At 37.9% G+C, this 72,089-nt stretch overlaps 4 protein-coding genes across 4 annotated transcripts; all 4 read right to left on the bottom strand.

The window, feature by feature from the left end:
- Positions 1-22,277: 22,277 nt before the first annotated feature.
- On the bottom strand, positions 22,278-29,828 carry LOC130743239 (G-type lectin S-receptor-like serine/threonine-protein kinase At1g11330). The gene is made up of 8 exons (XM_057595392.1): positions 28,307-29,828; positions 27,480-27,602; positions 25,000-25,142; positions 24,718-24,928; positions 24,184-24,424; positions 23,950-24,097; positions 23,269-23,570; positions 22,278-22,464 (listed from the first exon to the last, which is right to left on the bottom strand). The coding sequence occupies exons 1-8, from the start codon at positions 29,580-29,582 to the stop codon at positions 22,416-22,418; spliced, it is 2,493 nt and encodes an 830-aa protein (XP_057451375.1). The 5' UTR covers positions 29,583-29,828; the 3' UTR covers positions 22,278-22,415.
- An 841-nt stretch (positions 29,829-30,669) lies between these two features.
- On the bottom strand, positions 30,670-40,124 carry LOC130743241 (G-type lectin S-receptor-like serine/threonine-protein kinase At1g11330). Its single transcript, XM_057595394.1, has 5 exons — positions 39,320-40,124; positions 33,628-34,063; positions 33,272-33,394; positions 31,102-31,244; positions 30,670-31,011 (listed from the first exon to the last, which is right to left on the bottom strand). Exons 1-5 carry the CDS (start codon positions 39,995-39,997, stop codon positions 30,796-30,798), a joined length of 1,596 nt encoding a protein of 531 aa, XP_057451377.1. The 5' UTR covers positions 39,998-40,124; the 3' UTR covers positions 30,670-30,795.
- Positions 40,125-48,677: 8,553 nt separating this feature from the next.
- On the bottom strand, positions 48,678-49,166 carry LOC130743559 (glycine-rich RNA-binding protein 4, mitochondrial-like). Its single transcript, XM_057595808.1, has one exon. It carries the CDS (start codon positions 49,164-49,166, stop codon positions 48,678-48,680), a length of 489 nt encoding a protein of 162 aa, XP_057451791.1.
- A 5,993-nt stretch (positions 49,167-55,159) lies between these two features.
- On the bottom strand, positions 55,160-61,517 carry LOC130743240 (G-type lectin S-receptor-like serine/threonine-protein kinase At1g11330). The gene is made up of 7 exons (XM_057595393.1): positions 60,135-61,517; positions 59,778-59,900; positions 57,063-57,205; positions 56,769-56,979; positions 56,232-56,472; positions 55,998-56,145; positions 55,160-55,606 (listed from the first exon to the last, which is right to left on the bottom strand). The coding sequence occupies exons 1-7, from the start codon at positions 61,408-61,410 to the stop codon at positions 55,301-55,303; spliced, it is 2,448 nt and encodes an 815-aa protein (XP_057451376.1). The 5' UTR covers positions 61,411-61,517; the 3' UTR covers positions 55,160-55,300.
- Between the last annotated feature and the right edge of the window lie 10,572 nt (positions 61,518-72,089).

Raw genomic sequence — 72,089 nt, 5'->3', positions numbered from 1 at the left:
TATCCAGAGTTCCGCTTTGTCCGGGTCAATACCTCCCGAAAACTTAGGCGGATCCTGTCTCCTGAAGTCATTCAACCCTCTGTTCTGATCCAGAGTCGCCTCCCTCTGACGCTGGTGTTGATCACGCGCTTCCTCCGCAGCACGTCTCAAAGCATTGTCATTCGCTTGGTTAGTCATTGCCTGGGCCATAGTGGCCATCATCTCTGCTAGCTGATTCGTGTTCACCATCGTCTGTTACCCCCAAGAAAACTATTAGTCCTACTCGTAGAATAGCACCAAACTATAACATATGGTTAAACAACCATGCAATCAATTAGAACGAAAAATCGTCCTGCAGACAATCAATTTTCACTCTTTGCAGAGTCACACAACCTAGCACAGAAGACCTATTCCCCAAAGACTCCCAAAAGACTCGACTAAGCTCTGATACCACAATGTAACACCCCGATTCCCAGGTGTCACTTTAGTAACCAAAAATAAACTTTACGCGGAAAACAGGTAAATTTTTTTTCGTTTCTTTCCTTTAAATCAAAGCGATAAAGAAGTAGAGACAACACCCAACAACTAAACTAACCGATATACAAATATATATACATCTGTACAGCCTCGGCTGCACTCCATGTCACGCGAAGCCGCAGTGACTCCAAAGTAGTACGCCCGCAGGCAAATATACAAACCAGAACTGTGAGTAAAAGTATCAAAATACAGTTATCCAAGAGAAAGTCGGCACTCAAAAATGGCCTGAAAGGAAGACCCCTATACTCCGACAGACTCTCTGTGATCCTCCTCAAAAGAACCACACAAAAAGCCACACATCGGAACCTACCCTGTCCCAACAAGAAACTGACGATCAGAGCTCTACACAAAAAATGTCGCTAATCCTAACCTACCCTCCCAGCTCAGCTCACCAATCATCCTCCTCCTCATCGCTGCTCGGCGAGTAGCTCTCCCCACTGCTCTCGGAGTCAGAGTCGGAATCCACCGTAATCATCTCGGTGTCCAAGTCCATAACCTCCCTCCTCACTGTCCTGCGCACCGCCCTAGTCGAGCCGGTCTCCACATCCACCTCTCCTGTGAGAACATCCTCCTCCTCCACCCTCATCAAGGGGTCCACACGGTAGCCGTGCGGTGAAGAGAAAGATAAGAGACGTGAGGCAGATGGGACAACAGACTCCCTCCTCGACTGTACGAGCCTAGAGGACGACGCCACGTCGGTAGAAGCGATGGCAGTAGCCGGAGGTGGCACAACAGATATAGCAGCAGCAGCAGGCTCGATCTCCTCTGGGTCCTCCTCAACAGAAGGTGAAGTCGGAGGTGGTGCAGGTGGTGCATGTCCAGTGCCTGGTCCACAATGAACTGAGGGCGGCAAGTCAAAACTCAGCTCCATACGCCGTAGCACTCCGCTCGTCAGGCGTCCTCGCTCATCCGTCCGGTCCTCCATGACCCTTCCCCTATACGTCGCCCGGTGACCAGCCACATCGATCACCCAAGCGGTGGGGGCATCCCTATCCAGCAACTCATATCTGATCCCCCCCGAGAGAGAGACCGTCGAGAACCAGTCGGCCATCGACATCTGGCAGCAGGCCGACCGCCCAAAGACAAACATACAAACAAAGCCAAGGCGCTAGGGTCAACTCACAGCAATAAGTACATATACACACAACATGTGACAGGGTATATATATAAGTTGTTATATAAGCATATAAGTAATCCTAGCATGTTATGGCTCTAACATTGCTTCAATAAACAAACAGCACACAGTCTCAGTCAGCATGAATGTATGCGTGAAATGCACAATATGAATCCGGATTTGTGACGCGTTCCCGTTCGCCACAAGTGAAGCATTTTCACTATGGATGGACCATTCCCGTTATCCATCCTGGATGAAATCCATCCTGGATGAACCATTCCCGTTATTCATCCTTGGTGAACCATTCCCGTTATTCACCGAATGATGAACCATTCCCGTTATTCATCATTAATGCAAGGTGAACCATTCCCGTTATTCACCATGATATGCACAGGTGAACCATTCCCGTTATTCACCCGATTGAATGCAACGTGGTTAGCCAAACAACGAATCGCCCTTACCACGAAAGTGTTTAGCTCACAACCCAATCTCAACCAACCCAATGAGTTAGTGTCGGTCAATACAACACAACTCGGAGTAAGTGTCGGTCAATACAACACAACTCCAACAAGAAAACACAAGGGTCTAGTGTCGGTCAATACAACACAGCCCAAACAACAAGAGCACTAGGTGTCGGTCAATACAACACGGCTCCACAACAATCCCCAAGAGTACTAAGTACTCGGTGACTTCAATCATCACCATAGCTCACCTTAGTGGCTTTCCCCAATTCCAATAACTCTCAGCAAAGGTCGACTTTTCCCCGTCTTTCGTAAATATTTTCCCCTTCAGTTTTCCTATACTTAAACATTAATAAAAATGATTTCAATTCAGATTAGTCAGGTTATGAGTTTATTTCTCAAAATCTAGGTTTCCCAAGTCTTTAGTTTTTCAAAGCTCTATCATTCTAAGTTTTCAAAGATCAATCACCCAAAATACATTTCCCGGGGAAAGTCTAAGAATTCCAACATATGGCTAAGTCTCAAACCCCACATTTGGACTTGCCTAGGGTTGTTCATCCAACCCGAAATATCAAAGATCACCAGATCAATGAATCTCCACTCCGAAATTGCGTCAAAACGCTCAATCCAACAAAGCACAACATCACAACATCAGTTCATCAACATAATCAACATCAAAGTAAAGCATAAGTCGAATTGATCGACGCCTATCATGCATTCATAGCTAATATATATGTAAGTTGCCCTAACCTCGAGCTGATCCAGCTTCGCAAATCAAAGTTGTCCTCAAACAGTTGCTCTGAATATTCCAAAGTTCCTTCAACTGAACCTCGGAGAAAAACAAAGCAGAATTCAAACAAAATCGATTAGTTCGATCGCAAAACAATACATAAACGATAGACAAAGCATCAAAGCTTCAGAATACGACAAACGGGTACGAAAGGACAAGTTTTCGAAAACGAAAAACTCCCCCCCCTTAGGAAATAGCCCACGGCCATAAGGAGAAAAGGGCTTCGGCTCTTTTTCTTCGATCAAATCAGTTTACAAGGTAGTTTTAGGGTAAAACTAAGGCAAAGAAACTGTCAGAACAATTTTCGGACAATCGGGTCGAAATACGACTACGCAGGGGCATTTTGGTCCAAAATAAAGGCTCAAAACTTCAAAGTTCTCAGTTCTGAAAACAAATTTGACAGCAACGATCCTCATGACATCCGTGACAACAAATCCTAAAGGCACGAAGTCAGATTAAGTCTTTACGACAATAAAGTTTCGAAATGTGAGACAAAAAGAGTTTTGAGTCAATTTTTCAGATCCTGGACAAATGAATCGCAATCAGAGTTTACTGACAGAGGTTTTAGACTCAGGGAAACATAAGGAACATAACCCAAGCGAGAAATCAGAGAAATCGGACAATTTTAGAAAAAGCTCAAAACTTAGAGCACAGAAACGACTTCAGAAACGCAACAGAAACAACAATCAGAGGCAGGAATCGTGTTAGTTACCTTGATACCTAGAAGTAGGGACGAACTGCACGAAGATTGGTCAAGGTTTCGCGAAATCTCCTTCTCCCCCCAAGCTCTCCACAATCTCGGCCAAAATGGTGAAAATGAAGAGGATATTAGCTTTTTCGCCTATTTATAGGCGGGTGAAATCGCGGGAAAATGAAAATTTCGCGATTCCGATTTTTGCAGCACGATCACCATGGAATTCTAAGAGAGATTCTAGCGTCAGAATTCCAGAACTCAAAACAAACATCTAAGATTTGGGAAAAACGATATCGAAAAACTCAAAAGCGGTGTCGGTTAATCTGCCCCGAAAAACTACTTTTTGCTGTGATGCTCAAACGACAAAACTTCCAACTGAAGAAAGATTGGAAACGTCGAAACAAGTCTGGAAACGCGGACGGAATCTTCGTTAGAAGTCCCGAATAGAAAAAGTCTTCATCCATTGCTCGAAAATAGGGTTTCGAAGCAAAGAAATTAGCGTCGGCGGACATCCGAAAAGTGAAACCTATCGTGCGTACAGTCCAGAGTTCCGAAATGAAACGCTGGTCGATGGAAAAATAAAGAGAATCTTTAAATTTTCCGAGAGTTCGAAATCTCACTCAAAACGTTGCTTTAAGAGCGAAATAGCCTATTCTGGACACGCTCGCCCTAAGGCAAGTGTGCAGACGACTCGCACTAACTCCGAAAACAACTACGCAACATCCCTCAAGCAATTCCTGAACTTTCTTCTTCATTAATCTTCCTCAAATATCAACCTCCTGTCACGCTTACACTGATTCTACGCGTGAGTCGGAAACTAGCTTGTTCTGAAAATCCAGGTCTTACAGTCTCCAACTCTCACTTTCACTATATATTGTGGATAAGAAGCAATAGCTCGAAGTCAGTAAGCTAATTTGATAGTTTGACAATTATCTTAACAATCATAGGGAGTTCATTGTATTCCAATATTCTCAAAACAGACTTAAGAATATCCTCAATATAGGTCACGCTAAAAGTGATATCTAGTAGTGTAACACACATAAGTGTACTGATTTTAAAATTTAACTAATTGAGTAACTAATTGAGTGAGAGACATTGCATAACCTCAGTTGAGAAAGATAAGAGCAAATTAAACAAGTCTCTCCCACTTGATAGAGAAAAGTAGTTGAGTTAGGCATACCAAAATTAAACAAAAGAATACTTAAAGTATTTTAAATTAAAAGAATACTCAAAACTATTTTCTCTATCACACAATGATCATGTCAAGCAATGACATACCAATAAGGTATCTACATTACTTACACAATACAATAATAAGAAGAAAAAAAATATCAATAGATATTTTATTGAATATAAATTTGCTTTGCGATAGGCAAATGCAAAATTTTAAGATAATGTATTGTAAACATAAATAACCCAATTTATTAATATAATGTATCTAATCTTATGCCCCAAAATAAAATTCTACTACCAATAGGGTATTAGAATGAATTGACATAAGTTAAAAACGCATAATACATTACAAACAAAACCACAAATGACACTAATAATAATATACCGATAGGATACATTGTCATTAATGTAAATATACACAAGCTCCAAGTAAATTCTTTAAAGAATTTAGATAATATAAATTTCTCAAATTCTGAATAACTACGCCCACGATAGGTGAGATCGCAATTACACAAAATATAATAAAGCGCATGTAATCACACCAAAGTATTATGAATAACTGCGCTCACGATAAGTGAGATCACAGTCACACAAAGTATAATAAAGCGCATGTAATCACACCAAAGTTTGTATAAACCATAAGATGTAATTTATATAAAAAGATTATAGGCTTTAATTATATAAAGACCTAAAAATATTAGTTCCATATGACCATATACAAAGAAACTAGCAAATAGATTATACTAAAAATATTGCTAGCAAACTAAAGAACTTTCTCCATAATTTTAAGGTCTATGAGCCTATAACATAGTAATAAAAATTACTATTCAATATTTGGTTTATATATAGGAGCGCACAAAAGAATTTTAAATTTTTAACATGAAATATATGTGTCAAAATTTAACCATGAGAAAAATGATAGCTAATCACAATTTATATTTAACCCCACTTTAATAAGCAAAGTAATAACCAAATATTACAATGGTTAAATAGTTAATTAATTGTCCAATAAATATTATTTTAATAATATCTTAACAAAATGGACAATTAAAGTATTTTGACTTAATAGTGAGACAAAATAAAATTTATTTCAAATTTCGAATGAATTCTTCCCCCATCACATATAAAATTAAATTAAAACGCATGATTACCTATATCAAATCAATTTAGCCTAAATATGGACACTTTATTTATAATGTATATCCAAAGGCATATTGATATAAAGTAAATAAATAGATTTGACTTACAAATTTCACATAATTGTACCTATGATAGGCGATTTCACAATTATCAAAATATCACCAAAGCAATGTGAAGGTATGAAAAACGGTAGAAAGGGGGGTTTGAATAACGTTTTCAAATAAAAACTTCCACCTTAAAGATTTTAGCAAATCTTTTCGAGAACTAAGTGCTAAAGGTAAGAGATAGAAAAGCACACAAGGATTTTTATCCTGGTTCACTTGATAAATCCCTCAAGCTAATCCAGTCCACCCGTCAAGGTGATTTCTTCCTTCTTAGAATGAAGGCAATCCACTAATCAGGTAAAGTGTTACAACTGCACTTGAAACCTACAAGTGACTAACAATTACACTGACTTAGCTCACACTAAGATTCACTCTCTTAGTCTTCTCTAGGATCCGATCAACCTTGATCTCCTAAAGGAAATAAACAAACTGTTTAATCAAGGAATGTTTACAAGAGATTTGCTTCTGAAAAGCTAATAGTAAACACAATGAATTCAGACGAAAGAATGCTTGAAGGTTTTTGAATATAGCTTGTGCTTGTGTAAATTCTTCCAAAACGCATCTTTCAAACTTCAGCCTCTATTTATACTCCAGGGATTAGGGTTTGAACGCTGCATGGAAATGCTACCGTTGGAGGGCAGTTCTGGAAATTCCAGCTTCTGCTGTGGCTGAGAACGTTAGGTAGGTCGTCAGGATAGTACATATGCTTTTGTACTTGGATAGCGACTTGACCTTTAAACCTAGGAGACTTCTGATCAGGGGAATGCTTCATGTTGGAACTTGTGAAGCCGGTTGATCAGAGTCAGAGGGAAAGCACAGATCCTCTGACCGTTGTATCTTCTGATTCTGAACTCAGAGGGAAGTACATGGTCATCAGAGTTTCTTGCTTCTGGACATTAGAGTTTCCACTATTCAGCTTCTGGATCTTCAGAGTCTTCTACACCTTCAGAACATCTGAACCTTCAGAGTTTCTTGGTTGTCAGATCTTCTGGATCATCAGAGCTTCAAGTGAGTTGAGTCCTTATCAGAGCTTGATTTACTTCAGATCTTCTGAAGCTTTTCTACTGTTCATAGTGAAAATATATGTTGCGAAAGCGTTGCTTGGGTCACTCTTTATGCATAGTGTTTCTGATTTGTGTGAGATTGAATAGAGGTCAGAGCCTGTAAATAGCACACTCAGAAAAACACGTTAGAGTACCATAATTGTTCATATCAAAAGGTTAACTTGTAATCATCAAAACATAGAGTTGTACTACTAGATCAAAACTTGATCTTACAATCTCCCCCTTTTTGATGATGACAAAACTAAGATTTTTGATGAACAATTCTTAAACAATAAACTGAATTCACTCAGAGTTTAGGGATATAAAATAAAACTTATCCTGATGTGAGTAGTTTATCCTGCTCATTCTGAAATCAAGTCATTGCTTGATTCTGAGCTTAGCTCCCCCTGAATCTAATACTTGATGAAAACGTTAGTAAAGTCTAGATTCTGAGCTAAATAATATAAGAGTTCAGAGTGAAAAACTTATGACATAGATGAATTAGAATAATCAGAGCGCATAAGTATTCAGAGTCAACGGACAAGGTATCAGAGTCTTGGGTAACAGAGTCAAACTAAAATCACTTCAGAAGAAGTGAAATGTATTCCTTGTATTTGCCCAGTGACACATCTATGGTCATAAAGGTGGAACTCTTAAATTCTCCAAAATAGAAAAAAAAATCACACTAACACAGCTTACACATCAAAAACTGGGTGTACTCCCCCTTTTTGTCATAAGCAAAAAGTCTGGGGTGTGAAAAACTTAGTTTGAAGTACAAGGTACTCCCCCTTAGAGAAGGTCTAAGTTTAAGAAAATGGAGAAATAAACGATGCATGAATGAGAGTTACGTGAAGTAAAGAATGGAGTTAATGCAGGAGAAGAACGTTTACCACCGACCACGGGAGTAAAGAGAACTGCAGTTACCAAGGACTTAACCTCGAGAAACTGTAGGAGCATTAACTTTCAGAAAGAAAGTGAGGCCTATATAAAGCAATGGAGAATGGGGTAAGCTTCACAACTCGAGCAATTTCAACAAAGGAAATATGGCATCATACATGGTAGCATTAGAAGAGCTGAGAAAGAAGGCCTTTGAGGAGGACTTGTTCCTCAACATTAGGCATCCAGATGGTACAACAACCATTTCAGAGCTTACACAGACACTGCTGGAGGAGGACCTGCGTCCAGAGTTGAAGAATGACCTGAGGGAATTCCTGGCCTTCGTGGAGGAAGTGCAGGAACTCAGCCAGCTTGAACTAAAGCTGCTGGAAGAGAAAGAGATCATAGAAGGAAAGCTCAAGACTTCAGAAGAGGTTCTGGATAGGAATGAGCTGAGCGGCAATCTCAACAACATCCAGTATTCACTGGATCGTCTGGAGAGGGAGAGGTCAGAGCAGCGCCAAGAGTGCAGGAGAATGAGGAGGGATCCTCCATTCTAGACTTTAGGATAAAAGAAAATGTATGATGTAAAAGCATAGTGATTATGAATAAAAAAGATTTTGCAAACACAGTATGACAAATAAATATAGATATATATGCAAAGATAATCACAAACGAACAAAGTAGAATAACTAAAGAAAAAGAAACAGAAGTTAACAAAATAAAACAAAGTTAAAGAAAAAGAAAAGCGAAGAGATCCTAAAACTAGGGTTTATCAGATCGACGCAGAAGTTCCATCATCATTTGCTTCATTTCGATCAGCATAGACTCATGAGTATCAAGACGTTGTTCCATGGTGTCGAGTCTGGACGAGCTGGACTGAGTAGAATTGGAAGGAACATTCTGAGCAGCTTGAGGAGCTGGAATGGAAGCAGAAGCAGCAGGAGTAAAAATCACTGGTGCCAGCCTCCGGGCTTCAGCTTCAGCCTCAAGTTTCTCTGCCTCTAATCTGGCTTGTTCAGCTTGAGCTGCGGCTTGACGTGCAGCTTCTTCAGCTTCCTCTTGCTTTCTTCTGGCTTCTTCAGCAGCTGCAAGGAGCTTGTGTCTTTGTTCTTGTTCATGAAGAGTCACTCTTCTGGCAAATCTCTGCTTAGCAGCAGCTATCCTCTGATCCCTTTTAGCAATGAGAAGACTCATCATAGCAGGAACTTGAGCAACTAGCCAAGTACTCAGACCATTGTACTCTTCAGCTACAGACTCAGCATTCTCGCTAAGGTCAGTCTGACCGTGCACATTACGTAGCAAAAGTGAAGCTTCATGATTGAAAATATTGAAGCACTCAGAGAGAGAGGTGGGTCTGAGGTAGGTGTAGGGAACTATGGAGAGGTATTGGTCTGGAGAGGTTGGGTGATTGCTGCTGTGAGCTTTAGAGACACCTTGGGGAGAGCCAATGTCAAAGGATTGAGTATGAGGTTCTGAGGCTCCAAGGTGTGGTTCAGAAGTATCAACCAGAGGATGTGGTGATCTAACCGAAGAGTGGTTAGACACAGATTGTTCTGGTTGGACAGGGTCAGGTTGAGCCTGTTGGGCCAAAGGGTCTGCCTCATGTAAGGGATTGGCCAAGATAGGTTCATCTGGGTCAACCAGACGTTCAGGTCTAGGGCCAGGATATCTCCTAGGGCTTGGACAGGTGAGGTAATATTCTTCTAAGGAAGACACCTTTTCCTTTCTGACCTCCATGAATTTACGAGTGGATTCAGAGTTGTTGGAAGGGGAGGAGTCAGCAACATTGATTGGGAATGACACAGGTGTATAGACACTTGATGAATCTGTGTCAGTGGTTCTGGCAACCAGACGTTCTGATGCTCTAGGGACAGAGTGATCAGAAGTTCTGGGTTCAGGTTCTGGTTGGTTGGGTTCTGGTTGTTCAGGGATAATGGGTTCAGAAGTTAATGGGTTATACTGGATGGTAATAGGTGAGGTTGGATCAGAGGGTCCGGTGGGTTGGTTCTGAAGCAGATTCCAGAGAGGTGCTTCATTGGGAGAAGGTTGGAAAAATGAAGACCTTGGGGAATGTGGTGGAGAGGTGGTTTGTGCAGCTGGTTGGGACTCAGGAATGGGAGTGAGTGGATTTGAAGATTGTTTGAGCAAGGCAGAGATGGGGAGTGTATCAAATAAATTCAAATCATCATCAGAAGCAACTGCAGACTTACTTGATTGTGCTGATGATCTAGTCACTCTGGCAGGAGTTTCAATCCTTCTGATCACTTCAGCAGCTGGTTCCACCCGGGTAGGCTTCATCACTATTCTGACCTACTTCTTCTTCTTCTTGGGAGAAGGAGGACCATCCTCATTATCACCATCGTCACCATCATCAGGCTTGCTGGTTTCATCATGTTTTCTCTTGGATTGACCAGCCTTCTTTCCTTTGTTCAGAGGGACATCTGATTCCTCAGAGGATTCTTCTAAGATCATCTTCCTCTGAACCTTCTTCGTGAGAGGAGGATCAAACTCTGGTGCAGGAGGCAGCATTCTGAAGAATTCATCAACATCAATCTCAAAGCCTTGACTCCTCAGATCATCAACGAAACACCTGATTGCTTCAGGGTTGTCTGCCTGGGTCCACAAGGGAAAGTCGTTCAGAGGGACTCTTCTTTTTCTGATTTCAGAAGATGTGTCTTCATGGGCAGGAGCAATCTTCTTTTTGACTAGACCCATCTTCTTCAGAGAATTTGCAGTGAAGACATCACTGACAATAGTGGTCAGATCCTCTATGCATCCAGCATTGATCAGATCTTGAATGAGGCCGCTCTCAAAGAAGAGATCAGACAGCAATCTCCCAAAAGGGATATACTTGATTGCGGACTTGATGGAGGCAGTAGTTCTCGACTTCCTGATACATTCCTTCAGGTAAGAGAACAAGAAGAAAGGGAGGCAGAGTTTCCTCTTGTCTTGGATGAAGACTAGCATTGCCTTCTGGCAGAAATTGATGTAATCTGGGGAACTACCCTTTGGCCTCTGGTTGATGCAGTTCAACAGAATTTTGTGCCAGATTCTGAGCTTGGGATGAAGATCCATCACTTTGTAATTAGTCTTGCCCGGTTTGTAATTGGTGTACAGGTCCTTGTTGGTCTCATCCTTCGTTTTGGGTTTCAGCTTTGATTCAGTGAATTGGAATCGATACCCAAGAGCAGTTTCTGCACCCAGCAGATTCACGAAGGACTTCTCAGTAATGATGATTCTCCTACCAGCAATGTGGGAGACCACCTGAGTGTCGTCACAGTCAGCGTGCTTCCAGAACTCTTTAATCAATTTGTCATACACCGGTCCTCGAAGCCTGTTGAAGTAATTTTCCCAGCCTTGAGCTTGGACTTCAGGACGAAGATCATACCCATTTGTAGCAAGATTGTCGAGGTCAAATCTCCATTCTGCCAGTACTTGAAGTTCCTCAGGAGCGTATACGCAGTGGACGGCACAGCCCCGTTCTGCAATCGGAATAATCTGCTCTTGAGCTTGATCTTGAACAGGAGCTTCAGGACCCAATTGGCCTGTAGCTTGACCCACTACATATGAGGGAACTGGGTTGCATCTGCAGTATCTCTTATGGTTTGTCTCACCATTTTGGAGCGGTTGAAGGTTTTGGGTAGAAGATGAAGGTTGAAGATGAATAGAGAGCGAGAGAGAAAACGAGGATAAGCGGTTTTGAAAATGCACGAGAGAGAGAGAGAGTAAAAACCGAAAGTGTAGGAGATCGTGTGTGTATAGTGGGTTTTATCAAATAACCGTTGTTGATTCAAATAGCATTTTAAGATCAACGGTTAAAAATTAAAGACATGATAGTAACAGTAAATACACGTATCACACACAGGAGAGAAGCACATCTACACACATTATGACAGACTATCACACGGGCACAAGGAACTATGTATCAGAGATACTGACACACGTGTTACTGTCTCAGCTTCAGAGTCAGCACCAGTGGGTACTTACACTCTGATGGAGTTACCTTCTGGACTAGACATCTTCTGATCAAGAAGTATCATAGTCAGAGGTTCTGATCCATCTTCACTCTGGACAAAAGTCCATGTTCAGATTTTTCAGAATAAAATTAAATATATCCTCTGCTAAGGGCTTTGTAAAGATATCTGCCCATTGATGGTCAGTATCAACAAACTTCAGAAGAAGTACGCCCTTCTGTACATAATCTCTAATAAAGTGATACTTTACCTCAATGTGCTTTGCCCTTGAATGCAAGATAGGATTCTTACTCAATGAGATTGCAGCAGTGTTATCACAATAGATTGGGATATTTCTCTCAAGGATCTGATAATCCTCCAGCTGATGTTTCATCCAGAGCATCTGGGTGCTGCAAATCGCTGCTGAGATATATTCTGCCTTTGCAGTGGATAGTGCAATGGTTGATTGCCTCTTGCTTGCCCATGAGACTAAATTGCTTCCCAGAAATTGACAATTTCCAGAAGTACTTTTTCTCTCTGTTCTATCTCCAGCATAATCAGCATCACAATAACCTGAAAGCTTATACTCTGATGTTTTCTTATACATCAAGCCAAGGTTAGTGGTGCCTTTCAGATACCTTAGGATCCTCTTAACTGCAGTTAAGTGGGTTTCCCTTGGATCTGATTGGAAACGAGCACATAAATGAACACTAAATAATATATCTGGCCTAGATGCAGTTAAGTATAGAAGAGAACCTATCATGCCGCGATAGAGCTTCTGACATACTTTACCACTTTCATCTTCTTTCTCCAGAATGCATGTTGGATGCATTGGAGTCTTGGCCACTGTAGATTCCAGCATATTGAACTTCTTCAGAAGTTCTTTAGTGTACTTGCTCTGATGGATATATGTTCCTTCTGGTGTTTGATCAACTTGTATACCCAGAAAGTACTTTAGTTCTCCCATCATACTCATCTCAAATTCAGCCTGCATCATCTCAGAAAATTCTTTGCATAGAGATTGATTAGCAGAACCAAATATAATATCATCAACATAGATTTGCACAATTAAGATATCATCTTTGTAAGTTTTGCAAAAGAGAGTTGTATCTACTTTACCCCTTACAAACTCATTTTCCAGAAGGAATGAGCTGAGTCTCTCATACCATGCTCTGGGAGCTTGCTTCAGACCATAGAGAGACTTCTTCAATTTGAACACATGGTCTGGCTTCTTCTCATCTTCAAAACCTGGGGGTTGATGAACATAAACTTCCTCTGAAATATAACCATTTAGGAAGGCACTTTTCACATCCATCTGATGAAGAACTATGTTGTGATTTACTGAGAAAGAGATCAACAGTCTGATTGCTTCTAGTCTTGCTACTGGAGCAAATGTTTCAGTGTAGTCAATTCCTTCCTGCTGGCTGTAGCCTTGAGCAACTAGCCTCGCCTTGTTTCTGACTACTTCTCCTTTCTCATTCAACTTGTTTCTGAACACCCATTTTGTTCCAATTACATGGACACTCTCAGGCTTCTTCACTAAGCTCCAAACATCGTTCTTGGAGAATTGATTCAATTCTTCTTCCATGACCAGAATCCAATCCTTGTCCTGAAGAGCTTCATCTATGGACTTGGGTTCAATTAAGGACACCAATCCTTTCAGACTAAGCAAGGTCTCTTCAGAGGGCCTGAAGGCTGATCTGGTTCTGACTGGTTCGTCTTTGTTGCCAAGAATTAATTCCTTAGGATGAGCTGCAGTGATTCTGCTCTTCTTTAGAGTTTGTGAATCAGAGGGACCAGCTTCTTCTTCTGGTTCATCTTCCTCTGGCTCAGCTTCCTCTGGAGCTTTGCCTTTGTCAGAAACATTTATGCTCATATCTGCAAACTTCTCAACTAGCTTTGACTGGTCAGAGTCAAGCTTATCGTCAAATCTAACATGAATAGACTCTTCAATAGTCTTAGCATCAGTATTATAAAATCTAAAACCTTTAGATCTTTCAAAATAACCAAGTAATAGACATTTAGAAGACTTAGCATCAAATTTATGCAATCTATCCTTAGTATTAAGAACATAACAAACACAACCAAAAGGATGAAAATAAGAAATGTTGGGTTTTATGTTCTTCCACAATTCATAGGGAGTCTTATTCAGAATTGGTCTCACAGAGATTCTGTTCTGAATGTAACATGCTGTATTTACTGCCTCTGCCCAAAAGTGCTTAGCCATGCCAGTTTCTTGGAGCATGGTTCTAGCCATCTCCTGAAGAGTTCTGTTCTTCCTCTCAACAACACCATTTTGTTGAGGAGTTCTGGGACAAGAGAAATCATGTGCAATTCCATAAGAATCAAACAGACTCTCAAACTTGTCATTCTCAAACTCTCCACCATGGTCGCTTCTGACACGCACAATCCTACAAGCCTTCTCGTTTTGCACTTGGGCTATGAAGGTAGAGAACACAGCATGAGACTCATCCTTGCGAGTTAGAAACTTTACCCATGTCCAGCGGCTATAGTCATCAACGATAACCATCCCATATCTCTTGCCACCTATAGACTCAGTTTTTACTGGTCCAAAAAGGTCGATATGCAGAAGTTCCAACGGCCTTGAGGTTGAGACAACATTCTTTGCCTTAAAAGGGACTTTAGTGAATTTGCCTTTCTGACATGCTTCACAAAGAGCGTCTGAAGCGAACTTCAAATTGGGTTAGCCCCTGACAAGATTTAGCTTGCTCAGCTGAGAGATCTTTCTCATACTGGCATGCCCTAACCGTCTATGCCATACCCACTGCTCTTCATTAACAGAAAGAAGACACTTCACATTCTGAGCCTCCAACTCAGATAATCTGATCTTATAAATGTTGTTCTTCCTCTTGCTGTTAAACAGAACAGAGCCATCGATCTGACTTACAGCCCGGCAGGACTTTTGATTAAAGATAACATCATAACCCTTGTCAGCTAATTGACTTATAGACAATAAGTTATGAGTTAAGCCGTCTACCAATAACACATTATCAATGCATGGACTACTATCTACACAAATAGTACCAGTACCAACAATTTTACCCTTTTCATTTCCTCCAAAGCCAACTTCGCCTCCAGGCTTAAGTTTTAGCTCTTGGAACATACGCCTTTCTCCCGTCATGTGACGCGAGCATCCACTGTCCAGATACCATGATTGGTGTTTCAGTGGAGCTATCAAGGATATCTGCAACATGGATAATCTTGTCCTTAGGTACCCACTTTCTGGGTCCTTTCTTGTTAGTTACCCCAGAGGTTCTGATCACCTTGGGTGTCTCAACATGATATTTTAAAGAAATTTTTGCATGATATTTAGACATAGAGAAAGATCCCTTTTTGAAGGGGGGTTTTGCAACTTCAGCAGGTAAAGGATCAGGCAATATGGTACCAGAGGGAACAAAGCATTCATATAAAGATTTAGCTTTAGACACAGAGGGCTCATTTCTAATTGGTTTAGAATAGCCAATGCCATGCATTCCATTTCTGCTTACGCCATAGATCATTGAAGCCATCAAGCTTCTATCTACGCTCTTAGCTAGGAATCTTTGAAAAGACTTTTCATACTTAGATTCATTTCTACAATCAGAGGCATCACAAGCAACTATTTCTTCTAACTTAGCGATCTGATTCTTAAGCACAGAGTTAGAATTGATCAAAGCGTGATTATCATTTTTCAAATCAGAAATAATTTTCTCATGTTCATAAGGAGTCTTAGAAGCAACAGATAAGTCCTTTTTCAACTTTTTATGCTTAGACAATAAGGAGTTATACTTATCCATGATATCAGACAAAGCATGTTTCAGTTCAGAGGTAGAGAAAGAAGCGAATACTTCATTTTCATCGTCTGAGTTAGGATCTCCTTCTGATTCTAAGTCAGAGTCAACAACTTCCTTTGACTCTGCTCCTTTGTCTTTGACAATAGCCATGAGTCCTTGGACTTCACCATCAGAGTCAACATCCTCTGACTCTGATTCATCAAATGTTACCATCAGACTCTTCTTCGTCTTGAAGTGCTTCTTTGGCTTCTTGTCCTTCTTCAACTTTGGACAATCACTTTTGTAGTGCCCTGATTCTTTGCACTCAAAGCATGTGACTTCCTTAAGTGAGGACTTCTTCTGGCCTGAGGATTCAGACTTTCCTTTTGCCTTTCCAGAGCCTTTGTACTTGCTCTGCCTGTGCTTCCAGATGTGGTTGAGTCTCTTGGAGATCAGGGTCAGCTCATCTTCATCAAAATCTTCTGATGCTTCTTCAGATTCTTCTGCTTCAGCTTGGAGAGCCTTTGACTTCTCAGCCTTAGCCTTTTCAGATTTGGATTTCAAGGCTATAGACTTTTTCCTCAGATCTTGCATCTCAGAACGCTTCAGCTCATGGCATTTCAAAATGCTGATGAGTTCTTCTAAACTCATATTCTCAACATCTCTTGTGAGCTCAATTGATGTCACTAAAGGCATCCAGCTTTCAGGAAGACACCTAATGACCCTTATGACATGATCTTTAGTTGTGTAGCTCTTGTTGAGAGGTCGTATGCCAGCTACAAGCAACTGAAATCTGGAGAACATTTCTTCAATGGACTCATTTGGCTCCATGATGAAGGATTCATACTTTTGGATCAAAGACAATGCCTTTGATTCTTTAACTTTCTTGTTTCCTTCATGAGACATCTTCAGAGATTCAAAAATGCCTTTTGCAAACTCACGATCTGTGATCTTCTGGTACTCTTCATAAGAAATAGCACTTAGAAGAATTGCTCTTGCTTTGTGATGTTGTGAGTACAACTTCTTTTGATCTGCAGTCATCTCAGACCTTGGGATCTTCTTGCCATCTGCATCAACTGGACGCTCGTAGCCATCCACAATAATATCCCAGAGATCTGCATCGAAACCCAGAAAGAAACTTTCAAGTCTATCTTTCCAATATTCGAACCTTTGACCGTCGAACATAGGAAGCTTTGCGTTGTATCCATCTTTCTGTGTTTCACTGGTGGTAGCCATTGTTTTTCACACCGGCCCGGATCACTGAACACTGTTAGGTGTGGTAATCAGAACTTGCGCTCTGATACCAATTGAAGGTATGAAAAACGGTAGAAAGGGGGGGGGGTTTGAATAACATTTTCAAGATAAAACTTCCACCTTAAAGATTTTAACAAATCTTTTCGAGAACTAAGTGCTAAAGATGAGAGATAGAAAAGCACACAAGGATTTTATCCTGGTTCACTTGATGAATCACTCAAGCTACTCCAGTCCACCCGTTAAGGTGATTTCTTTCTTCTTAGAATGAAGGCAATCCACTAATCAGGTAAAGTGTTACAACTGCACTTGAAACCTACAAGTGACTAACAATTACACTGACTTAGCTCACACTAAGATTCACTCTCTTAGTCTTCTCTAGGATCCGATCAACCTTGATCTCCTAAAGGAACTAAACAAACTGTTTATCAAAGAAATGTTTACAAGAGATTTGCTTCTGAAAAGCTAATAGTAAACACAATGAATTTCAGATGAAAGAAAGCTTAGAAGGATTTGAATATTTCTTGCGCGTGTGTGAATGCTTCTAGCCGCTTCTTTCAGTTTTCAGCCTCTTATATACTCCAAGGATTAGGGTTGAACGTTGCATGGGAAATGCTACCGTTGGAGAGCAGTTCTGGAAATTCCATCTTCTGCTGTGGCTGAGGATGTTAGGTAGGTCGTCAGGATGGTACAGTTGCTTTTGTACTTGGATAGCGACTTGACCTTTAAACCTAGGAGACTTCTGATCAGGGGAATGCTTCATGTTGGAACTTGTGAAGCCGGTTGATCAGAGTCAGAGGGAAAGCACAGATCCTCTGACCGTTGTATCTTCTGATTCTGAACTCAGAGGGAAGTACATGGTCATCAGAGTTTCTTGCTTCTGGACATCAGAGTTTCTACTATTCAGCTTCTGGATCTTCAGAGTCTTCTACACCTTCAGAACATCTGAACCTTCAGAGTTTCTTGGTTGTCAGATCTTCTGGATCATCAGAGCTTCAAGTGAGCTGAGTCCTAATCAGAGCTTGATTTACTTCAGATCTTCTGAAGCTTTTCTACTATTCATAGTGAACATAGATGTTGCGAAAGCGTTGCTTGGGTCACTCTTTATGCACAGTGTTTCTGATTTGTGTGAGATTGAATAGAGGTCAGAGTCTGTAAATAGCACACTCAGAAAAACACGTTAGAGTACCATAATTGTTCATATCAAAAGGTTAACTTGTAATCATCAAAACATAGAGTTGTACTACTAGATCAAAACTTGATCTTACACAATGTGGTCTAACCACTGAAGCAATTTTATACAATCATGAAGTCTTTGAAATTTAACATACTTTAGTCATGTTCTCTTTGTGATTAACACATCACACACATCCCATACATACATGACTAATAACATGTATGCCAACACGTTCTGAACGTGAGTAGTACCACGTGAGGAAAGGGAAAAAAATAACTATCAAGTTAATTAATAGGCTTAATTCCAGTTTGGGCCCCTGATGTTTCACAAATGTGCGGTCTGCACCCCCTGTGTTTTAAACGTGTGATCAAGGTCCCTCATCTATCTGAAATGGTCGATTGAAAACCTTCTGTCCATCTCTGCTAGTTGACCAAATGAGAATGCTGACGTGTCACTTATTTAATTCATAAAATATATGCTACTAATTGGTGACGGAAATAATGTGTCACAAAACCCTTCACTCACATCTCTCCCTCTCACTCTCGTGTTTTTCTCCTCTCCCTCACAACACCATCTTCTTCATTACAAGCACAAAACTCAGAGTATGAAATTTGGAGGTGGACAAGAGGAGAAATTTAGGGTTTTGAAAGGGGAATTCAAAATTGAAAAAGATAATCACCTCTAAACAATGAGCTGACTTTGGATTTGGGAAGAGGAGTTCGAAAGCTTCCAGAACCTACCCTTGATTTTCATAGCGATGCTCGCCGGAGAAGACGTCGGTGGTGGCGCCGGCGGCGGTCGCTGGAGTGACGGCGACCGATCATCAAATTGGTTGAGGGGTTTTGAAGCTGACTTCAAGGGGAGTCTAACCGTGGTGTTGATTTTTCCATTAGAGGCCGGACGATGCCGGAATCGAGACGGGAAGGTGGCGGCGGCTAGGGTTTCATCTCCTCTGGTTTGTGTCGATTTTCTTCGAATCGGGAGGTGGTGTTGGAGCGTTGGTGTTCGCTGGGGCAGGGGGAGGAGCACGCGATTGACAAGTGGTGGTCGCGGCTCCGGTGGTGGTCGTTGGACCATTTGTAGGGGCAGAGCTTCATGGTTGTGGCCAACAGTGGTTATTGCGTGCGTGGAGGTGGTGGTTCAGCCAAGGAAGGAAGGAGAAGTAGTATGATAAGGGTGATGAATTGAGGGGAAGAGTGCTGCCATGGTGTGTTGGGTTGCAGAGGAAAGGGTAAAGGAAAATGAAGAAGATGATGTTGTGAGGGAGAGGAGAAAAATACGAGAGGGAGAAGGAAATATGTGAGTGAACCGGTGAGAGAGTGAGAGCGTGAGGTGTTGGCTGAAGGGTTTTGTGACAGATTATTTCCGTCTCCAATTAAATAAGTGACACGTCAACATTTCTGTTTGGTTAACAGACGGAAGCTAGCGGAAGTTAATGGAAAGGTATCGTTATCACGTTTTAGATAGATGAGAGACCTTGACCGGACGTTTTAAACATAGGGGGTGCAAACTGCACATTTGTGAAACATCAAGGACCCAAACTGGAATTAAGCCTAATTAATACGATAAACATAACAATGAAATTGAAATAAGCACATTGAAATGCATTACATTGAAATTGAAATACGATAAACATAACAATGACAACAACATGAACGCTTATTAGAAGTTGTAGTCCATGATTAATGATAAAAACTTCATAACCGATCTTGTTGTCAATCAAGCATATTTGAGCTATAGAACCTACAAAGGAAAAAATTTATATAAGAGTAATAATCAGTAACCAATACAATATAAACTGTGTATAATTTGAATGGTTATGTTGAGTTTTTTTTTTTATTTTGAAAATTCTAGTGAAATATTGAGTGTTTATTTCTATGAGAATAAATTTTTTAAACTTAACATATTGATTTTCCTTAATGAAGCTCTGATATATATATATATATATATATATATATATATATTATTTAATTTTTTTAACTAGAAACAAATAATAGTGAGATTTGATTTTGAAAAAAAAAAGTTTTAATTTAGTTTTTTTTATAAAATATAAATAAAAACGAAAATTTGTATCTCATTAAGGAAATAGTGATTATTTATCAAAATTCTCACATTGATTAACCAAATTCTTTTATTATGGGTTTGAATCAGTCAAACATTAATGCCCAAACTTTTTCCCAATATTTAAAGCTGATTTAGGCAAGGAATAATGAATCATTGCCCAATGCCCATTCAATAAACATAATCACCTTAATGATCATTTAACATTAATTGGTTAATTTTTTTAAAAAAACAAATATTGAGTATTGGGTTAAAATCTACACTATTAACTTAAATAAGGAAATTAAATTAAATGAGAAATATTGAGTTTTTTTTTTTTAATTTTGAGAAAGGAAATGCATTTACTCAACTTTAACTTTTTCTTCAAATCAGACTCACCAAATTGGATAATCAAATTTGGAATATTTTAAAAAATTGAAATTAAATTAAATGAGAATCTGCACTATTAACTTAAATAAAAATCTAACCTATTCAATTAAATAAGGAAATTAAATTAAATAATGAAATATAATTAAATACAGAAATTAAATTAAATGAGAAATATTGAGTTTTTTTTTTTTTAATTTTGAGAAAGGAAATGCATTTACACAACTTTACTTTTTTCCTTCAAATCAGACTCACCAAATTGAATGATGAAATTTGGAACATTTTTAAAAAATGATAGTATTTTTAACGTGATACTGAGGTATAAAACATTTTTTTTTCTTCTTTAACATAACGTGTTTTCAAAAATTCCTGAAAAATTTGCCCCAAATAATATTATATAGAAAAAAAAACAATTATTTCAAACCCAAAACGCGTTTATAATTTTTTTTTTCCATATTATCACTTGACTTTTTTTTATTTATTTTGAGAAGGAAATGCATTTACTCAACTTTAATTTTCTCGTTCAAATCAGACTACAATTTTTCTCCACTTAAAAAAATCATATCTGATTCAATACATATCTTTTTTTTTTTGAAAACAATATATATATATAATGTCGATAGTACAAATAGTCATCTAGTGCTACAGCGCAGAAATTAAAACTGCAACCCAATGATCATGAGAACAAACTCAGATCAAAAACCTACGAGACGGACATCCGTCGGGGACCCAAATGATTAAAACGTTTTCATAAATGATTTTAATATAATTTGGTTTTAATTAATTTCCATATAAATTGAACATTAATGGTTGATTCATTATAACTCATAAAAAAAAAAAACAACAATATGGTTAATCAAATTTGGAATATTTTTAAAAATTGTCAGTATATACCATCCGTGAAGCTCATTTAAAAAACCTTTTTTTCTTCTCCTCTAACATAACCCGTTTTCAAAAGTTGCTCAAACCTTGGTCCAAATAATATTATCCAGATATCAACATTTATTTCAAACCCATGCAAAACATTTTTTTTATTTTGAGAAAGGAAATTCATTTACTCAACTTTAATTTTCTCCTTATGAGACTATTATTTTTGTCAACTTAAAAAAAAATTATCTGATTCAATATATTATACCTGTAAAATGTTTTCATAAATGATTTTAATATATTGTACCCTAATTTAAACTGATTTCATATAAATAAAGATGGAAAAAATGTAAATAAGCATTGAACATTGAGTGTACCCATCTTGATCAAGTTCAATAGTAATTCTTTTCTCCTTTGAAACATCTTTCTCAAACTCTTGTTCACCACTTGCACCAGTGAGAATTTCAATCACATCTGCTCAATCATTAAAACATTAATCCAAATTTAATAACAGTAAGTTAAAACTCAAAAGGCTACCAAAGAGTACATACTTATAAGAAAAGACTATCAATGTCCTTAAACATTATATCAGAGAGTGGCACAAAAGAGTAAGGACTTAAGTTGATAGCCTTGTTGGGAACCAATCACACAAAAGTATGAATATCAAAGTTGATCTTGAATGGATGCGAGGTTGGACGGAAATCACGACCGCTTTCACCAACACCAAAGAACGAAATCCGATATACACATCCTTCACTTAGCAAAGATTGGAATTGGTAAATAAGAGTCATCATAACCGAAGCGTGAATCTTACAACCCTGAAATTCAATAAAAAGAGAACATAAGAAATTTACCAACCATTAAAAAAAAAGAACTTAAAACATGGTGATTATGTGAAAAAGTGATATACCTTGTCATCCATAAGAACCATGTCCATGGAAAATGGAAGCTTCGAACCATATAAGCTCCGACTAAGCCATAAACGGTTCACCTTTGCAACAACAGTCAAGTTCTCCTTCGAGGCATCGAGGGTGGCGAGATTGTCGATTTCCATCAGAACAACGTATATTTCAAAGCTAATAGTTGGTGGAAAATGAAAGGACTGATGAAGTTGAAGAATAGCATTAGGTGATTTATATAGGAATTTCAGAATTAGAGTTACTGATGAATGGAAGTTAAAAAAGGAAGGTAAATGCATGATGAAAATAAAAACATTGATTAATTGCACGGTATTTGAAATTGGTAGCCAATTCCGCGTAAAAAAACCTAGCAATCAGACTTGATTCTTTGTAATTTTCCAAATAAAGTTCTCTGCCAACTTTATCATAGCAAGCATCACTTATTTGTCATTAAATAGTCGAAATAGTCAAAATGTTAATCAATCATTAATGTGCAAATTTTATGTTAGCAATTAATGAGGGGACAAAAAAAAATAGAATCAGCATTCAAACGGCTTTCAATAATGAGCCTCCATAGAAAACTCAAATGAAAATGGGCTAAACACAATTTGGTCCAATCAATATGAGGGTGACACTTGTCAGCCAAAGAGAGGGGTTGGGTGATGTTTATGGGGATTCTTCTCCCAATAGTGTAGGCTTTGCTTAGGCTTTGTTGTTGGGGCTCAGGCCGATCCTTATTACAAAAAAATTATCAATTCTCAAACCTTTCCATTTTTTGGATGGTCTCATATTTTCACACTCCATGAAAATCTATGCTAACACACATTTATGAGATGAATACATTTCATTGGTAGATTGGTAAATTATGTAAACCAATAAGTAAATTGATAATTGGTATTACAATTAACCTGCTATAATAAGGATGTTACAAGAAATTCTATAATAAGGATGGAACCACTGATCAAATAAGCACACATATTTTGTCTATGCATTGATCTCATATTTACCTGCCATGAACTTCACTAAGAGTTACATTATTGTTGGAGCTACACTGACTCTTTTGAGAAGACTCTGAACTTTTAGCATTGTGCTTCTGGACAAATGCAACTTGCCCTGGAGGAGGCAGTTGTGTGATCTCACTTATGAGCATCAAAACTACAGTGGATATAGCTGGCCTTTCTCTTGGGATTTCTTGCACACATAGAAGTCCTATGTGTATGCACCTTAACATGGTACTTTCAACGCTTGGATCCCATATATCTGGATCTATTAGAGAAATAATGTTTTCTTCTGTCCATAGTTTCCATGCCTAGAAAGAACAACAAAACTTTATAAGTAAAAATTACATAAGTACTAGTAAGACACTTTGTAACATACTAACTGTGATTGATTTATTTTTTAAAAAGTCAACACATTTCTCTAACTTCTTAAAAAATGTGCTAGCAACACTCTCATTGATTGATTGAAAATCATATAGGTCGTCATGAAAAACATTATCTTTCAACATTCTCTCATTGATTGATTGAAAATTATGTAAGTCTCACTAAATCGAAAGTTCAGCCATATGTTTACTGTTGCTAGTATTATGTGTTGAAGTATGTCTCTAAAAATAGTGTTTTTCATACATTATTCTAAATTATAATGTTAATTCTTTGTAATTAAGAATGCCATGGAGTATGAAAACTTACAAATCCTATAAGGCTAAGCGAATCGTCATTGCGAAAGCTAGTGTTTCTTCTTCCACTAACAATCTCTAGCAATAAAACTCCAAAGCTATACACGTCTGATTTCTCTGAGAAAAGCCCCTCCATTGCATATTCAGGAGGCATATAACCACTGCATTGTAGAGCATATAATACAAATTAAATAACAATTAACGACATTCTGTGATAATTATGTTCAATGATAAAAGATTTACTTACTAAGTTCCAACAACCCTTATTGTGTTAGCTTCATCATCTTCACCACCTTTGAAAATTCTGGCTAAACCAAAATCTGATATCTTTGGAATCATCTCACCATCTAGCAAGATGTTGCTTGCTTTTAGATCTCTATGGATAATCCTTAGCCTTGAGTCTCTGTGGAGATAAAGTATACCCCGAGCTATTCCTTCAATTATGTTAAAACGCTTTCTCCAATCTAAAATTTTCTTTTGAAGTGGATCTGAAAAAAATTAAAATGAATATAAAGTTGGTTATTTTAATAAAAAAAATTGAACTAAAACAAACATGTTAATTCAATCACAATTACCATCCTCTTGTTTCACATGACACTATCAATGAAATTTTGTGTCTATCTCTCTACTCATAAATATTTTGAGAACGCTACCTATATAATAGGCATTAAGATCGAGATATACACAAGATTTTATATAGCACGACAATGCCATGTGGAATATGCACATGAGAGGATCCCATCTGTTTTAGAAATAAAATACATAATAAGGAAGAACTAACCAAAGAGAAATGCGTCCAAACTCTTATTTGGCATGAACTCATAAACCAGGATCTGTTCTTCTCGCTCAACACAACAACCAAGAAGTCTTACAAGATTGCGATGTTGAAGTTTAGAGATCACCACAACTTCATTCATGAATTCTTCTAATCCTTGTCCAGAAGATTTTGAGAGTCTTTTTACTGCAATTTCTTGGCCATCTTCCAATTCTCCCTAGATTGAAAAAAATTAACACTGATATATAATTTGTAAAATGGTAGTCATCTCTCAGAAAAAAAAAATACCTTATATACTGGACCAAAACCTCCTTTCCCAAGCACATTACCCAAATGAAAGCCTTTTGTGGCGGTTGCAAGCGTTTCAAAACTAAATAGTGGTAGCTCATCTAGTTTCATTTGTTTCTGATCTTTGAATTGAGGCTGGCTCCCTGAATATAGTTGTCATTTGTTAAGGAAAACTTGCATTGCTTTAATGAAATAAATTTAGAATTTACAAAACATTTAAACAAAAGTAACTAACTCTCCTTCAGAAATCACATATAAATTAAGGGTTCTAAAATTAATTTAACTATTACTTACAAGTGACACATAGTTTGACTATTCACAGAGAAATGTCAAGAGACATTTTCAAAATTCAAATAAAACGCAAATACTAATGCACGTGTTGATGAAAAATTAAGTGTAAATAAGAAGTCACACATATAAAAAGAAAAATGTTGATCCATATGTAAATGACACTTTTGTATACTTTGCTCTTAACTTAATGTAGAAATCTTTTGTTTGAGTTTTATCTGATTACTAGATCCAAGCTTAAAAGCTTATTCCAATTCCCAAAATTGTGTGGTAAGTCTAGGATATTGATAAGCTAGGGATGAGTGTAAAGTTGTACAAAATTGCCTTAACAAATTTTGGACTTTCAACAATCATACTTATAAACTATATAGCCTTCATCCGAATTGGGAGGGATTTATTTTAACTTCCATCACTTAATTAGATATATTAAGCGTTGCCATGGATTTTCCACTTCTATTTACTTATCGTCGAATCATAAAAACATATTGCACCACTGGCTATGAAGTGTGGGTACTCCAAAAATGACCACTTATTGGGTATGTGTACGCGCGATGGGTATGCCTACGTACCTGATACGAGTCTATAAAAAAACGTACCCGATATCGTACCTTAATGCATTTTAAAAAAATATAGAATCTGCGTTGGGACTTTGTGGCACACATTGAAAACTTCTTGGGTACTTCTGGGCCAAGACTACATCATTGTAGTTTTTCTTAATCAATTCAGAACTTTGAAAATTTTAATTTCTGAAACCTAAATTCTAAGTCATAATCTAGCCTCTCACTCCAACCTCTTCTACCACCGCCATTGAACCCACATACCTCTCAACCTCTTACTTAAACCTTTCGCCTTGCCGTAAGACCTTCGTCAGTCCGCAACACACTATCGTTTCGCATCACCTTGTCATTGTGTAATTATCTTGTTCTTTTTTTTATTTTAATGTTGTTATGTCGTTCTGCCTCGACAGCACAACACCATATAAATTATTTTTGAATCCTATTTTAATTTGTATCATTTGATTATCTTGGGTGTAATTTATTTAAGTTTATATATTACTTTTTAACTCATTATAACTATATATATATATATATATATTTATTTATTTATAAATATTCTATATACCAAAGTACTCATATCTAGGATTTTCTAAAAATACCGTATGTCATACATAAAACTGTGACGAATCCAGAAATTTGATGCTATGAGGGCAGTATATACATATAAATTCGTAAAAAAAATTAATATATACTATTAGAATTGAAGGCATTTTTTATCAAATGGGACAAAGGTGAGAGCATGTTTCTACCAAAGAGACTATAGAAAACTACGTACTTTTATTACTCAAGTGAGAGCATTTAGCAATGTAGAACACAAGTGAGAGCATTTTTTACCAAATGATCCATAAAAAACCATATACTTTTACTACTCAAATTTTTTTCTAATGAATTTTTTCAAAATTAAGTGAGGCCACATACCCTCATAGCTATATACATAAATCCGTCTCTGCATACAAGTATCCGGCACGTACTCGTATGTGAGCACTACTAAATTCAAAGCAGTCCAACCTATTATGTGTTTGCAAATTTCAGTGTTCACGTACAATTCTAGCCACACGCACCAAAATTTCAGTGTTCTTGGACTACTCACGCACCAATTCTAGTCCCGTCTTTATCATCACCAAGTCCACCACTTATACTATGAGTCTTGTAGGATAATACTACATACAGTATCACTTAACAGCACACCAACTTTGACTATTGAGCGTAGTTGACCATTAACTATAGAGTGGACTTTGATTGATAAGAGCAAGCACCATTTTGTGTTTTGTTTTTCAGTTTAGTCATTAGTGTCTCTAGTAAGGACTTTAGAGCCATTTGATTATGAACTAAAGCACTTATCAATCAAAAGCTATCCACTTATAAGCCATTAGATTATTTTATTTTTTCTTGCTTTTTCTCTTCATTATGGCTGCGATCATCAAGCTCATATATATGAACGCTAAAAAGTTGTAGGTTTGATTGAAAGTCTAAGATGTACGTAATACAAAATCGAAGAAATCAAATCCATTACATGATATACAAACTAGCATGATACTCAATTGACACATAACATAATACTCTCTTTTCTAATTGCACACGAAAAACATGAATGCTCTTCAAATTACTTAAGAAATGGTAACAAGGAAACTTTACCTGTAGGTTTGGCAGTTAATTTCCGCCACAAAATATATGAACAAACAGCTAAGGTAACTGCTCCAATTGCCACAGAAATGGCAATAATCAATGTCATGTTTCCTTTCCCCCCTTTGCTTTTAACTGTATAAAAAATAAAACAAGTTGAAAACTTAGAACTTATTTAATTTAGCATTAGAAAATATGAAAATGGATAAGTAGGACATCTTGATACATCTTTTAACTTCAACAAAGAGTGGATTGGACTCGCTTCCTTTAGGGCGACTCGACCTCAACTCAAAGACTTTTAGGACACTGGAACTCAATGCTAAAAACGCACTTCATCCTTTTGCACGAGGATTTGATGTTTTGCGGGCAGGTGGACCGGACTCGCCCCTTTATGGCGATTCAACCTCTATTCAAAGGACCTTGCGGTCTTGGCACGTCGACTCTAGCAGCTTAAAGCTGATCGAATACTAGCGGATTGGGCCCATAGATAGCAAAGGCCAAGACGCCTAGTTAAGGCCCAAATGTAATAGATTTATGTTTAATGTTTGACTCCACTATAAAAAGCAAGACCCCTCATTGAATAAGACAAATTCTCATTTACTCTTATATTTATTGTCTTGACGGCTAGAAATCCTAGGACTCGAGAAACCTAGATCTGGGCTCAAATCCTTAGATCTGAGACTCTAATTCCTAAATCAGAGGGCTGACGGCCGTGTGTAAGAACAAAGAGTATATCTCGATCTGTTTTTTTATATATATTTTTTCTAATGGTAAACTTTGAAAGAACACATGGAACGGAACCAGAGGATTCTAAAAATGAAAGAGAGAAGAAGACACACCTAGTTCTGCAGGCACACGAATGAAGAGATCAACACCTCTCTTTTCAAATTTCTGCAAGTCAATCAAATCCCTACTCCAATACATGCAACCAATAGTAAGGTCATACGCATACGCCAAGCAAGAACAATTTGCTAAGCAATCCGGCCGACACTTATCTTGCTCCCCACCAGATAACTCTGCAAAATCGGGCACCTTCATATTATTAAACAACAAAAACTCATCTTGCTGCACTTCACTCCCATTCTTCACCTCCTCACACCGCAGCTCCGCCGTCCTCACACACCCGCCGGTCCAATTCTTTGCGCTCCACGCCTCCGCATCCCTCGGCCTAAACCCCTCAAAACAGCTGCAAATCGGGTCACTGAAAGCGTCACAGTTCCCAAAAGCCCCACAAGTGCCATAGAAATCACACACATTTTGACCCACCTCGAGTCTATACGCTTCCGTCTTGTTGTAAAAGTTTATATATTGAAGTGTACCATTAGAAGTCATGCGCAGAATTCCAAAGGTGTTCTGCTTACCGTAATTGTAAGTAAGATAAGAATTTCCATGACCATCATCCTTTTGAAATTCCCATCCAGCCAGATACTCAGTTAGCATCCTCGGTGCGCCGAGGAAAACTCGTCCATTCCATGGACCAGTTCTCCAATATGGATGAGTTTTGTTGCGCCAGAAAAACACTTCTGGAGTGTCCAATCGTTCTAGACTAGCTGTGAAGTAGCCTGAAGAAGGATCAGTACTATTTTTCCATGAGGTGTACTCGATTTTCTTCAGGGTGATTCGGTTTGTCGCGATTTTCATCCCTGGGACAGCTGATCCGCTAGGATGGGAGTAACTGTCCCAGACCGTTTCTCCAGTTTCATCATCTCTCAGGATCAGGTTTCCTGAATCGAGAATCTGAGCTGTTCTTGTTGAATTGCTTGAAATTGAAATATCTGTTGACCATATCACACGGTTCTGAGCGTTCAAGATTACAAGATTTCCATCCTCGTTGATTTTGAAGACGCTGGAAGAATCGTTTAGTGGTTGATCTCTGTTTGCCACCCATATATTGTAGGATTGGGAGATGTACCAGATTGCTACGTAGCGGTTTGCAGAGTTTTCTGGGGTGAAGAATCCTAGCTTGATGTCACCGTTTTTGGAAGTGATTGTGTTGGGGTCTCTGATGGGTTTGGATGGTGTGATTGTATCGTCAACAGAGCTCAAAACAGAAGAAAATATGGAGAATATGAGTAGAAAAATCAACAACAGATTAGCATGATTGTGAAAACCCATAAATGTTAGAGAACAATGGGAACCTTAGTGTGCTTTCTGGATGATATTGTTTGTGTCTATTTGAACAAGAATATTAGTGTTTGGGTTTGATGGGGTCAATTGCATTTTGAAGCTGGTGGTGAAGTAAAACTAACTGCATCGGTGTTGTAAGATAATATGCTCAAGAAGAAGAATTATGTTGGTGATTTTCTTGGTAAAGAGGATTGTAATAGAAAGGTTGATTTCCTTGGCTCTCTTTGACTAACCTAAAGTTTAGTATTTGATAGGGAATTTTCGAAGAGGTTTATTATTCAATAAAAGGGAAAACTAACGTTCACACTTTAACATCGCGTCCACCTATTGATAAATGAAAAAAATTAAGAGTCATGTATAATGTAAAATAGACAATAAATGAAAATAAGATTGAACAGAAAGAATAGTGTGAATAATTAAATTAAAACCTTTCAATAAAATGGAGCAACAGCTTTATTGGAGAAAAAAAGTCGGTATTGAATTGCAGAGCTAGGCAGTATGTGTCAAGATACTCCCATGGGTTTAGTTGAATTTAGCTACGCGTTAATTAACATGCTAATTAGATGGAAAAAAATCGTATTTGAGATTATTTCATTCAGAAGCCAGCTTTGGTGACATCTTGTAATTAGTCGTTACTTTCTTAATAAATAACAGGATTATGAGATCAAGTTGCACTATGACTAGGAGGGGTTATTTTATAAAGAACATGGATAGTTTATTAAAACAATTGAAAAATTTGTACACTCAATATGTGTAGACCCTTAAGAGAGACAAAAATAAGATGAGAAACAACTTCTAGATGTAATATGTTATGTGTTTAGCAGAGCTTTTAGTTGTAGAACTGGACTGGGCTTAAGACATGGCTAGGAACTTGGGTTCAAGGTCATTATTTGTGTGCATCTGACTTTGCTAATGTATTGAGGTTCTCTAGACTCATGTTAATGTACGTGGTTAAGTGCATAAGGGACAATTAGAATGATTAGACTTAGAGTGATGATGGCTTGGGACCGGTATTTGAGAGTCTAGTGATGAAATTTTATGTCTATCTATCTACTCATAAATATTTTGAGGGCGCTACCTATATAATAGGCATGAAGACCGAGATAGACACAAGATTTTATATAGCACGACAGTGCCATGAGAAATATGCACATGAGACGATCCCATATGTTTTAGAAGTAGAATATATAATAGGGAAGAACTAACCAAAGAGAAATGCGTCCAAACTCTTATTTGGCATGAACTCATAAACCAGGATCTGCTCATCTCGCTCAACACAACAACCAAGAAGTCTTACAAGATTGCGATGTTGAAGTTTGGAGATCACCACAACTTCATTCATGAATTCTTCTAATCCTTGTCCAGAAGCTTTTGAGAGTCTTTTTACTGCAATTTCTTGGCCATCTTCCAAATCTCCCTAGATAGGAAAAAAGAAGTTAATACTGATTAATGCAACATATATAAAATGTAAAATGGTAGGCAGCTCTCAGAAGAAGAAAAAAAGTACCTTATATACTGAACCACAACCTCCTTTCCCAAGCACATTACCCAAATGAAAGCCTTTTGTGGCGGTTGCAAGCGTTTCAAAATCAAATAGTGGTAGATAATGTAGTTTCATTTCTTTATGATCTTCGAATTGAGGCTGGCTCCCTGAATGTATTTATCATTTGTTAAGGAAAACTTGCATTGCTTTAACGAAATAAATTCAGAATTTACAAAACATTCAAACAAAAGTAACTCACTTTCCTTCACAAATCACATATAAATTAAGGGTCCTAAAATTAATTTAACAATTACGTACTTACAAGTAACACATAATTTGACTATTTACAGAAAAAAGTCAAAACACATTTTCAAATAAAACACAAATACTAATGCACGTGTTAATAGAAAATTAAGGGTAAATAAGAATCTCACATATGAAAAGAAAAATGTTAATCCATATGTAAGTGAGAGGACAAATTTTACACTCTTGTATACTTTGCTCTTATCTCAACGTAGAATTTTTTTGTTTGAGTTTTATCTGATTAATAGATCCAAGCTTAAAAGTTTATTCCAATTCCTTAATATTTGGACTGGATACGGGGTGACCCAAAATTGTGTTGTAAGTAAGTATAGGATATTGATAAGCTAGGGATAAGTGTAAAGTTGTACAAAATTGCCTTGAACTTTTTTACTTTTAACAATCATACTTATAAACTATAGCCTTGCCCTTCATCCGAACTGGGAGTCTGGGAGGGATTTATTTTTACTTCCATCACTTGATAAGATGTTTTAAGCGTTGCCATGGATTTTCCACTTCTATTTTCTTATCATCTAATCACAAAAACGGATTGCACCACTGGCTATGAAGATCTACCGGCATAAATTTGAGCCGCAACAAACCAAAAACCCTCGCCTGCAAAAATAAAACCAGCCCTAAGAAGATCTACGCGCATAAATTTGAGCCGCAATCCGGTTCAAAGCCATAAGGTCAGAGCAGTCGTACACCAAGCCCAAGCGTTTACGTACCCATCAAAAGGGCACTTCTCGCCCTAGTCATAACGCCTTGAGGTTCCGAGAATTTTGCTGGCAAAATCATCAGCTGGCGCTCTTCTAATCCATAAGTTGTTGGCAAGACCTCCGCTTGCAAACTAGACTCCCCATCTAGAACCCGCTTCTGCCTTCCTCTACGCTTCACTTTTTTAGGTCTACCCCGAGGATGATGAACTACTGTATCCAGCTACTAATATATGTTTATAAATATTATATATACTAATTAATGTACTCATATCCAGGATTTTCTAAAAATACCGTATCTCATACATACAAGTATCCGGTACCGTACTCGTATGTGAGCACTACTGGATTCAAAACAGTCCAACTTATGTGCTTGCAAATTCCAGCGTTCACGCACCAATTCTAGCCAAAGTAATGATATATACACACCTCATTTTTTAAACACTCCATTTCCACCTCTTTTTATTTCTATCTCTCTCATCTTATCATCTATCACATCTCATTTTTTCTCTCTCTTACTTTTTCTTTTCTTCCTATCTCTTTCATCATTCCACCTCTCCACCTCAAAAGAAAGGTGTGGATGAAACATTACACATTCTAGCCACGCACCGAAATTTCAGTGTTCTTGGATTATTCACGCACCAATTCTAGTCACGTCTTTATCATCACCAAGTCCACCACTTATACTATGAGTCAGTGAGTCTTATAGGATAATATTACATACAGTATCACTTAACAGCACACCAACTTTGACTATTGAGTATAGTTGGCCCTTAATTAACAGAGTGGATCGGACTTTGATCGGTAGGACCAAGCACGATTTTGTTATTTATTTTGCAGTTTGGTGTCTCTAGTAAGGACTTTAGAGCCATTTGATTATGAACAAATTAAAAAGAACATTTATTAAAATTTATCTACTAATAAGCCATTTGATTTTTATATTTTTTCTTGCCAATCATCAAGCTAATATATATATGAACACTAAAAAGTTATAGGTTTGATTGGAAGTCTAAGATGTAATGGAGAATTTGAAGAAATACAATCCATTATATCTATGCAATTTGCAAACTAGCATGATGCCCAGCTGCCACATGAAATAATACTCTCTTTTCTAATAGCACAAGAAAAACGTGAATGCTCTTGAAATTATGTAAGAAATGGTAACAAGGCAACGTTACCTGTAGGCTTGGCAGTGAATTTCCGCCACAAAATATATGAACAAACAGCTAAGGTAACTGCACCAATTGCCACAGAAATGGCAATAATCAATTTCATGTTTCCATTTCCCCCTTTGCCTTTAACTGCATGTATAAAAAATAAAACAAGTTGAAAACTTAGAGCTTGCGTTTAATTTAGCATTAGAAATATGAAACTGAAAAAATAACACCTATGGATACATCTTTAAACTTCAACAAAGAGTATATCAGTATTTTTCTGTTTTCATACTTTCTAGCGCGGTAAACTCTAGAAGAACTCGGTAACACATGGAACCAGAGGATAATTCTGAAAATGAAAGGGAGAAGAAGACACACACCTAGTTCAGCAGGCACACGAATGAAGAGATCAACACCTCCACTTGGAAATTTCTGCAAATCAATCAAATCCCTACTCCAATACATGCAACCAATATAAGGATCATGCCCATAAGCCAAACAAGAACAATTTCCTAAGCAATCCCTCCCACACTTATCTTGATCCCCATCAGATCTCTCTGCAAAGTCAGGCACCTTCATATTATTAAACAACAAAAACCCATCTTGCTGCACTTCACTCCCATTTTTCACCTCCACACACCGCAGCTCCGCCGTCCTCACGCACCCGCCGGTCCAATTCTTCGCGCTCCACGCCCCCGCATCCCGCGGCCTAAACCCTTCAAAACAGCTGTAAATCGGGTCACTCGAAGCGTCAGAGTTCCCAAAAGCCCCACAAGTGACATAGAAATCACACACATTCTGGGTGCAAATATGGTTCTCTTGACCGGTCCCGAAGGCTTTGACTTGCGGAATGAACTAACAGAATTAGTCGATGGGCCCGATCCAATCTTTGATGCGATTCATGCTTGGTCACCTGGACTTGTCTCAGAGTTCAGAATCACTTGGCTCAGGTGCTTTGGTTTCCCAATTCATATGTGGGACCGGAAGTGCTTTGAGGAATTACTTCGTCCGGTGGGGGATTTGGTGGCTATCGATGACAGAACCGCAGCCTTTTCCACCCTGGAATACTACAGATTGCAAGTGCGTACAGGTTTCCATACGGAGGTGTCTCAATTTAGAAGCATTGTTATCAATGGGGTGACATATAGTATTCGCCTGATAGAGGAGACCTCAGACTTCAGTTCACTGGCTTGTAGTTGTCGTTGCATGGGCCAGGAGGAAGAAAGTGATGACGGGGTTTCAGAGGAATGGTCATTGAATGAAAGTTTGCAGAGCCCGGCGCGGCAGTGGTATGCTAGCGATGTGGCGGCGGAAACGGTTCCTGATACCGTAGCTATGAAAGATGATGAATTGGCATTGAATACGGAAGATGCGCTGAATCAGTCCACAGGTGAGAGCAATAACGGGCGCGAATTCCATGCAGGCCGTAAAGGGGAGGATTTTGAAATTCCGTGTACTGCGTTACCAAATAATCAGGAGGAATCTTTGGTGAAGGTTGGACTGTCATTAACGGCAACATTGAAAGCAAACAATTTAAATTTAAATGATGTGGTGATTAGTGAGTCAGCAGGAGGTGAGGAAGGTTCTAATTCTAACTCTGTGGGGCCCGTTCATTTAAATGAAGAAAGTGGCCAGGTTGTGTTAGGTCACGGCCCACTTGCTGATGGACCAATTAATGAGGAGTGGGGCGGGTCGGGTGAGGTAGCACCGACCCAGGAAGCTTCACAACGTTCGCCCCTTTCCAGTGAGCCACGTGCGGATGAGATAAATAGGAAAGAAAACACAACGTCAGAATCAGGGGACCTTCAATTTGATCCCATCGATTCAACGTTGAATCGAGCTATCTCAGGGAGGGCAAGGAGAATCGTACCAGCGGTGGAGGTAAAGAATGCGTTTGGTGTTTTTTGTGAAAGACCCGCGGCTAGGGTCGTGGGTGGGAGCACTGTTTCAGAGCCAATTTTGTCCCATGAATTCCCATCTCTGTCAGCAGCTGAGAAACGAAAGAGGTTGAGAAGTCTTTTGTGCGACTCGTTGTCGGATTCTGCCCCGGCGACTCACTGTCCTGTGACTTGGCTGCGAGGTGAAGCTAAAGAAGCTCGTAACATGTGGGAGTTGTGTAAAAAATTTGGGGTTTCTTTTGAAGGACAGGAATAGGAGGTCATTGATAAGTTGATTGAACTTGAGCGGCGTGATGCGCATGGGAACAGAGGCAATAATGGAAGGATAAATAGAGATTGCTCATGAAGATCCTATCTTTCAATGTTAGAGGTTTGGGGGTGGGGGAGAAAAGAAGGGTAATCAGAGAGGTAGTCAACCAAAATTATGTTGAAATGCTTTGCATTCAGGAAACCAATGTTCAGTTTGTTGATAGAAGATTGTGCTCTCTGCTGTGGGGTGACTCTGATTTTGATTGGAGGGCAATCCCAGCTGTGAATAGTGCAGGCGGATTACTTTGTATTTGGAATGCAAAGGCTTTTGCTGTGGAAGAGGTTGTTCAGGGAGGAGGTTTCCTTGGCTTAGTTGGTGTTTGGACAGCGAATCATCACAGGTGTGTAATTGTTAACATTTACTCTGCTTGTGGTTTAGCTGACAAGAGAGCCTTGTGGTCTAGTTTGCTTGAATGGCGTCAGCAATGCCAGGATCTTTCTTGGTGTCTATTGGGGGATTTTAATGCTGTCAGATATGAGGATGAACGTCGAGGTGTGGCAGGGGTGTTGCCTTGTCAAAGGAGGGAGATGGCTGAGTTTAATTTATTTATTGACAGTATGGAGCTGCTGGATTTACCGGTAGCAGGTAGGAAGTTTACTTGGCGTCGGCCGAATAACCAAGCGCAGAGTAGAATTGACAGATTTTTGGTTTCCAAGGAGTGGTGTGATGCTTGGCCGAATTGTTCTCAGTTGGTCCTCAACCGTGATATTTCTGATCATAGTCCTCTGTTGCTCCGTCAGTCGTTTCAGGATTGGGGCCCGAAGCCCTTCAGGGTGCTGAATTGCTGGCTTGATGATCATAGACTTCGACCTTTTGTTGAGCAAACTTGGGCAGGTTTGCGTGTTCGAGGTTGGGGAGCATTTGTGCTAAAGGAGAAGCTCAAAGGTTTGAAAGGGAGTCTAAAAGATTGGAACTCTCAGGTGTTTGGTGATATGAAAACTAGAAGGGAAACAATTGTTCAAAGTATTAATTCCCTTGATGTCAAAGAGGAGGAATAAGGTCTTTCTATGGAGGAGGAGGACAAACGCAGGGAGTTACTTTCAGAGTTTTGGTCTGTGTTGCGTCATCATGAGTCTATCCTTTGTCAAAAGGCTCGATCAAGGTGGATTTCAGAAGGTGATCAGAATTCACCTTTTTTCCATTCGGTAATTAACTGGAAGCGTCGTGTAAATTCCTTAGTTGGTTTGTTGGTGGAGGATTGTTGGGAGGAAGACCCAAATAGGGTGAAAGTAGCAGTTCAAGAATTCTTTGTAATAAGTTCAGGTCAGAGGTCTGGCAGCGACCAAAGCTTGATGGGGTTCAGTTCAAAACAGTGTCTGAGAGAGACAATGCAGATCTGATTGGGTCTTTTGATGAGATAGAAATAAAAAATGCAGTTTGGGCTTGTGGTGGGAATAAAAGTCCGGGACCAGATGGATTTAATTTTAATTTTATACAGAAGTTTTGGGACGTTTTGAAGGGTGATGTGATCAAGGTAGTGAAGGAATTCTGGCGTAGGGGAGCGTGGCCAAGGGGGTGCAATGCGTCATTCATTGTTCTAATTCCAAAGGTAACAAATCCTCAGGCTCTCAATGATTTCCGGCCTATTTCTTTAATTTGGTGCATTTATAAGGTGATTTCTAAGCTGTTAGCAACTAGACTGCAAGCTGTTATTGGAAAGGTGATTGATGACAAGCAATTTGCTTTTATAGGGAACCGGAATATGCTGGATAGTGTGGTGGTGGTTAATGAGGTTGTGCATGAGGCCAAAACGAAAAAGCGACCGAGCATCATTTTCAAAGTGGATTATGAGAAGGCATATGACTCTGTTGAATGGGATTTTTTGCAGTACATGATGGAAAGATTGAATTTTAGCGCGAAATGGATTGGGTGGATTATGAGTTGCCTCAAGTCAGCATCTGTTTCAGTTCTGGTGAATAGTAGTCCAACAGGGGAATTTGTCATGGAAAAGGGGCTTAGACAAGGTGATCCCCTTGCTCCTTTTTTATTTCTAATTGTTGCTGAGGGCCTTAATGGCTTATTCCAGAGTGCAGTGAATTTGGGGGAGTTCAAAGGGATTCCAGTTGGGTCAGGGGGCGACCTGGTTGTCTCTCTCTTGCAGTTTGCTGATGACACTGTATTTCTGGGGGAGGCATCCATTCAGAATTTGGTGGTTCTCAAATGTGTGCTCCGCTGCTTTGAGCTTGTTTCTGGTCTTAAGGTGAATTTTCATAAGAGTAGGCTAGCTTCTATTGCTACTGCTTCTGGTGCTCTCCAGCAGTTTGCTTCTTTTCTGAACTGCAAGATCATGAGTATACCGTTTACTTACTAGGGTATTCCAGTGGGGGGGAGGGCAAGCAGTGCCAAAACTTGGGAGCCAGTTTTGAAGAAGATAAGAAGTAGACTCTCTTTGTGGAAACAGAAGCTGATTTCGTTTGGGGGTCGAATCTGTTTGATTCAGAGTGTACTTTCTGCTTTGCCACTCTTTTTCCTGTCATTCTTTAAAATGCCAGCTTGTGTGCTTCAGACATGTAATCGCATTATGCGCAGTTTCCTCTGGGGTGGCAGTGAAGGGGATAGGAAAATTGCTTGGGTAAGCTGGGATCAGGTTTGTCTTCCAAAGGAGGTTGGTGGGTTGGGTTTGAAAGATTTAGCATTATTTAATAAATCACTCCTCAGAAAGTGGATGTGGAGATGGAAGACTGAGAAAGAGGCACTTTGGTGCAGAATTATTAAAGCTAAGTACGAGGATGGGTCTTTTATGCAGGCATCGGGGTGGTGGAGAGATGTGCAAAACGCTTGCTGTTTGGGTTCCAATAATTGGTTTGAGGAGGGTGCTGCCAAAACAGTAAAAGGAGGAGACAGTACACTTATGTGGCTGGAGGATTGGGCTGGTTGTGATCCTCTTAGGAAAGTTTATTATAAGCTCTATAACCTGTCCAGGGTCAAGCGTGCGGTAATTAGAGATTGTGAGGTGTGGTCTAATGGTTCGTGGCAGTGGAATCTTCCTTGGCGGCTACCGTTGGGGGTGCGTGAGCAGGTTATGGTGCAAGCTATGTTAAGGACTATTAATACTGTTGCTATGTGTGAGGGTGTGTTGGATAGGTGGACTTGGAGCCCGACGTCGGATGGTCTTTACTCTGTGAATTCTGCTTATGTCTTTTTGCAGGAACCAGTATTGCGTCCTGTTGACTGTGTGTTCAAGCTTATTTGGAATTCATTTGCTCCATCTAATGTCAAGGCGTTTACTTGGCGGTGCATTCTTAATCGTCTTTCGTCCATGGATAATTTGTTGAAGTGGGGTGTTATCTTGCAGAATGGAGCGGAGCTGTGTAAGTTTTGTGTCAGTGAGGTAGAATCAGCGTCCCACCTTTTATTGTCATGTCCTGTTTCATTGGCATTATGGTTGGATTGTTACTGTTGGATTGGCTTTCAAACTGTCCTTCCAGGAAATTTGAGAGATCATTTTCTGCAATTTTATTTCGGTTGGAGTGAGCAGCAACAGTTGGGTATGTTGTCAGTTTGGTGGGCCATGGTATGGACGGTTTGGTTGATTAGGAATGGAATTGTTTTCAGGAATGAGCAAGTATGCTGGACCAATGCTTTAGACCTGGTAAAGTGGCGGTCATGGCAATGGAACAGGGCAAATATGAAAGGATTTTGTTATTCTTTGTTTGAATGGCACTCAAATCCTCTCTTGTGTGTTTGTTCTTCTTAAGTGCTTGTTAGCATAACTGGTTTTCTACTTGTTTTTGTACTGTTTCTAGTTTTATTTCTGTTTTGAGCTTTGTTTTCTTTTTTCCTTGTATTGGGTTGGAGTACCCCTTGTAATTCTTAATCAATACAATTTTGGCTTATCTAAAAAAAAAAAAAAAAAAGTCTTACTATTTCTATCTTGTTGTAAAAGCTTATATATTGAAGTGAACCATTAGAAGTCATGTGCAGAATTCCAAAGGTGTTCTGCTTACCGTAATTGTAAGTAAGATAAGAATTTCCATGACCATCATCCTTTTGAAATTCCCATCCAGCCAGATACTCAGTTAGCATCCTCGGTGCGCCGAGGAAAACTCGTCCATTCCTTGGACCAGTTCTCCAATATGGATGAGTTTTGTTGCGCCAGAAAAACACTTCTGGAGTGTCCAATCGTTCTAGACTAGCTGTGAAGTAGCCTGAAGAGGGATCAGTACTATTTTTCCATGTGGTGTACTGGATTTTCTTCAGGGTGATTCGGTTCGTCGCGATTCTCATTCCTGGGACAGCTGATCCGCTAGGATGGGAGTAAGTGTCCCAAACTGTTTCTCCGGTTTCATCATCTCGCAGGATCAGGTTTCCTGAATCGAGAATCTGAGCTGTTCTCGTTGAGTTGCTTGAAATTGAAATGTTTGTTGACCATATCACCCGGTTCTGAGCGTTCAAGATTACAAGATTTCCATCCTTGTAGGATTGGGAGATGTGCCAGATTGCTACGTAGCGATTTGTGGAGTTTTCAGGGGTGAAGAATCCTAGCTTGTGTCTTCTTGAAGATGATTTGTATTTGGTTTTGATGGATGGGGTGGATTGCATTTTGAAGCTGGTGGTGAAGTAAAACAAACTGCATGGGAATTATATTATGGTGATTTTCTTGGTCAAGAGGATAAGGATTGTAATATAAAGGTTGATTTTTGTTTTATTTTTATTTTTGTTCTCTTCAATACTCTATTTTTTAAAGAATAATTATTGGTTCACACCTCAAAATAAGGTGGAAAGAGTTGGAGCAGGAGAGAGATGAGAAGAAAAGAAAAAGTAAGAGAGAGAAAATATAAGATGTGATAGATGATAATAGGAGAGAGATAGAAATAAAAATTGTGAAAATGAAGTGTATAAAAAAGAAGTGTGTATATATTATTATTGTTTTTTAAAACTAGCTTTGTTTTCTGTTTTTTATTTTTTATTTTCCCCCCTCATTTTGTTTTGATTTCAATTTTCTATGTGTTTTTCTCTTATTTCTCTTTTCGTTAACTTTTTTTCATTTTACTTATTTTAACCGATAACCGACATTGTGCCTTTCGCTATTTTTTTCTGACACTATCCAGTACATGGCATAGTAAATTATAGGCTTAAAGGGTCCAAAGGCCCCTGAGATTATAAAGGGAATCAGTTCCAGGACCTAGAAAAAAATTTCATCAAATTGGGTCTCTAAATTTTTTTTTAATTCAATTAAGGACAAAGGCCGTAAGACTTCAATTTTATCCTAGTCATTAATTCCACGTGGCATTTTTATTATTTTTTTTTAAATTGAAAAATTATAAAACTTTACTTTTTAATTCCAACTCATTTATTTAAGCTAAAAAAAATAAAAAACTTTATAAAATCTATAATTTAAATAAAATCTCTAATCTAATAATTCCTTGACTAAATAATAACCTAATCTAATAATAACAAACCCCTGATTCTAATCTGTAAAACAAACCTAATATAACTTTGACTGATATTCTCATCTTCTTCATCCATCGTTTTTTTTTTCTCATCTCCTCCTCCTCCTTCTTTCTCTCCTCCTCCTCCTCCTCCTCCTCCTCCTTAACTCATCCCAGAAATCTTAACCCAATAATCCCTGAATCATGATCTTCAATCCAAAACCCAAACTAAGAAACCTCAACACAGAAACCCCGAACTCAAGTTAGAATCAAGCTTCTCTCAGGCTCCTTTCTTTATTCTGGTCTAGGATTCAAAGAGATAGGAGGAAGATCTTCAAGAAAGTACCTTCCTTTACCCCAACCTCCACCCCCACCCACTCCCTACCACAAAGATCTGGATCTGAGTGCCACGGAAGAAAGAAATTGAGAGGGAAAGAGCGCGACGGCTGGGTGCGATGGAGAACTGATCTCCTTCCCAAGATCCGGTGCTGCCACGCCACCACTATCTTCTCTTCTTCATCTTCTTGGCCGAGAGGACCAGACTCGACAAGGGATTGAACCTCTCTTTTATTGAATGGGAAGAACGAGGAAGAGATGAGGATAAGGAACCCGCTTCCTCGCATGCTTTCTGCTGTCCTATCAGCACTTGTATGCTCGTTGCTGGGGAGGGTGAATTCATGGAGACTATGCCAATAATTCGATCTTGTACTTTTGATTTGCGAAGGCTCTGGTGTAGTGGTGGGGTTGGGGAGCGTGACCTGGTAAAGAGGGTGAGAAGAGATTGGGGTTTTTCCCCAGCAAAGATGAAGAATTTTTGTTTTTGAAATTAGGATAAAGAAAGATGAAGAATTGTATTATTGTGATTTTGAAGAGTGGAGAGATTAATTGATGAATTGAAGAAGAATGTGGATGGGTGAGTGTGCTTTTCTGGGTAATGATTTGATTTTCTGGGTGGGTATGCTTTTCTGAGAAATCCCAAATTGATTTAGGTTTTTTTTTATTTGGGGGATTTATATTTAGATTAGGATTTTATTAAGTTTTTTTTTTCTCTGCTTATATAACTGACTTGGAATTAAAATTAAAATTTTAATTAATTTTTCTAATTAAAAAAAAATAAAAAAGCCACGTGGTAACGATGACTATGACAAAATTGAGCTGTGGCAACATTTGGCCTTAATTGAATTAAAAAAAAATTAGGGACCCAATTTGATGAAAAAAATTTCTAGGTCCTGAAACTGATTCCCTTTGTAATCTCAGGGGCCTTTGAACCTTTTAAGCTTAAATTATATGAATAATGATATGAGGCACGAGAACTTCCATGCACGAGACCCACGACAAGTGCATCTTACCATTTTTTTTTTTTTGTCTTTTTATTTATTAACAATTTAAGTTGTTTCCAATAAAACATGAAACAACTTGTCGTGCTGCTCTGGGTGTTCCAATTCCTTCGTGCTCTATAGGCTGTAGCAATGCTCAAATTATATATAGGTTTTCCGCTATTTTCTGCGATGGACGGTTAACAAAACTAATTTCAATTGAATATAAAGAGATAATGATCAAATATCACAAACGATATTTTGCCCTAACCATTTGAACTACGTCAATTCCACTTACACATTTAAGAGATTTTCCAGTATCTTAATCAAATTAAGATGCAAGAATTTCCATACTTTATTAGTACAGCACTTCCAGAAAATTGCAGGATGCACCTCCTACAGCATGGACAGCAGCTCTGGAGTAATAGGCAGAGGGTGGGTTCGCAAACAATCTGGCTAGCAATAATCTGGACGTTGTGGCTACACCGAAACCGGGTAATTTTTAGAGAAGGTGTGAAGGATGCTGAAAGAGTCTTTGACTTAGCCCAAATGCGTGCTTGGAACTGGCTAAAAGCACGCTATAAGTGCTTCCGATACTCCCTCTACGAGTGGGTGACAAATCCAGTTTATTGTCTTCAAATCTTGTAGCTGTTTACTGGAGTTGTTTATTGCTGTGTAATCAACATTGTGCTGCTGTGTTTCTCTGCATCAGATTGGAGTCTGGAAACAACTTATGAGGACTGGTTCCATGTGCTTGTTTCCCTGCATTCTTTGCCTGTAGCTGCTGTTTTGAGAACTTGTTTTGCTTTTCCCCTACCCTCTTTTATTGGCGCTTATTTTCTTGTAGCCTTAGAGGGATAGGCTTCTCTTTTTGTAGCAGACCTTTGTAGACCCTATTTTTTGGGTTTATTTCTTTGTATTTGGTTTTGGGTACACCTAGTACCCACTTTAATTCAATTTTGCTTATAAAAAAAAACTTATATATCATCAGTAAATGCTAAAGATTAGAATAAGATTAGATTGGACTATAAAGATCGGTAGGTGCTGAGCAATTTCAACATATATATCAATGAGAAGATATGCAGCATTTCATCTTCTTTGGTCCTTGAGTAATGTTCTTCATAACATTATATTCCATTTCCTATTAGCATGATATATTGAATATAAATCGCAGATGATGAGGGGTATAGAATTTCACAGAAACAAATTTGTCCTCATCCACCCGAACCCTAACCTACTTCTAGTCCCCTAATGCTATGTTTGTATATATGGTGAAAATGAGAGGAAAAAATATAAGAGAAACGAACATAAAAGGAAAGAATATAAGAGAAAAATGAGATGATTTCACTAAAATAAACGTAAACTCACTAATATTTAGAATAAAGACTCAACACTTATCAAGGAAAAAGAATTTTAACTTTTACATGACATTTAAGTTAAATGAAAACATTTTTTGAAACTGAAATTAAATGAAAACTTCACAGATAATTAATCAATTTTTAAAATGAAAATCTTCCATCTTAAACACTCTTAAACCACGAAATTATTCAACTTATACTCTCCCATTTTGTATTTGACGCATTATAATTGGCTCACTATCAAATATTCAAAAAAAGAACAATTACCTTATGATAATTATTCAAAATAAATATAATTCTTTTAGATAATGATTAAGGTTATTATTAGGATGTCAATTACTACCTGTATATGGAGATCCCTACGGGATTGCCTCATTTTGGGCCCCGATCTTTGGGAATTTCCCCTGTGGGGATGGAGACGAAATCCCTCCCAAGACAAATTTGGAGATGGGGTGAGATCACACTCTCGCCTCGTATACATAGGTAAAAATTCAATAATACATTCAAGTAGCTAATTAAATATAAAGGACCATAAACATAGCCGTTTAGGTATTTCAAAATCTCAGTTTGAATAACATATATTTAATGAAGATAAAAAATGTTAACTGATGTAAAGAAATTTATTGTTATACAGAATTATATATTATTTCAATTTTTATATGAATATATTTTTTTATAGGCTTTATATGAATATATATATATATATATATTTTTTTTTTAAGTGTGTTTTTTAGAAATGTTTATGTACGATTACTTCATGACGTAATGTTCCGGCAATAACTTGACTGTTCGATACTTTTTTTGCAAATTATATTTTATTCGGCGATGAGTTTTTCGATGACTTAATGTTGAATGATATATTTTGAGTGTTAGTGTCACGAAATTTCAATCAATGTTATTTGAACTTTATTTTATATTTTTATGGAATTTAACAATGTTTCATTTTCATTTGTGGTTTATATATTTAACCATTTGTGCTTCATGTATAAATTTATATATTTAATTTAGTTATTATGTTATTTTTAATGATTTGTTTGTCGTCCCATGTGAACCAAAGGGGACCTGTGGAGAGGTGGGGGTTGGGGATATGGTGAAATTCCACCCCGCCACGAGGATGGTGAGTGGGTACGGGTACAAAAAAGGGATGTGGGGATAGGGAGTGAAGAGACGCTCTCTGCCCCACGCGGATTCCATCCGTAGTTATTATCTCTGAATATGATCCCAAATTTCTCTTTCCTCTAATTTTTCATCTTTACCTTGTTAAAATCTGACACCTCATAAAATAATCGTTGAAATCCCAAATAAATCTCTAAAATTCAAAATAACCTCTGAATCAAAATTTCCAAATAAATTTTCAAAATTTAATTTATTTTGACAAAATAATTTTTTTTCAATTTCTTTTGGTCAATAACCTCTGCCCCTTTACTGGTATGGATAGCCTAAATGGTACTTGATGGATTAAAATTTCTCAAATACTGGGTTCAAATCCTACTGGTATCTTGATACCAAAAAATAAAAAGCTTAATACATCAGAAGACCCCTGAAATTGTAAAGGGAATCAGTTTCAGGGCCTGTAAAGTTTTCGCATCAAATTGGGTCCATATTTTTTTTAATTCAATTAAGGACAAAGTGTGTCTGATGTTGAAGTGCCTTCAATTTTAGCGTACTCAACATTTCCACGTGACATTTGGAATTATTTTTAATTGAAAAATTTTAAAATTTAATTTTTTAATTCCATACCCTCTCAAATTAACCCCAAATCATCTTCATCAAAACCAAACTCATGTAAATTTTCATTAACCTAGCAAAGCCCACCACTGTGTTCAACCCCAAACCAGAACAGGATTCTGAAAAAAAAAAAGATCTGGGATAGAACAAAGGGTGCGGAGGTTGAAGCGGTGGTGACACGATCCAATTTTTCAACAAAAATATTCTTCAACCTTCTTCAACCTTCCTACCTAGCAAAACGCACCACTAGCCCCTCAACATCTTACCCAGATTCGTCTTATTTCTCTCATTCTGCCAGCAAACAACGCATCACCTCACCTAATCGAGCACCTTGGTGACGCCTTCTCCGTCGACCCTTTCTCTCCATGTAAAACCTTCAATATATTAAATAAATTATTACGAAATAATTATATTACTATAATAATATATAAAATTGCTTGATGATTATCTGTTACCTTTTTTTTTTTTGGAAAACCAAATATATATATATATATTATATATAATAAAGAGGAAGAGGCTAAGCTCAAATAGGATAATGAGGATACAACAAACCAAAACCTCAAACATCCCTAGAATGCACAATCGCCTAGCCACCATCTAAGGTATAAACAACAATAACCTCTCTAAACAAAAGAGAAGCCAAACCAAAGACCTAAAACAGAATCAAAAGAAACACCAAGAGCTGAAACAACACTCAAGGCGGCCACCACTCCTCCATTTCCTGTGCCAGGCCGCGAATAGCCATCTCGTTGATAAAGGTTTTTTCCTTGTTAGTACTGCTTTGGAACTAAACCCTTATGATTCAATCATAGCAAAGCAGATACGGGTTTATCGTCCTCAGGGATTGTGTGAACATTAGTTCCACCAGTTAAACATTGATCTGAGCGGATACAAAGATGTTTGATAAATTGTTTTTGTGATTTTGAATATAAAAGAAAACAGTAAAAGAAGGTTTACTGAGGTAACAAAGAAGAAAACGTATTTAGATATGTCGTCACCTAGTCCTTTGATTGTTTTCAACTCAAACACTTATGTAATGGTTCATTTCACTTATGATGCCGAGAGCTATCCACCTAACTATCCCTAGCCTAGGTGAATCTATCAGTTGGAATTCCTAGACGTAATCCCTTACCATCTAGAAAACCCAAAAGGAATAATATAACTCAAGTTCTCTCTTAAAGACATTCCCAATGACCAATCTATCCTAATACAAGGTATCCTAGGCTTGCGAATCTCCGTTCTCACCCGGAAACTCCTGTTAGAACTCAGAACCCCACCTATCACGTGGAAATCCACTATTGCTCTTACCTAAGATATTCTCACCTTAAGACAATTGGTTCAGTGAGTGGTTTCTCTCTTGAACCGGACCTGCATTTATCTCCCGATCTCATGCTAGTCCTCGGAAATCTAACGCAAATCACTGATACTTGAAGCACATAAAGCAAAACTTTAACACACAAATTGTGACCTAAGACATAGGTGTTCTACCTTCATTGAACTAAGTATACACTAATTCATATCAACCTTCCAATCTATTTATAAATTAGTGAACTCTTTTGATTATCAATTGATTGGTTAGAAGCATGAAGCATAGAAAGAAACACCATACATGAAAGATTATCATTTACATTCATGAAAAGAGTTTATAACAAATCAAAGAATCAAGTTTCAATAATCTAAATACAAAAATAGAAACAACATGTACAAGGGATAAGGAAGAAGAGATGAAACCCAGAAGAACGACGAAGGATCTACGGCGATGGAAGCTTTCCCAAGCTTTCCATCGCCTCCGAGAGGTTGTCACGGTCCTTCGGCGGTCGCCGCCACGCTCCGGAGCTTCAATCTTTCAATCCTAGACCCAGGGACCCTTCCTCCATGAAGCCCAGCCTCCTATGAATGTTTAGGGAGGAAAAAATGGAAGAGAATGGAAGAGATATGGAAGAGATCCTGAAAATTTCGTGGTCTGGCCTTTTATAGAATTTCTGGCCGACCTTAGTTGGCTCAAGCCAAGCTAAGTTGGCTCGAGCGAACCTTTCTTCATGCTGAAGTAGTTAAGACCGCCTTCAGTCCGCTCAAGCTAACTCAAGTTGGCTTAAGCGAACTATGCTGAAAATCTACTGTAAAGTGATGGCTTGAGCCAACTTTTGAGCCAACTTTCTTCACTTGGTTTTCTTGCTCAAATCTTCATGAAACTCCAACCTACATCAAAAACCAAAGATTAAACAAAAAAACTCACAATATTTACACGATTTCTACATCAAATTAAGTATTTACTAAATTCACTACTTTGGGGACTAAAATGATGAATAAATGAAGCACACACGTAAGATAAGTGCCTAAAAAGATAACCAAATATGCGTAAAAATGACACTTATCACTCGTCTCCACCGTCAAAAGTACAACCGAGAAGTTTACCAACCATCCACGCCTTCGTAGCACGCGTCCAGTAAGGACCACATGGAGCGCTGCCCGAAACCAACGGAGCAGGACGAACCAAGGGCAAGGTCACACTCGAGGAAGGACCACCACCATCAACCACAGCCGGAACCACACAAGTCGCCGGAGGCATTTGACGGGGCTTACGACCCCTCTTAACCATTTTTGGACGCCCTCTCTTACGAGAGAGAACAACAGGAACAGAGGCATCCAAAGACGGTGCAACCACACCAACTGCCGAGTTAAGGCGCTGATGATGGGCGACCCCACCATCTTCAAACGAAACCAAACACTCGGGCCTAGGAGGAAGAAAAACAAGTACATCATCCGCAACACTAGGAAGAGTCGGGCCAAGCCCATCGTCTCCCACAACAATCGTCTCAGCTGGCGGTAGAAGAGATCGAAAAGGTAGCAAATCAAGGAGACAACGACCAAGAAAAGAATCCATCAAGAAGACATCAGGGGAAGATCTCAGAAAAGACAAAGGAACCCGCAAGTCGAAAGGCAAAGCCATAACAACCTTCCCTGCTCTGAAGACAAGGCTACGCACAAGGGTTACCAAAACAGCACCCACCGAGTTATCATCAAAGATGATACCTCTAATACCAGGCTGATTAATACTAGAAGAACACACCGACAAGTCCTGCGAAGAATTGACTACCAACTCACTACAAGCGTTCGAAGGGGCATCAACTAGAAGAGGCAAGTCATCAAGCACCTCAGCCAAAGAAGAAGCAACAACACCTTCAACATCTACTGCCACTCCAAAGGAACAACCAATTTCCGGGAAAAGAGAATCATCCCTCCCTCTGACAACAAAGGTCGAACCACCTTGCGAAATTGATCCAAAAGTCTTAGGGAAAAGAACCTCATCTGGGATGCTCAACCCCATCTCGCCGCAAATGCCAGCAATAGAAAAACCCTCCATATCTGTCAACCACGGAACGGTAACAACATCCCTATCAAAAGCAGGGTGAACCAACACATCATCCCCGACGGAGCAAAACGTCGCCTAAGAATCCTTCTTTAAACCCACAACAACATCTCTCCAAGAGGAAGCACCAAGACCAGAAGCCGAAACCCTAGAGGCAAGTCGATTAGCATAGACTTTGGAGTCGACATCCATCACAACCTTATTGGGGGGCTTAGCCAAAGACACATAGAGACAAGCTTTACCCAATCGAAACCCATCCAAACGTTTAATCGCCGTAGTAGCAGCCTTCAACGACGAGAAACAGACAAATGCAAAGCGAAAACGTCGCCCCGACCTCTTAGAGCGCTGGACGAAAACGTTCATCAAGCAACCAAATTGAGCGAACAAATCTCTAATCTGATGATAGGAAATCGAGTCAAAGATGCCATCCACAAAAAGAGCCACACGAACCTTAGAAGACCCGAGTCGACCCGAACCAGCAACAGTCCTAAACCCACCATCTTCTTCATCATTTCCACCCTCGTACCCATCACCACAATCGCTGTTTTCCCCAAAACCAGACCCCATTCACAGCAGAATAGACAAGAGGAGCAGGGTCAGAGGACAAAAAGAGGTATAGCACCAGCGGAAAAGACCAAACGAGTCGACGTCTTTGCCGACCCAGAAACGCCACGCGAAGGAAGCTGGGGAGACCCACGAACTGGAAGTTGCAGGGCCACGAAAGCCAGAGACAGAGAGGTGGTCATGGAGACAATCGGAGGCAGAGAAGATAGACCCCGACCTGAAGAAACCCCTCACGCCCAGAAAGCCTCGTGAGGGAGAAGAAGCACAAGGGCACGACCAAGAGAGAAAGAAGCAGCGGCGGCCTCGAACAATGGGATAGAACACGAGCAGAGAAGAGATTGGCCAGGGGTGGAGAGCGGCGCGCCGCCGCCGGCGAAGGCAAGGAGGGGCGGCGCAGGGTGGGAGGCAACGAAACCCTAGCAGATTGTTGTTGACTAATTATTTGTCGTTGAAAAATGCGAAAGTTTAGATGCATGGTGTGGGGAATTTCTTGTGATTAATATCAATTATTGTTGATGTTGATGTTGGCTTTGTTGTAAGTTAGATATTGAATAACAGCGTAGGATTTACTTCTGTCATTAGTCGGTTGTTAGTAAAATGACAGAAATGAACTTTCATTAGAATTGGACTTAGGATAATTATGTAATTAATTATATAAGTCATAAAAATAAAAATAAAATAGAAATAACTATATTATTCCTGTACTTTCGAGATAAATGAATAGGAGAGAGAAAAGTGGGTTAAAAGTTTAATTTGGAATTGTTTAAGGGTTTTCCATAGAATTAGATTAAATCTTTTAAAAATTGAAAAATGTGATATAAAATTGAAATAAATTTATGTTGGGTCTGATATAGGCTCAAAATAATTATTTTATAATAAATAATAAAAAATTATTTAAATAATTCGTAATTAGTTAATTTTAATGATATTAAGGTAATTTAAAGACTATATCTTTAGCATATCATGGGAAAATTTGAAATTTGAGTTAGTAAAATTTATAAATAATTTTTACGGGTAACTAAAAGCCCTTAGGAGTAGGGAAGAGGTTGAAATTCGGATTTGTGGTATTTAGCAATTAAAATGAGCATTTAATCATATTTTAGGCTTTAAAATTCAAGAATAGGAGATATGATTTTAAAAAATTTTGGGAAGACTTCTAGAAGCTGAGGAAAGCTTTTTGAATGAATGTGACCTATTTCTTGACTTAAGGGAATTTAATTTCGGATTTTTCCTATTTATTTTGATTATTTAGCATTTTTGGGGTTTTTGTTGCTTGGAGTGCAAGTAATTAACCTACCTTGATTCTAGGACTTTGGAGAGGCTTCTAGAAGAGTGATAGACTTTAGGAAATTGAATAGAATCAGTTTTGATTAAGTTCTGAAAGACCAAGATTTGGTCATGTAGTACAACTCTATGTTTTGATCATTACATGTTAACTATTGTGTATGGACAATTATGGTACTCTAACGTTGTTTTCTAAGCGTTTAAATGACAGACTTTGACTCTGGTCTAAAGACACTTTCTTAGAAGCACTAAGCCAAAAAGAGTAACCAACGCAACGCTTTCGCACTCACTATGTTCTAATTGAACATTAGTATATGCTTCAGAAGTTTTGAAGATGATAAGCTCTGATGTGGATTCAGATCACTTAAAGTTCTGAAGATCAGAAGCTTTGAAGGTCCAGAGGCTCTGAAGGTCCAGAAGCTAAGAAGTGAAGATTCTGAAGTCCAAGAGTAAGCTGGCTCTGAAGACCAAGTACTTCCAACTCTGATGTCCAAAAGTAGAAGATACGAAGGTCGGAGGATCCAAGCTTCCCTCTGACTCTGATCACCAAGCTTCACAAGTTCCAACATGAAGCGTCGCCTGATCAGAAGTCAATTAGGATAAGGCTCACGTCGCTATCCAAGTACAAAAGCAATTGTACTATCCTAATGGCCTTACCTAAGACGTTCAGCCACAGCAGAATCTGAAAGTTCCAGATTTGCCCTCCAACGGTAGCATTTCAAACAACGGATACAACCCTAATCCTTGGAGTATAAATAGAGGCTGAAGTTGGAAGAAGACACGAAGAAACTTTGTGCAAGACTCAAGCGATATTCAATCTTCCTCTTAGCAATCTTTCTTCACCGTTCTTATTGTGTTTACCCTAGCTTTCTTAGAAGCACTTCATTGTAAACCAAACCTTTCAAACAGTGAGTTTGTATTTCCTTAAGGGACCAAGTTTGGTCAGCTCCTTGAGAAGACTAAGAGAGTGAATCTTAGTGTTTGCTAGTTCATTGTATTGTTAGTCACTGAGCAGGTTGCTAGTCCAGTTGTAACAAACATTGAATAGTGGATTGCCTTCATTATAAGAAGGAAGAAATCACCTTAACGGGTGGACTGGATTAGCTTGAGCGATTATCAAGTGAACCAGGATAAAATACTTGTGTGCTTCTCTTCATCTCTTATCTTAGCACCGTGTGTTGTTTGTTCGAGAGATTTGTTTAAATCTTAAGAGAGAAAAGTTTTTAGTTGAAAACGCTATTCACCCCCCCCCCTTTCTATCGTTTTTCATACCTTCAAGTTCCATATTTAATTAATTAATTTAGTGTTTTTAAAGATAATTTGATATAGTTATCAAGTAATTTTAAAGGGAAATAGAGTGGAGTTAGAACCTAGACCTAAGAATGGACTAAAGAGAGTTTTTAAACATGAGATAAAAACTCCTAAGGTTGTTTTGGTCGAGCTCCTTAGTAGGGGGAAAGTTGGTTAAACCTCTCCTATAAATAGAACCTCAATCAGAAGGCCAAAAATAACACGGCTCAGTAGCTGCTTCCCTTACTAGAAAAGCTACACTTGAGACTCATCAAACTCAAGTGCTCCCTCTCCCTTTTGGTGGCTGAAACCCTCTCCTTCTCTTGTTAGTTGATAGTACTTCTTCCATCCCCCAATTCTTCAAGGTCTTTCGTCTTATGTGCTATAACCTAAGAGGTAAGGGTAGCTTCTTATTTAGTGCGTGTGTTTTGCATGATTTTATTTTCTTGCATGTACTTGAGATAAAGGTGGTGTTAAAGCATTTTGTTGTTTTTTTTGTATGCCATGTTGCTGTAAATTTGATTTATGGTATGCTTATTTTATGAATTAATTGTTGGATAAATTTTAGAAGATGTCGTAATCGGATTCGTTAATCTTGTTGGTTGTTTTGATAAAGGGGATGGACCTTAATCTTGTCGGTTGTTTTGATTAAGAACCTTATTCTTATTGGTTGAATTTCGTGATATTCATATATTTCAAAATGTTGATAAGGTTGTTAATTTACTATCCTTAAAATTGAAATTATGAGATTTGTGGTTGGATGATAAGATAAAATTTTGAACTTTGTTGTTATCTTACCTTAAACTTGAATTTGAAATATGTTATATCATCTTAAATTTGAATTCAAAATTTGATATCTTATCTTAATTTTAAATTCATGTTTTGGTTGTTTTGTTTTTCTGAGCTAACCCTTAATGTTTGCTACTTGTCTACTTGGGCGCTTAACGCTTTAGATGACGACACGTTTAGTGGTGAAGTTTGATTGTTCTTGACGACAAGAGAAGTTGGGCGACGACTAGGGCTAGGCGACGAGACATTGAGGCCGACGAAGATGGGAAGCGTGCAAAGCTAAATTTATTAAATAATTTTATACCTTATTTTCGTATGTCGATATATGTTGGATTTTGAGTACGCTAGTGGTTAACTAGGAATTTTATCGGGATATTATTTATATTATTGTTATCGTAATAACCGACGTTTAAATTTAGATATCGATTATCGGTTAATGATTTAAAGGAAATCAAATGATAAAGTTTTGAAAAGTTGATAAATATAAAAGTAATCAATAGATTTTGAACTTAAAGGCTAATTGAATCGATTTTGAAAATGTTTTGAAAATGATATTGAAAACCCCGTTGGAGTTTGAGTAAGAGTTCGAGTTGTTCTGTCTAGGTAAGGAGTGCTTTCAATGAGGCATTGTGCCCGACCAACTTACCTGGGAACTTCTCGGGTCATTGCTTGGGTGACGATGGGCCTTTTGTGTTTCAAAATTTATCACCTCTTTGAAAAAGGAAAAAAAAAACTCGAGTTAGTCCCCATATTTGTTGGGTTACTAATGTGATCCCCGGTTGAGAAATTGGGGCGTTACACTTCAACTCCGTCCAGTACCACCGAGCCGCCTAGGCACCGCCATCGTCTAAGATCTGAGGCTCGACGAAGAACTCGATGAAGTTGTACCCACCATAGATCACTGACTGGGTTGCGAGGAAAATGAGGAGATCGAATGAAGCTTTAGTCACTGAGCGTGAATGTGGACCCACACGATGTCGCTCCCGGAGTCGATGACCATGTACTTATACGTGGGAGGGATGTCGATTCCGATCCGGACGAAATACTCTCCGCTTCCTTCCACCATGCCCGACACCACATCGTTAGAGTCGAAAGCAGCAGCCTCCGCCAGTTCCTCTGCATAGTTGTTGCTGCTAAGGCAGCGAAGGAGGAAAGTTTTTTGAGATTGGTTGTTGTTCTTGGTGATGGAGGAGGAATGAGAGCTTGGTTTCTTGTTTGGGTTCAATTTGGGGATGAAAGGGTTTAATTAGAGATTGGTTATAATTAGATTATTAGGTTAGTTTATTATTTAGATTATTAGATTGTTTAGTTAACGGATTATTAGATTAGGTTTTTATTAAGTTTTTAAAATCTTTTTTTTCTGATTAAATAATTGAGTTGAAATTAATTTTTTAATTAAAAAAATTTATAAAAGTCACGTGTAATTGATGAATATGACAAAATTGAGGTCTGACAGCATTTGACCGTAATTGAATTAATTTTTTTTCTTAGGGACCCAATTTTATGCGAAAATTTTACAGATCCTGAAACTGATTCCTTTTACAATTTTAGGGAACTTCTGATGTATTAAGCCAAATAATAATAACCTCTACTCTACCCTTTTAATGCCTGATTCGGCTTTTATTTTTTTGTCAAGTGTTCGATGTTCATTGAAAGACAGGACAAAGGCCCAACCCCACTAATGGAGGAAAATACAATACGGGACGAAGTAACACTTGGGCTACAAGACTTCAGCAAAAGACTAAGTCTGGCGAGCACAAGTCCACTAGTGTCAGGACACAAACAAAAGAGGGACAAGAGATTAAGGTCGTTGATACACATGGTGGGCATATAGTTCAAACTTCAAAGTATAATAATGCAACCAATGGCCTATACACTATACAGAAACCAAAACTCACTCACACAATCTTCAAGTCCAAGTCTCTGTCCTCTTCCCAGACTCTTCTCTATCTACAGCAAGCATCCAATATAATTTTCCTCATCTGAGCTTTACTTCTCTTCCTTGCCAAAGCTTTGATGCCGTACATCTCTTAGCTGTGTGATAACTAGGCATCCAATTCGGCTTTGTCTTAGAAAAAACTGATTGTATTAGTGGCGTGGGCCACTCTTGCTTGGGCTTTGTCCCTTTTTCAATGAATCTTTCACCTTTGACCAAAAATATATCAGGAAAATTGTCTGCATCTTCTAAACGATTGTGCTTATGTGGAGCCTCATAAGGTTCATTATTTCTTTGCTCTTGATTTACGTCATTAGGTTTGGAGTAATTTGGTGGGACGATTCAAGCCCAAGGGCCATGGGGGTAACTTCTTTTCCTATGTCATTTGGGGAATTTGGAAAATGAGGAATGAATTTGTGTTCTATGTGCAGCATGATGTGGGTATAGTCTTCTTCCTGGCAAACAGTTAGCTTCTTGGGAGTTTTCTAGTTAATGATGTTTATGGGGATTCTTCTCCCAATAGTGTAGGCTCTGCTTAGGCTTTTGTTGTTGGGGCTCTGGCCCCTCCTTATTACAAAAATATCAATTCTCAAAACTTTCCATTTTTTTGGATGTTCACATATTTTCAAACTTCATGAAAATCTATGCTAACACACATTTATGAGATGAATACATTTCAATGGTACAAGATTGATAATTTATGAAACCAATAAGTAAATTGATAATTGGCATTACAATTAAGCTGCTATAATAAGGATGTTACAAGAATTTCTATAATAAGGATGAAACCACTGATCAAATAAGCACACATATTTTGTCTATGCGTTGATCCCCATATCTACCTGCCATGAACTTCGCTAAGAGTGACATTATTGTTGGAGCTACACTGGCTCTTTTGAGAAGAGTCTGAACTTTTAGCATTGTGCTTCTGAACAAATGCAACTTGCCCTGGAGGAGGCAGTTGTGTGATCTCACTAATGAGCATCAAAACTACAGTGGATATAGCTGGCCTTTCTCTTGGGATTTCTTGCACACATAGAAGTCCTATGTGTATGCACCTTAACATGCTACTCTCAACGCTTGGATCCCATATCTCTGGATCGATTAGAGAAATAATGTTTTCTTCTGTCCATAGTTTCCATGCCTAGAAAGAACAACAAAAATTTATAAGTAAAAAATACATAAATACTAGTTATACACTCTTTAACACGCTAACTTGCGATTGATTTATTTTTTAAATTGTGAACACATTTATCTAACTTCTTAAAAAATATGTTAGCAACGCACTCAGACACTGACTTTTCAACATTTTCTCATTGATTGATTGAAATTCATGTAGGAGATCTCACTGAATTGACAGTTAAGTCTCATATTTAGTGAATAACATATAAATTTGAATATATCAAAGTGTTAAACTAAGTATTGTTAGCATTATGAGTTGGAGTATGTCTCTAAAAATAGTGTCTTCAGACAATCTTCTAAATTATAATGTAAAACCTTTGTAATTAAGAAGGCCATGGAGTATGAAAACTTACAAATCCTACAAGGCTAAGTGAATCATCATTGCGAAAGCTAGTGTTTCTTCTTCCACTAACAATCTCTAGCAATAAAACTCCAAAGCTATACACGTCTGATTTCTCTGAGAAAAGCCCCTCCATTGCATATTCAGGAGGCATATAACCACTGCATTGTAGAGCATATAATACAAATTAAATAACAATTATCGACATTCCATGATAATTATGTTCAATAATAAAAGAATTACTTACTAAGTTCCAACAACCCTTATTGTGTTAGCTTCATCATCTTCACCACCTTTGAAAATTCTGGCTAAACCAAAATCTGATATCTTTGGAGTCATCTCACCATCTAGTAAGATGTTGCTTGCTTTAAGATCTCTATGGATAATCCTTAGCCTCGAGTCTCTATGGAGATAAAGTATACCCCGAGCTATTCCTTCAATTATGTTGAAACGCTTTCTCCAATCTAAAATTTTCTTTTGAAGTGGATCTGAAAAAATGAAAGTGGATAAAAAGCTGGTTGTTTTAATAAAAAAAATTGAACTAAAACAAACATGTTAATTCAATCAAAATTACAATCCTCTAATTTCGCATGACAACTGTTATTAGTGAAATTTTGTGTCTATCTATCTACTCATAAATATTTTGAGGGCGCTACCTATATAATAGACATGAAGACCGAGATAGACACAAGATTTTATATAGCACGACAGTGCCATGTGAAATATGCACATGAGACGATCCCATATGTTTTAGAAGTAGAATATATAATAGGAAAGAACTAACCAAAGAGAAATGCGTCCAAACTCTTATTTGGCATGAACTCATAAACCAGGATCTGTTCATCTCGCTCAACACAACAACCAAGAAGTCTTACAAGATTGCGATGTTGAAGTTTGGAGATCACCAAAACTTCATTCATGAATTCTTCTAATCCTTGTCCAGAAGCTTTTGAGAGTCTTTTTACTGCAATTTCTTGGCCATCTTCCAAATCTCCCTAGATAGGAAAAAAGAAGTTAATACTGATTAATGCAACATATAAAATATGTAAAATCGTAGGCAGCTCTCAGAAGAAAGTACCTTATATACCGGACCAAAACCTCCTTTCCCAAGCACATTACCCAAATGAAAGCCTTTTGTAGCGGTTGCAAGCGTTTCAAAACCAAATAGTGGTAGCTCATCTAGTTTCATTTGTTTATGATCTTCGAATTGAGGCTGGCTCCCTGAATGTATTTATCATTTGTTAAGGAAAACTTGCATTGCTTTAACGAAATAAATTCAGAATTTACAAAACATTCAAACATAAGTAACTCACTTTCCTTCACAAATCATTTATAAATTAAGGGTCCTAAAATTAATTTAACAATTACTTACAAGTAAAACATAATTTGACTTTTTACCGAAAAAAGTCAAAAGTCATTTTCAAATAAAACACAAATACTAATGCACGTGTTGATAGAAAATTAAGGGTAAATAAGAAGTCTCATATATGAAAAGAAAAATGTTGATCCATAGTGAGAGGACAAATTTTACACTCTTGTATACTTTGCTCTTATCTCAATGTAGAAATTTTTTGTTTGAGTTTTATCTGATTAATAGATCCAAGCTTAAAAGTTTATTCCAATTCCTTAATGTTTGGACTGGATACGGGTGACCCAAAATTGTGTTTTAAGTCTAGGATATTGATAAGCTAGGGATAAGTGTAAAGTTGAACAAAATTGCCTTGAAATTTTTTACTTTCAAACAGCCTTGCCCTTCATCCGAACTGGGAGGGATTTATTTTTACTTCCATCACTTAATTAATAAGATGTTTTAAGCGTTGTCATGGATTTTCCACTTATTTTCTTATCATCTTATCACAAAAAACGGATTGCACCACTGGCTATGAAGCGTGGGTACTCCAAAAATGACCACTTATTGGGTATGTGTACGCGATGGGTATGCCTACGTACCCCCGATACAAGTCTATAAAAAAAACGTACCCTATATACGTACCTAAATGTATTTTCAAACAAAAAATAGATTCTGCGTTGGGATATGGGCACACATTGAAAACTTCTTGGGTACATCTGGGCCAAGACTACATCATTTTAGTTTTTCTTAATCAATTCAAAAGTTCAAAAATTTTAATTTCTGAAATCTAAACTCTAAGTCATGACCTAGCCTCTCACTCGAGCCTCTTCTAATATCGTCATTGAACCCACGTACCTCTCAACCTCTAACTTAAACCTTTCGCCTTGCCATAAGACTGTCGTCGGTCCGCAACACGCTATCGTTCCGCAACACGTTGTCATTGCGTAATTATCTTGTTCATTTTTTTCTAATGTTGTTATGTCGTTCTGCCTCGACAGCGCAGTATAAATTATTTTTGAATGCTATTTTAATTTGTATCATTTGATTATCTTCTGTGTAATTTATTTATGTTTATATATTATTTTTAACTCATTATAGTTATATATATTTTTTTTATTTTTTTTCGAAAACAAAAGATTATATTAATAATGATAAGAAACTATCCTCATAAACAAAAGAGCCCTCATCTCTAACAAAAAGAATGTATAGCAACCCCACCAAAACATGTACGACGAGCTACCTTTTTCCGAACAACACCAATTCGAAGAAACAGACCCCAAAGCCCAAAGATCATGAAAACGGCCTAAAAAAGGAGAGAAAAAAACCCTAGACCCAATCAAAGTGCTAGATTATGCAACAAACCAAAAACCCTCGCCTGCAAAAATAAAACCAACCCTAAGAAGATCTACGCGTATAAATTTGAGCTGCAATCTGTTTAAAGCCACAAGGTCAGAGCAGTCGTACACCAAGCCCAAGCGTTTACGTACCCATCAAAAGGGCACTTCTCGCCCTAGTCATAACGTCTTGAGGTTCCGAGAATTCTGCTGGCAAAATCATCAACTGGCGCTCTTCTAATCCAGAAGTTGCTGGCAAGACCTCCGTTTGCAAACTAGACTCCCCATCTAGAACCCGCTTCTGCCTTCCTCTACGCTTCACTTTTTTAGGTCTACCCCGAGGATGATGAACTACTGTATCCAGCTACTAATATATCTTTATAAATATTATACATACTAATTAATGTACTCATATCCAGGATTTTCTAAAAATATAATACCTTATCTCATACATACAAGTATCCGGTACCGTACTCGTATGTGAGCACTACTGGATTCAAAACAGTCCAACTTATGTGCTTGCAAATTTCAGCGTTCACGCACCAACTCTAGCCACGCACCGAAATTTCAGTGTTCTTGGATTATTCACGCACCAATTCTAGTCACGTCTTTATCATCACCTAGTCCACCACTTATATTATGAGTCTTATAGGATAATACTACATACAGTATCACTTAACAGCACACCAACTTTGACTATTGAGCATAGTTGGCCCTTAACAGAGTGGACTTTGATCGGTAAGAGAAAGCACGATTTTGTTATTTATTTTGCAGTTTAGTGTCTCTAGTAAAGACTTTAGAGCCATTTGATTATGAACTAAAGAACATTTATTAAAATTTATCTACTAATAAGCCATTTGATTATTATATTTTTTCTTGCCAATCATCAAGCTAATATATATATATATATACAAAAAAGTTGTAGATTTGATTGGAAGTCTAAGATGTAATGGAAAATTTGAAGAAATCCAATCCATTATATCTATGCAATATGCAAACTAGCATGATGTCCAGCTGCCACATGAAATAATACTCTCTTTTCTAATAGCACAAGAAAAACGTGAATGCTCTTGAAATTATGTAAGAAATGGTAACAAGGCAACGTTACCTGTAGGCTTGGCAGTAAATTTCCGCCACAAAATATATGAAGAAACAGCTAAGGTAACTGCACCAATTGCCACAGAAATGGCAATAATCAATTTCATGTTTCCTTTTCCCCCTTTGCCTTTAACTGCATGTATAAAAAATAAAACAAGTTGAAAACTTAGAGCTTGCGTTTAATTTAGCATTAGAAATATGAAACTGAAAAAATAACACATATGGATACATCTTTAAACTTCAACAAAGAGTATATCAGTTATTTTTCTATTTTCATACTTTCTAGCGCGGTAAACTCTAGAAGAACTCGGTAACACATGGAACCAGAGGATAATTCTGAAAATGAAAGAGAGAAGAAGATACACACCTAGTTCAGCAGGCACACGAATGAAGAGATCAACACCTCCACTTGGAAATTTCTGCAAATCAATCAAATCCCTACTCCAATACATGCAACCAATATAAGGATCATACCCATAAGCCAAACAAGAACAATTTCCTAAGCAATCCCTCCCACACTTATCTTGATCCCCATCAGATCTCTCTGCAAAATCAGGCACCTTCATATTATTAAACAACAAAAACCCATCTTGCTGCACTTCACTCCCATTTTTCACCTCCACACACCGCAGCTCCGCCGTCCTCACGCACCCGCCGGTCCAATTCTTCGCGCTCCATGCCTCCGCATCCCGCGGCCTAAACCCCTCAAAACAGCTGCAAATCGGGTCTCTCGAAGCGTCACAGTTCCCAAAAGCCCCACAAGTTCCATAGAAATCACACACATTTTGGTCCACATCAAGTCTTATTATTTCTATCTTGTTGTAAAAGCTTATATATTGAAGTGTACCATTAGAAGTCATGCGCAGAATTCCAAAGGTGTTCTGCTTACCGTAATTGTAAGTAAGATAAGAATTTCCATGACCATCATCCTTTTGAAATTCCCATCCAGCCAGATACTCAGTTAGCATCCTCGGTGCGCCGAGGAAAACTCGTCCATTCCATGGACCAGTTCTCCAATATGGATGAGTTTTGTTGCGCCAGAAAAACACTTCTGGAGTGTCCAACCGTTCTAGGCTAGCTGTGAAGTAGCCTGAAGAAGGATCAGTGTTGTTTTTCCATGAGGTGTACTGGATTTTCTCCCCGGTGATTCGGTTCGTTGAGATTCTCATTCCTGGGACAGCTGATCCGCTAGGATGGGAGTAAGTGTCCCAAACTGTTTCTCCGGTTTCATCATCTCGCAGGATCAGGTTTCCTGAATCGAGAATCTGAGCTGTTCTTGTTGAGTTGCTTGAAACTGAAATGTTTGTTGACCATATCACCCGATTCTGAGCGTTCAAGATGACAAGATTCCCATCCTTGTTGATTTTGAACACACTGGATGAATCGTTTAGTGGTTGATCTCTGTTTGCAACCCATATGTTGTAGGATTGGGAGATGTACCACATTGCTACGTAGCGATTTGTGGAGTTTTCAGGGGTGAAGAATCCTAGCTTGATGTCACCGTTTTTGGAAGTGATTGTGTTGGGGTCTCTGAGGGATTTGGATGGTGTGATTGTATCGTTAACAGAGCTCAAAACAGAAGAAAATATGGAGAATATGAGTAGAAAAATCAACAACAGATTAGCATGATTGTGAAAACCCATAAATGTTAGAGAACAATGGGAACCTTAGTGTGCTTTCTGGATGTTATTGTTTGTGTCTATTTGAACAAGAATATTAGTGTTTGGGTTTGATGGTGAAGTAAAACTTACTGCATGAGAGTTGTAAGATAATATGCTCTCTTTGACTAACCTAAAGTTTAGTATTTGATAGGGACTTTTCGAAGTGGTTTATTATTCAATAAAAGGGAAAACTAACGTTCACACTTCGTCCACCTATTGATAAATGAAAAAAATTAAGAGTGATGTATAATGTAAAATAGACAATAAATGAAAATAAGATTGAATAGAAAGAAAAGTGTGAATAAATTAAAACCTTTCAATAAAATGGAGCAACAGCTTTATTGGGAGAAAAAAAGTTGGTATTGAATTGCAGAGCTATGCAGTATGTGTCAAGATACTCTCATGGGTTTAGTTGACTTTAGCTACGCGTTAACATGATAATTAGATGGAAAAAATCGTATTTGAGATTATTTTATTCAGAAGCCAGCTTGGTGACATCTTGTAATTAGTCATTACTTTCTTAATAAATAACAGGATTATGAGATCAAGTTGACTATGACTAGGAGGGGTTATTTTATAAAGAACAGGGATAGTTTATTAAAACAATTAAAAAAATTGTACACTCAATATGTGTAGACCAGAGATAAAAAAAATGAGAAATAACGCATAGATGTAATATGTTATGTGTTTTTAGCAGAGCTTTTAGTTGTAGAACTGGACTGGGCTTAAGACATGGCTAGGAACTTGGGTTCAAGGTCATTGTTCGTGTGCATCTGACTGTGCTAATGTATTGAGGTTCTCCAGACTCATGTTAATGTACGTGGTTAAGTGCATAAGGGATAATTAGAATGATTAGAGTAATGATGGCTTGGGTATAATGAGAACTAAGGGCTAGGACGTTGTATTATGCATGATAGTATAAGTTTATACAATATGTTATAAACATATTCATTGTTTGGTGCTCAAATTGTATTGTATAAGCTTATACATCAATCCCCTCTTATACATTAAAATGATGGATTTCACCCTAGAGATGATGGATAAGGCATGACAAGAGTATGATGTATAAACCACTTGAATATATTTAATCAACCGCCACCGCCGCCGCCAATACCACCACCACTGTTGTCAGCTTGTCACCGCCACCACCTTCATCGTTGATATCATCATCGTTATCGTCACTACTACCACAACCGTCACCGCCACCCTCCTCCGTCACCCTATACTAACGCCACAACCACCATCGTCGCCCTCCGCCACCACCACGCTCCATCACTACCATCATTGTTGATACCGTCATCGTTATCGGTGCCTCCACCGATGCCGTGACCACTATCACCACTATCACCACCAATTATACAGTGTATGACCAAATGTTGCATAATATTAAGATTTTATCTGCATTATGCCTAATACAATCAGGCCTTATATTATATTGTATATCATATGGGCCCTAAGTCCACATGTTCTTTGATGTGTTTCTTTACTTAAACAATCCTTATAATTATAAATAAGGGTTTAGTATTTTATCATTTGTAACTGTATGGAGGTCCGGCAGGTTTTGAGTAGCAACACGGAGGTCTAGAATCATTGGCACATGGATGAAATTTTGGCAATCCGGGAGCTACTTGCTAGAGATTAGAGTGTGATTGTTGGTCATGTCCCACGGGAAAGGAATACGGCTCCAGATGCTTTGGAAAAACTCGCCGTTAGTGAAGACTGGGACTGAAAGGTTTGGAGGATTCCCCCTCCACCATAATTCCCCTTCTTGGTCAAGACGCTATAGTTTAGTTTCTTTGTTTCCTTTATATTTTTCAACCAAAAAAAAAAAGCAATCACAACATATTGGGTTATATTGCTTTATCTTTCTCGCCATTCTCTTTCTTTTCAATATGCCTTGTGATTTCATCAACTGGAATGTATTTGTGGTTGACATATCCAAGGAGAGCAATCATGCAGTAGATATGTTGGCTCATCAAGCATCTCAGGAAGGATCGCATCAACGTATTTGGAAGCTTTCACCTTCTAGCTAGCTTAATTGCATCGTCGTACTTGGATGCAATATGATAGTTTGTCTTTTCCAGTTTTTGTTCCTCATGTAGCAAAAACCAAATATGGTTCTGCACTTCCTCTGGTACGCAAGTGGGTTGGAAGCTATTCTCACCTCTTGTAAATGGAAAAATCTCATTGGTCAGCCCTATTGTTATTGCAATAACTGCGGGATGAGATTAGTCCCACGATTACTGTAGATATACCTTGACTAGGTAAAAATAAATGAGAGGGTCTTCAATTTAATTAACTTTAATTTTGTAATAAATAAAAAAAGTTCTTAATACCAAACGCCACATAAGATGGCGATATTTTGGGGAAAAAATTACTTCATATGTTTTTATATATAAGTCACTTTTACATAAAATTTTTAGATTAAAAAAGGTAGTTACTAACAATAAATTTGTAAAAGAATTTATGAACTTTTCTAGATTATATATCCTTTTAAATTTTCTATAAATTTTTCTCTCCAAGTTAATATTTGAGAATCCCAACATCTCTTTCATATTAAATAGAGTAAATTTGGAAAAAAAAATATTTAATACTTCCTAAATATTAAAAAGTGGCTTATGTTTAAAAACAATTTTTTTCATAAAAAATGATTTATAATAAGGAATTGAAGGGAGTATGTATAATCAAATTTATTTCTAAAATCGATCGTAGACAACAACTATATTTGTAAAGTAATGAAGTTTGGTCAGTGTAAAAAAAAACAATTTTAATTTATTCATGCTCTAATTTTTTCCATTCTATTTCCACATATTTTTATATTTCTTTGTTCATTTTCTATGATATCACATTTTATACTTCTTTTATTTATTCTTTCCTATCTCTCCACCTCTTTTCACTCAAAATTATATGTTAGCAAAACATGTGTTGAAGTTAAGAAGGGGTCTAAGCTGATAAACATTGTTGAAAGCCATATACAGATTTCTTAAATTAATATAGTCATTGCCAATACACAGGTTAGTTGCTGATAGATTTAATCGAGGCCCTCCTTCTATTTAAAAAAAGATTATTCAAATATTGCATGAGTAAATGTCTCTAAACTATTGGACTAAATTTATGAAAATTTTAACCATTTTTTTTATGAAAATTTGTGTTTTAAATGTTGAGATTTTTAAATTAAATATCACCATCCCATTTCCTTCTCAGTTTAGCATTTTTTTTGTATTCTTTTTTATTGACATTTTATAATATGAATTAATAAATAAATATAAATATTTTCCGTTTATACGATTAATAATGTAAAAAGTTGATAATATTGCATGATTTATAAATTGTTCGTGGAGGTCAAAAGATGGAAGGGTCTACTAGAGTTGTGAGTTGAATGACCTCTCTGGCGAAGGAGAAAATCAACTTTAACGTCGCAAGTGAAAACAAACAAGTGTCCGACATATGGAACTGAACGACAAAATATAATTGTGCTAGAAATGTCACTATGTGAGCACACTAGTATGTGAAAGGTGTAACACGCGTGATCAAGAAAGATGTTGTTCCAATTCCAAATCAATATCAATAGGTCGACAGACAGAGGGTGGACTGGAAAATTAGTAGATCAATAACTTATTTCGTAATTTACTATACTCGAATCCTAGATTTTTTATGCCCGACATTTTCTCAGGAAAATTAGTAGATCAATAACCTATTTCGTAATTTACTATACTCGAATCCTAGATTTTTTATGCCCGACATTTTCTCATCATCTTCGTCGCCCACCGACCGTCATCCCTTCTCCTCCATCTCCAACTGCCACCTCCACCACCATCAACTTGATAACCATAAAACATTGAGGGGATTCGATCCACCTAACTTTGTTTTCTCATCTCCGAAAACTTAGGGTCTGTTTATTTGCAGTTTTCAAAACAGTTTTCAATTTTTAAAAACTGAAAAATTGTTTAATACAACATGTTTTCAAAAACTGTTTTTGAAAATAGTTCTCTTTTTCAGTTTTTAAAATTAAAAAACAAAACAAGTAAAAGATGTTTTCATTTTCTATTTTTAGTTTTCTTATATCAGTTTTCTAAATGTTTGGAGAACATGTATTCAAACTGTTTTCTTCTTCTGAAAACTGTTTTTAAAAATTGTTTCTGAAAACAGTTTTAAAAACTGAAAACTAAAACTGCAATCAAACAGGCCCTTAGTTACCGTTGGCTCGAAAAATCACTACAAGTAAATATGGATGTCGAAGCCCGATGATATGAAGTCGACAAGTAAGTTCCACTGAATTACAAGCCATAGTCTAATGGCAAAGACGAAGTTTCGACCAAAGGGTGAGCTTCAACCAAACCGGTGAAGTTGTGGCTTCAACTATGAGATGATATTCAACTGAAAAGGGCATGGTGTTATTGTCAGATTAGGGTATAACATATCGACCAAGAAGCAAGAGATTGTTGTAACCACCAACTGCATTCATAGGGCAGTTGTAAGACATGACTTCCAGCACTCAAGAGGCTGTTGTATGGGGAATGTGTAGCTCACTTGGTGAGTTGAGCTAAGGGAAATGAAGGGTATTGAATGGTGAAGAGCCAGAGCTCAAACCCTGTGAAAGAACTAATTTACTAACAATTAACAACTAATATTTTCCTATAAAAACACACAAGAGGCAGTTATGAGGCATGAGAACGCAGCCCACCGTCATGGAAGCACTAGCAAAATGGACTAAGAGTATGTGTGGAGCCTAACTGGAGAAATAGACGGAATAATTCATTTTATTAATAAAGGCTTTGTAAGCGTACAATGATTCTTTCAAATTAAAACATAATGATTAAACTAGTGTTCGACCGCCCCCGAGCCAACACAACAAGAAGGTCTCTAGGTTAGGTGCGAAAACTATAAACAAACTCGGCTCACCCCCCAGTACAGACTCAATTATCACACTCAATACCCGACTCATAGGCCGCGTTCCCTCCAAGGCCTCCTCCAACGCTCGCATCCTATCGTCTTGCATCCTCGGCTCTTGCCAATCCCATCGCTGAACCATCAGTCCCGCAGTCGATGTCCCGAGCCTTGTCGTCGTCCACATCAAGCAGGTATAGGACCGCATCTCGACTGATCACACGCATGCTTGCTGTCTAGGCGTTAAGCGCCCCAAACAACAAACACCAAACAAGAAATGGTCAACTTCTAACACACACACACATCATAAGTAGGGTATACTACCCTATCAATCACAAGTTCTTCCTTAAGCTCACATTCACAAGTAGGGGAACTCTATTAAGTTCTAAGTTTCACAAGTATAGGGAACTATCATAGTTCTAAGTTATTGTTAGTCAATACTCGTGCACATGCATGCAGACGCTTTGGATATCCATAAGCCAATCCCTCTTGGAAAGGTTGGACGAACATGACTCCACGATCGGGGCTGGACCTCTCCAACGCACCGCTGTCTAACAGCTTGATGATCGGGGTTGGACCTCTCCAAAGCACTGTCATTTCACGTTCGTCCTTATTCAGGGCTTCCCCTGAATGTCACCATCGACTAGCCCAGTCTAGGTCACTAGCCGTGGCCAACCAAGCCCAGTCCAGGTCACTTGATCCTCAATGCATGTCATGCAAGTCAGTCATCATCACTAGGCCCTAAGCCTATCATGTTCATCTCATATGAACAAAATATCATAACATAGTAACTTGCATGCATATCAATAAATGTAGCTAACACCCTAGGCATATAGGCATGTTCATAATAACAATAGCTAACATTTATTGCATTATTATCATATAGCATATCTAGCACATATAACATCGATAGTCCTAGCATCATGCTTTCTAGAATTCACAACCACAGACAATTTATCTAGGCTGAGGCCGAAGTGCCCTTAATAGCATGTTCATCTAGCATAAGGTCCTTAACATTTGATAGTCATACAATCACAATCAAGAATTCTAGGTCGTAGCTGAAGTGCCCTTACCTCAAAGGTACGCTTCTCTAGAAGTCTTGGGTTGCTCCTTGAAGCTAGGTCTATGATAAGTGCCAAATTTACCTGATTTTCTATATTAATTTGGGTACTTATCTGTTCTAAATGTGTAAGTTATCTTTCAAATTATCCCACAAATAGGTTAATTTAGTAAGTAGATAGTTTATATATAGATATTATGTAAGTTATGTTAGTTTTATCATTTAGACTCTTTGATTTTTATTGTAGGAGAAAAGTCAAGAAGAACCAACCATTAGAAGATCAAAAGGGGCTAAAAATATTGAAGTTCGCTTAAGCCAAAAGTTGGCTCGCTTAAGCCAAACTACATGGCAGTAGCAGTGGCAGATATATTGAACTTCGCTTAAGCCAAATGTTGCCTCGCTTAAGCCAAATTACATGGCAGTAGCAGTGGTTCTGGAAGACAATTCGGCATAAGCTAGAAATGGTCTCGCTTAAGCCAAAGACCTTACCTGAACGTGAAGAAACCTGCTCGCTTAAGCGACACCTTTATCAGCTTAAGCGAGATTGCTGTCCTGTTTTATAAAAAGCTCGACCAAATCAGAATTTAATCATCTTTTAACATATTTTGGACCTCTTGGAGAGAAAATTACAGAGAGAAGGAAGAGAGAAACTTTGGGGGCTTTGATCCACCATCCATCATGCTGGAGACATATCGAGGACGGCACAGGTCGCCGCTTTCACCTTAGTTTCCTCTTGTAAGCTTTGTAAGCAATCCATGGATATGGGTTGCTAAGTTTCTTTGTTAGATTTGGATGTAGCCTTTAACTATGACTTGTTCTTCTTGATTTCTATATGAAAATATCGTTTCTATTAAAAAAAAAATCACTCTTTAAAAACACAAACCCCACCTCACACACAAAATCACGTATCACTTCCTCTCACACACAAGAGCACGTAACTTAGTTCCATTGCACACGCATGAGCAGGATTTTCAACTCTTTAGTTCATTTTTCTCCATTCTCTCCTTTACAATTGTACTTGTGATTTGAGGATTTTGGTTTTCTACTTCTCAGGTAAAGTTTTTCCCTTTCTCCCTCAATTTGATTTCACATTCTACAGCTCTAAATTTGGGGATTTTGATTGTGCAAGCACTGATGAGCATTAAGGAATTTGTGGTCTCATTGGGAAAAGAATTGCATGCTTTGAATAGGACTGTTTGGGGATCTTAATTTTGGCTACGGGATTGTAAACTCAAATTGTTATATGCTTCATATGTTAAAGGTTAAGCACCCTAGGTGTTTGACAAAATGCATGAATAAAAATGTTAAATTGTCGTCTACCTAATGCTTGAGATCTAGGCTGTCCAAGAGCAGATGTTGTAGCACAGACACTCAAACAGGATCATGATGCTTGGCTTGAGGACAGACCAAATTCCAGGGAGGAGGAGAGAGGTGCTGGACATAGAGATGGAGATGAAGCTACTACTTCTGCAGCAGCTAACTTGAGAGCTGATGATTACATGTTTGATGATCAGAAGCAGGATGGAGTTGGGGATTGATGACCACAGCCACTGACATGTTTGATGATCAGGAGCAGGATGGAGTTGAGGATTGATGACCACAGCCACTGATCCAAGTTCACTTTTATTTTCTGTCATTTCATTTTCTTGCTTTATTACTTTTATTCGTTTATAGTACTTGTTAGTCTGAACTTGGTACTTTGTGTTATTTTGTTGTATTCTTAATTGCTAGCACATGTTTGAATTTTGGATTAGCAGTTTGTTTTGCTCACTATTCTGAATTGCAAATGATTGGTTGCTGGTTTAGGTAATGAGCATGGACTATGAAATGCTAAGTTGAGCATGATGTGTGTTTTTAAAAGTTCATAGTTCATTGTGATTGCACTTACTTGGTGTCATTATATGATATGAATGCATCATTCACATGAATGTCATAGGCTCATTTTGAAAATGCTTGAAATTAGGGACTCCTAAGCCTAGTGAGGAGTGTAGCCAAACACTTGGTGAGATTCGAGAGATTCGCCATTGTTTTGCACAGTTTTACTTGTTTGAGTCTCTAACTGTTGAATTGCATGGGAATGATAGAAAATGATCAAGGCAATTTTGTTTTTTAGTGTACATAAACTACTTAGCCAAATAAGCCTACCATTGATTAGGAATTCCAATTGCACCCCTTTTGAGCTTGAAATAAAATTTTTTTGTTCTTTGTATATGATCCCGAACTTAAATGAAAAAAAAAAAAACAATGTTTCTCCCATACTTTTTAAGTTAAGAGAGCATTTATGTGAGGATTGTATGCTAATGTGCTAAGTTAGGGGGAGTGGAGGCTTTGATATCTTTTTGTTTAGTTTTCTATCCTTTGTACATATACTGATGAAAAAAAAATGCTTGTGTATAGTCTATCAAAAACAAAACAAAAAGATAACAAAAAAAAAAATGATTGAAAAAGAATGGAAATGAGAAGAAAAGGGGTTATGTGCATGAAATTGTGTAAAAGGGGTGAAAAAGAGGGTTGGTAGAAGGAGAACGAAAAAAAAAAGAATTCATAATTATTGTGTGAATCCAAATGTAATTGCTCTCTTGACTTGAAAGTATCCTGAAAAATCTAGAAAAACCAATTTTCTTGATAACCTTGGCCACATTACAACCCAGAAAGACCTTTGTGATTCTTGAGTTTCCATGCAGTTTTAATAGTTGATGAGACAGGTAACAAGTTTGACATGTTGTGATTCAATGGCTGAATAGTGTGAAACACTTACCACATAGAGAATTGAAGAGTAGTGAACAGTTTGATGAGAATTTGAATGGTTCCCTGATTGAATAGTATTAGATTCAATATTATGCCAATGGTTTCATGCTGGTGTGTTTTTGTATCATTACTTAAACCATTTGTTGTGGGCTTCACATGTTCTAGTTGGTAATTGATACTTGAATCATGCTTGTGAAAAGAAACTTTGAGATTAGTAGTTCATAAGCCATGCTTGTTCAAGAACCTTTGTGAATATATTTTTTTTGATAGCCAATACCTTTTGTTTGAGGACAAACAAAGTTTCAAGTTTGGGGGAGTTGATAAGTGCCAAATTTACCTGATTTTCTATATTAATTTGGGTACTTATCTGTTCTAAATGTGTAAGTTATCTTTCAAATTATCCCTCAAATAGGTTAATTTAGTAAGTAAATAGTTTATATATAGATATTATGTAAGATATTTTAGTTTTATCATTTAGACTCTTTGATTTTTATTGTAGGAGAAAAGTCAAGAAGATCCAACCATTTGAAGATTAAAAGGGGCTAAAAATATTGACACTACAACATTTTTCAGATACAGCAACATCCGAAAAGTGTAGTCTAAACCAAAAAAACCGTTGCTGAAGGTTCTAAGAACGGTTTTCAGTATGTCGCATAAAAAGCCGTTGCCTATACCTTTCAGCAACGGTTTTTCATCTTACGGCAACAATCCACCTAAACCGTAGCCTTTGGTACAGACTCCAACAACGGTTTTGCTTCTCCTTAACAGCAACGGTTTTTACTTGCAGCTAGGCATTAAATATGTTGTCTATATATTAGGCAACACTTCTTGTGCTCCATTACAGCAACAGATTCCTCTTTCAGCTACGCATTAAACATGTAGTCTATATATATTAGGCAACGGTTTCAAATTCAAACAACTCAAAGTTTTCAGTTTTGGCAACGGTTTTATAGTTATAGGGGACATTTTCTAAAGGCTGGTATTTATTTTTGCGGCTTAATCCTCAAATTAGTCCCTGTCTTTGTCTCGCTGTCTGAACTAAGTCCCTCACCGGAAAAATTTGAGGAAAAGGTCTTATTCTTTATAAAACGTCTGGAGCAAGTCCTCGTCGGAGCTCCGGGCTCCGGCGAGTGATGAAGTGCACGCTGACTGGGTTAAGTGAGCTGACATGGATTTTTTTTTTAAAATTAAAAATTAAAAAATAAATAACACATCACAATTTTTAATTTTATTAATAAAAATAAAACCAATTAACAACATTAACCCTAATTTAATTAACAAAATCATGGTCAACCCAGAAAAACTCAAATCAATCTCCTTCTTCATCTTCTCCATCTCATCATCTTCATCCCTCAACCTTTGCCTCTTCCTTTCTTTCTCCATATCTGAGTCACCATGGCCCAAGAACCCTCTCACACGCCTAAGATCTTAAATTACAACTACCGCCGAGTTCTAGATCCATCAACCTTCAGATCTAAACGCATATCTCCCCAGATCCGCCCCCATCTCACCCCAACACCAAGGACCGCTGCACCTGACCACCAAGCCTACCCAATCAGATCTCGACCTCCTATGTCACCCGCTACCGAGAAAACGGAACCAGAAGAATTTTGCTCTTGTCAAGACCAGAAAACGAAATCAGAAGAAGGGATGCAAGGAGGAAGAAGTTGTTTTGCCTCTTTTTCTTCTTTCTTTGCGGATATCTCTTTCTCCCCTTTCTCTTTCTGGCTCCAATTGCAAATTTATGGGTGGTGGTGGCTCGGTTTGTGTAACGCCCCAATTTCTCAACTGAGGAGTCACATTAGTAACCTAACAAAGTCTAAGGACCAATCTGCAATCCCTAAAAACCAAGGGAAATTTTTTTCTGAAAAACAACTAAACACTTCGGCTAAAAGGTTGGAAACATACCATAACTTTATTTCAATAACCTGTTTCCCAATATATAGTATAATAGTTTGCAACACCA

The sequence above is a fragment of the Lotus japonicus genome, chromosome 3 (assembly GCF_012489685.1).
Source record: "Lotus japonicus ecotype B-129 chromosome 3, LjGifu_v1.2".
Lineage (NCBI taxonomy): Eukaryota > Viridiplantae > Streptophyta > Magnoliopsida > Fabales > Fabaceae > Lotus > Lotus japonicus.
The sequence above is the reverse complement of the archived record's forward strand: the minus strand, read 5'-3'. Positions and strand labels throughout refer to the sequence as shown.

What these genes read in the sequence shown, in the direction of transcription:
- LOC130743239 (XM_057595392.1), bottom strand. Translation starts at nt 29,582, where the DNA reads ATGGGTTTTCACAATCATGCTAATCTGTTGTTGATTTTTCTACTCATA. An exon ending in TCGTGTGCCTGCAGAACTAG is followed by an intron (nt 27,603 to 28,306) that starts GTGTGTCTTCTT and finishes TTTTTTATACAG; the next exon opens with TTAAAAGCAAAGGGGGGAAA. An exon ending in ATTAACTGCCAAACCTACAG is followed by an intron (nt 25,143 to 27,479) that starts GTAAAGTTTCCT and finishes AACTATATTCAG; the next exon opens with GGAGCCAGCCTCAATTCAAA.
- LOC130743241 (XM_057595394.1), bottom strand. Translation starts at nt 39,997, where the DNA reads ATGCAATCCACCCCATCCATCAAAACCAAATACAAATCATCTTCAAGA. An exon ending in TTTACAACAAGATAGAAATA is followed by an intron (nt 34,064 to 39,319) that starts GTAAGACTTTTT and finishes ACCGGTCAAGAG; the next exon opens with AACCATATTTGCACCCAGAA. An exon ending in GTTGTGGTTCAGTATATAAG is followed by an intron (nt 31,012 to 31,101) that starts GTACTTTTTTTC and finishes TTTCCTATCTAG; the next exon opens with GGAGATTTGGAAGATGGCCA.
- LOC130743559 (XM_057595808.1), bottom strand. Translation starts at nt 49,166, where the DNA reads ATGGGGTCTGGTTTTGGGGAAAACAGCGATTGTGGTGATGGGTACGAG.
- LOC130743240 (XM_057595393.1), bottom strand. Translation starts at nt 61,410, where the DNA reads ATGGGTTTTCACAATCATGCTAATCTGTTGTTGATTTTTCTACTCATA. An exon ending in TCGTGTGCCTGCTGAACTAG is followed by an intron (nt 59,901 to 60,134) that starts GTGTGTATCTTC and finishes TTATACATGCAG; the next exon opens with TTAAAGGCAAAGGGGGAAAA. An exon ending in CACTTAGCCTTGTAGGATTT is followed by an intron (nt 55,607 to 55,997) that starts GTAAGTTTTCAT and finishes TGTTCTTTCTAG; the next exon opens with GCATGGAAACTATGGACAGA.